Source organism: Podarcis muralis, chromosome 3, assembly GCF_964188315.1.
Source record: "Podarcis muralis chromosome 3, rPodMur119.hap1.1, whole genome shotgun sequence".
Lineage (NCBI taxonomy): Eukaryota > Metazoa > Chordata > Lepidosauria > Squamata > Lacertidae > Podarcis > Podarcis muralis.
In genome coordinates this window covers 38806904-38878992 of record NC_135657.1, presented here as the reverse complement: position 1 = coordinate 38878992, position 72089 = coordinate 38806904, and positions in this window count along the sequence as shown.

Here is a 72089-nt window from a genome sequence, read left to right as displayed (position 1 = left end):
TCTTAGCATGACACCAACTGACAGATCTATAAGAGGAACTGGGCATGGAGGAAGGTGAGTCTGTCTGTGAGCTGGAGTGTGTGTTACGTTTTTGATTTCTGGAGCAATAGCAATACTTTCCACTTGTATATATCTGTATCTGCAAAGCCTGCAAACTGTATGTATATATCAACATCCGGAACAGCATTACTAGAGCCTGATCTTCTACAGCAGTGAACTATTTTGGATCTTAAGTTGCCTCTGTGTGGTGACTGAGAGCTGGGGACAACTTCAGCTACGTGGGTATTTCACCTCAGATTCCCAACAAGATTCTCAATAATTATTCACCAAAGTTACTAGCTACTGCTATATAAGGCTCCTAGTTATAAAACGAGGAGCTGTTTCCATTATGGCTGTAGTTCCTATTTCAGAAAGTCAGATGAAAACATTTGGAAACATTGTCTGCCAGGTATAGTTCTTAAGCACCCCTCTCCTTAAGACAGGCACTGCTTGACCTTATTTGAGCCTGTCACAAAGAAAATATAGTTATAGTAGTTTCTCAAAATAAATACAACACTGGGTATTATTATTTTTACTTGTTTGTTATATTTGCTGCAGACTTGTGCACCTAAGAAACTGCTTCCCAGTCCAGTCCTAAATTGCTGAATCGGATTTCTATTTTAATCCATGGGTTGTTGCCATGTTGAGCCAAGTGAATGAGAGACTAGCTTATGTTCATAAAATATGCTAACTGCCTTCTCTAGAACACAGTCAGTATGAGCAGGGTGAGACTAGGACATAACTTTTAAAAAAATATATTTTTTTGAACTTTAGCAATAAAGTTTTAATGGTCCTGCTATCTCTGACTTATCTCTTCCCTCTCCATGTCTCTCAGTGAGATTTGATGGCTGTTCCAGGCTTCACAACTATCCTTGGGCTGTCACTGGCACCCTCTGTCCATTGGTTCTTTGCCTGCCTATTTGACCTTGGCTCTTCCTTTGCTCTCTGATATTCCTGGGCAGCAAAGGCAAGCATGCCAAGGTCTGTCAAATATTGTCTGCTACCTGGAAGATATTAGCAAATGTTGATGGTTGCCGCATGCCAGCAAGCAGATACTGTCAAATGTTGACAGCTGCATATCAGATACTGCACAGACATTGGTTGCTGCTGCAAAACTATTATATGCTGATGTCAAATATTAGCCTTCTCAACCCAGTGCTGTCAGAAAGGGTAACTCAGATAACAACAGTGGTCTGCTTAGTCCAGTATCCTGTTCTCACAGTGGCCAAGCTGGCTAGCAGAATCTGAGTGCAACAGCACTCTTGCCTCCTGTAGTTTCCAACAGCTGGTTTTCAGAAGCATACTTCTTCCAGCTGTGGAGGTAGAACATATCTATAATGGTTAGTAGCCTTATTCTCCATAAATCTTCCTTTTGAAACCATCACCAGGGCAGGCTTATCTAGGATGTGACCAAATCTGATAGGTTCATAGAAACCTTTGTAAGCAAAAGGAACTGCCAACCCCAAGTTCCCAGGGTCTCAAGAAAAATTGGGGGGATAATTTGTTAAAATAATATATGGGGTGTTCCTGCAGCATACTAAGGGTTAAGGCTTTGCGCAGCATGTAATGGCATTCCAATGTCTACTAATGAGTGGGAAGACCGTTGTATTGTTCTGAGTTTGTTGTTATTAACGGTGAGTTTATTTAGTTTAAATAAATACGACATTTGCAAAAAAACTTTCTTACATCTAGAGAATGACTGCTATCAAAATGCACTTAGGAAAAATGAAAGGTGGATTAATTTCAGCTCTAAATAAATACAGCATTTATTTTGACGGCTTGTGAATCTGCTGCTTGATATACGAGTACTATGATTTTTGGAGTAAATGGCGACAATGCACTAGACTTGGACCATAAGCAGCAATCATTCTCAGATGGCCAAATAATTTCTGTGTTTATTGTAGGTAGTATTTGAACGTGCATTGCTCATATGATTAGCAATCTCACTGATCTTCGCTTACATAGTCTATGGTGGATGCACAGAGGGAGAAAACGGAAGGTGAACTTGTTTTTAGTGGCTCCATTTGGGGTCCAGACCTGTTAGGAACATAGGAGCATAGGAATCTGCCTTATACTGTTGGGCCATTGGTTCATCTAGCTTAGTACATGGAGATGCCAGGGGTTGAATTTGGGACCTTCTGCATGCAAAGCAGATGCTCTACCATTGAGCTATATCCTCATCCTATAGCTGTTATCACATCAGTTTACTATTAGATGGAGTCACATCCCCTATTTCTCTTCAAATGTATCCTGAAAGGGGCTCTGTGAATCTGATTCTGTGCTTCAAACTTCAGCTGCCAGTGGATGAAGCCAGTTCCTTTGAGTAACCATTTAGTCAAGCCCAGCCTTTAAAGAAAACTTCTGCTTGCAAATGCAATCAGATGCAGAGACAGAATCCTTCCTTTTAATCACACTATTGCTTTCCTCGGTCTAAGGTTACCTGTTCTTCACAATCTTCTCCTTTGATGATCTAAATGACATAAAGTGATTGTTTCTTGATAATTAATGGGGACTTTTCGATCAGAAGATTTTAAGCCTCTGTTGTCAAGGGTTGGTTAAGAACCAGGATGCACCCGGGCAAATGGAATGCACCCAGGGAGGGAGGTGAAATCCAAAACCAGAGGTTTAGGACACCATCCTAGTCTGAGACATATGCACACAGTGACCCTTAATAGACCCAGCTCCCAGCTGTTGATAAATGGTGGATTTCTGTTTATTTATTTTTCCTGCCTGTTGCAATACTGGCCAGGGAAACCTGTCCCACCAGTGCTGTGATTCCAGTTTCTCATTTATCCTTGGTTTCCAGCCTCTCGAGAAAGTCAACAGTAGTCAATGGAACAATAATGGGAGAGGAGGACCAGGATTAGTGGCAGGGCTTGTCTCTCACCAGAAGACATGTGACCCGGGGGCTGAGTGCTAGCTGCTAATTATTATTAACAAAAGCAACTTGGAGGGTGGAAGGAAATCTGATCTTCCTGTACTGTGGTTTCCAAGTGCTATTCTTGAGTACACGTACAGGAAATGTAACCCTTTAAGGGGTGAAGAAGAAAGGAAGGCTCCATTTTCATGCCCATTTCATTTTAGCCATTGTACCAGCAAGCTACAGAAAAGCTTTCCATTTTTGTCTATTTGCTTGCACCAAGTTTAGGTTACTTGGGCACACAGTGTAAACAGCTTCAGAATATAGGTAAGAGAAGCAATGCCCAGAAAACAAGGCTGGGATATAGACTAAGAGCTGGTTACACTGTGTAGGCGCTTAAATACTGTTGATTATATTCAACAAACTTTTACTCAGAGCAGACCCATCGAAATGAATGGAGCTAAGTTAATTGTGGCCATTCATTTAACTGGGTTTACTCTGAGCAAAAGTTGGTTGAATACGACCCTTTTTCTGTAGGTGTGTTGTTTTATTGTTTATTTTACTTATGAGCGTCTATATTTTAATGTACATGCAGCTGGCTTTTGTATTTTGCAAGCTGTTTCAAAGCCTATTTTGATATTGAGAGATATATAAATTAAAAACAAAAGACGCTTGGCAGGTAAATGTTGCCAGTCATTGCTCTCTAATGAGTACATCTGTATCACAGGGGTGGGGAACATTTGACCATCCAGCTGTTGTTGAGCTGCATTTCCCACCATCCCAGATGGGCCAGGCTGGCTGGGTTTATTGAGAACTGGAGGCTAATTCAAGAGACCTACACTGGATCAGAAATTTTATCCCTTTTATTCTCATTTTATTCTTATAGGACTGAAACCTCAAAGCAGCCTTTTCCAGTTTGGTGTCCTTCCAGATTTTCTGGGCTACACCTCCCAGCAGTGCCAGTTCACACAATTGTCCCGATTCTGGGACTGATAGGAGCTGTGGTCCAGAACATCTGGAAGTTACCAGATTGGCAAAGGCTGCGTTAGAAACAGTGAGTAAGCCCAAGGCCCAAATGAATCCATTGTTGAATAGGGGTATTTATTTAAGCATTTCTGTCCCCTCCATCTAAGGCAAATGCATCACTCAGGGCGGTTTGCAACAAGTTTAAAACAACAATTTCACAAAATAGCAATATAGCTCCTGCTTTTCCAAGAACAAATCCAGCACACTTGCCAAGGTTCCCATTTTGTGCTGGTTTCAAATGTTATCAACACCTTTGGTTCCAAAGAAGCTAATAATCCAAAAGAATTTGGAAGAAAGTTCAGCAGGATTGAGTGAAAGAGTGTTGTGTACACAGTGCCTGGCCATAATATACTTTATCTGTTCTCAGAGTTTAAAAAAAACAAAACAGCTTTGAAAGTATACCAGCTGAAATGTCAACTGTCTTCCTCAAATGAGCTGTGATCATTCCTATCAACCAAGGATTTGTCTAGAAGTTCAATGACCTCGTGGAGGACCATACGCCAGACACAAGGAAGTCATAATAAGACCTTTATCCCCTAAGGCTGGGCTGGGCAACCTGTGGCCCTCCAGAGGTTTCTAGAGTCCAACTCTCATCAGCCCCAGCTTGCAAGGTCAGGATTGTGGAAGTTGTAGTGCAGCAACAGAAAAGCAATGACAAACCTAGACAGCATCTTAAAAAGCAGAGACATCACCTTGCCAACAAAGGTCCATATAGTTAAAGCTATGGTTTTCCCAGTAGTGATGTATGGAAGTGAGAGCTGATAAAGAAGGCTGATCGTCGAATAATTGATGCTTTTGAATTATGGTGTTGGAGGAGACTCTTGAGAGTCCCATGGACTGTAAGAAGATCAAACCACTCCATTCTTAAGGAAATCAGCCCTGAGTGCTCACTATTTATTAAATTGCTATCCATTGTATTTTGATTCTACCCTTCCTCTCAATTTGAAGCCCACAAGCAACTGGGGTGCTTGGGAGAGCTAAGGACAGAGGAGAAAATAATTTATTCACATTTTAATATGAATTTACCTAGTTCTTACTTTCTGAACCAAAAAAAGTGCATCTGCTCTTCAAAATTCACACTTCTTCAAATATTTTGAAGTCATTTTCCAGATAGAAAATGCATTTTAAAAGCGTATATTAGGTGGACAAAAAAATATTAGTAGAAAATTAGGCACACCATTGGCCAACATTGCATACAAAAAAGAGCGTATCAGGATAATTGTGCACCAGTGAAAATGAACACAAACTTCCTTAAAAAAAAAAAAGCAAGTTGATGCAGAACTGAACTTGAGACTCTAAAAATGAAGAACTTAGAAACAGCTAAACTGACAGATGTGTGCATCCCTAGGAGAACTGGATATAAATCAGACACTGAAAAAAAAGATAAACTCAGGCGAAGGCTGCATTTCAGTGCATACTTACTTGGGCATAGGCCCCATTGAGCATAGTGGGATTTACTTTGGAGTTGAAAAGTTTCTCTTACCTATTTACCTGTTTATCTCTCTATTTATTTATTACAGTAGACAAATGAAGGAGTGGGACTGAGGTTGTTAAGGGAACTATAGTACAGACGACAGTACAAAGGAGGAGACAAAGGAAAAGGTGGGAGAGGGGATGGAACAAAGTTGGAAATGCAAAAGCACAAAAAGAAAAAAGGCAGGCTACCCACCCCACCCCCACCTCCCATGCTCAGTATTTATCATCCTGCACTCGTACAATATAAGGGAAGAAAAAAATGCATTGGTGTGTGTGTGTGTGTGTGTGTAAACATACACACACACACCATTTTTGTCCACTATTTTTATCTGCTGTTTAAAATGGAACATGGCAAAAATAAAATGAAAATCACAATATTCGTTTGCCAAGATCAATACAATTAGAGATTGGCTGAACTATTTTTAAAACAATAAATAAATAGTCCTCTTTGCTGGAGTCTTCCCTGCACTTCATTCCAGGGCCTTTTGTCCTTTCTGGTCTGAGTTTTTGATCCAAAAATACGCAAGGATCTGCCAAACCACTAAATGCAACCAACATAAAGTAGAATGGCAACTGAGCTGAGCGAGCTTGTATATGAGGGTGGTTTGACTTTATGTTTGTTTAAATCACATTTCAATTTCTTGAGTATGGCTTGACAATATTTTAAGTTGAAATGCTGTTTTCCTAGTCTGACCGCACAGGTCACAAATGGGACTGTTTGTTTTACAGAGATAAGAAACAATGACATTAATTTATGTGTCAGGATGGCACAGACTGATTCACACCATTTTATTTTAACAACCCTGTAAAGTTGTGACATGTCCCTGTCCACACAGCGAGCCCCATAGCTGAGTACAGATTTGAAACCAGGTCTACATTATCACAGTGGTTCTCCAGTGCTACATGGTGAACAACACATCTCCCCCTCCCAGAAGTGTCCCTCTTCTCACTCTTATCCCACCACCAATCAATCAGCTAGAAGAAGAAGCCCTTTATATTCCTTCCTCTCAAAAAAGTCCCAATGGATAGCTTGGTTGAGAGGATTCTGTCCAGCTCTGGAAAGTTCTTTACTGAGAAGGAGGAAGTTTTGTGTGTCACCGCATTCGGCGCCACTCACAAATCCACAGCACCTATTTATTAATGCAGGCATTTGTCCAGTCCCAAGAACAGGCTTTCAGTCAAGTTTATCCCCCAAAAAACCATCACCATGGGCCAAATGTATGACTAGAGATGAGAAGTGGAAATAATATAACACTGTTTTTCAGGGACCATTGTAGATTAGAAAATGTCCCATCCAGTTTGAACACAATTGTTCCATAAAACCTTCTTTAACTAAAGCTGTAGGCAAACACGAAACACATTTAAATCTTGAGACGTGTACATTGCCCCTCAATATACTGTTTCTGTACCATCAGGACAATGGCATCTAAACCATAAGGGAAGTAAGAGATTTAAAGAAAACCAAATGTTCTGGCAAAGATCGGCTCCCTGCATTCATAGGCTTATGGGACACTGAACGAAAACACGTGCCCCCTGTTGGAATGGATGGAGCCCATGTCTGGATTCACTGCTAATTTTAATCCAGCAACAATCCCACTGAATTCCATTCAAGAAGAACATCTTGACCAAAAATGCTGTTGAGCAATTGCAATAGTTGAAAGCAATTACTGGGCCCAACATAACAAAACGACCCTCTGGATGTGTATGGCCTTTATAACAAGGACCCTTTTCCTGGAGCTAGCCAGCACTCTGTTATGATGCGGGATTTTGCAAAAATAACTACCGTATTTTTCGCTCTATAACACGCACCTGACCATAACACGCACGTAATTTTTAGAGGAGGAAAGCAAGAAAAAATATTCTAAACAAAACAGTGGATGTATGATTTTTGTGGTTCATGCTGTGGCCACAAACATGATCTGACGGTGAGTTTGGGGTAGCCCAATGCAAAAATCCTGAGGATCCATGTGGATCCATGCTTTGTAACCACGTTTTTGCGCCATTGCAGCCCCATGAAACAGTGGGTGCGTGATTTTTTTGGTGCAGGCTGTAGCCATGGACATTTTATGTGATCTGATGGTGAACCTGGGGTGACCCAGTGCAAAAATCCTGAGGGTCCATGTGGATCCGTGCTTTGTAACCACGTTTTAAGTAGGGAGGGAAGGAAAAGCATTCAAGGGACAAGGAGCATGCGTGGGGTGTGTAGAGAAGGATGTGGCTAATGATGCAGGCAAGCGGTTAAAGGGGAGAAGGAACACGCGTGGGGTGTGTAGAGAAGGATGTGGCTAATGATGCAGGAGAGGGATTTAAGGGGAGAAGGAACACGCATGGGGTGTGTAGAGAAGGATGTGGCTAATGATGCAGGCAAGCGGTTAAAGGGGAGAAGGAACACGCATGGGGTGTTAGAGAAGGATGTGGCTAATGATGCAGGAGAGGGATTTAAGGGGAGAAGGAACACGCATGGGGTGTGTAGAGAAGGATGTGGCTAATGATGCAGGAGAGGGATTTAAGGGGCGAAGGAACACGCGTGGGGTGTGTGGAAAAGGATGTGGCTAATGATGCAGGAGAGGGATTTAAGGGGAGAAGGAGCTTGAGTGGGGTGTGTGGAAAAGGATGTGGCTAATGATGCAGGAGAGGGATTTAAGGGGAGAAGGAACACGCGTGGGGTGTGTGGAAAAGGAGCTTTTCGGTGAGCTGAGAGGGGAGGGGGGAGGGAAAGAGCACTGTTGCTTTAAAGGAGCCAACCAGACAGCAGCCACTTACAGCAGTGTAAGCAGCTCCTTTCCTCTCCCACTTTGCTCCTTCTCTCCCTCTTTGCTGCTTTACACAGCTAATGGCGAATCCCCTGCAACCCAAGTCCTGCTCAGCGGATCAGCTGAGACGCTGGGAGAATCGTAATTTCCCTCTCTCCCTCATCCCGTGCCCTCCTGTCCCCAGCAGCCTTTTTAAAAACTTTTTTACTGGTTTTCACTGCGCTCGTGGCTCAGAGCCCTCCTGTGCCCTGCCGTCCCTCTGCAGCCTCATTGCTCCGTTTAGAGAGCGTTGCTAGCTGAGGCTGCAGCAGCTGTTGCTGGCTACGCGGCGCTTTTCCGGCTCCCTATGGCTCCCGTCTGTCCCTCCTCGCGTGTAAGCGGCTGCTGCCCGCTTTGCTGCCATGGCTCTCCTTCCCTCCCTCCCTCCTCGGCTCCTCCCCCTCCTCCTGGCTGTAAAGCAAGCAAAGCTAGAGCAGTGCAAAGCCCTGCAAGCGGCTCCTGCTTTGCTTGACTGACGGCAGCCATGGATCCAGTCGAGTGCATTCGCTCCTTAACACGCACAGGCATTTTCCCTTACTTTCTAGGAGCAAAAAAGTGCGTGTTTTGGAGCGAAAATTACGGTAATAAAAATGTCCATCTTTTGCCTAATATATTTCATTTCAGGCAAATGGATGCCCATGTCATAACTTGCAGTGAGTAATTTCAAATTTTACCACCCAAATGTATCATATAAATAGACACATATTATTTATGCTACATAATTTGCTTGACTTGCCATGGGACCTGGGATTACAAAACAAACAAGAATTGAGTTACCATTGGTTGTGGTGCAGAAAACAGGGCTGCTGAAATTACTAGAAGCTACAAGTGAGAAAGACCTAGAGCACATCCCCAGTGCTTGGTATCTTGTAGATTATATGCTCCATTGTTAGGAATCATTGGGTGGAAATCATTGTCGAGCTACGATGAATGTCCTGTCTGCAGAAGCATTTCAGCTTGCCAGACAGAATGATCCCTCAACCCATACCACCACACACTGTTGTGGGGTTCTCCCAACTTCTCCAGAGCCAATCTTTTGATAGGGGCGGGGGAAGAAAGGGGAAAGCCCTGTTGTGCAAGCAGAAGTCCTTGCACTGGGCTTCCACTGATGGGCCTTGTTAGGTGAATCCCACCCATCAAATTTTGCTATAATTTGCAAAGTCCCAGAAAGAGGACAGACAGCAAAGACCACTCCAGTGGATCAACTGCCATTTTGGCTCCTCTTCTTCTAGAACTATATAATCAGTGGCCATTCCAAATATAAGATTATGTACATTGATAAGAATTTGCTTTCTTTCTCTCCCCCCCCCCTTGCTTCTTTTTTTCTTTTCTGAAGCCAGGTAGCATCTTTTTTAAAACTCTGTACAATGCTTAGAAAACAATAGGTGCATTGTTTATTATTACTATTTCTTCAGGGCAAGCTGTATCAAGCACACAGCCTTCACAAACCTGATGTCCTGCATATATTTTGTGCCACAGCCTCCATTATTCATAACCATTGGCCATGCTGGCTGTCACCATTGTTGGTGTGACTCTCCTACCTGGAAAGGTGTCCATGTCTATGGTCTTATGGTGGGATCTTATGAGCCAGCTCCTCATGTGAACTAAAATTGTGCTTGCCCCAGAAATATCATAGAGATTCTGTGACACAATGTCAAATCACATGGAGACACCTCAATTTTACCCCTGTTCAACTAAGTATTACAAAAACTTAAACTAATGTCAGTTCTCCTGGCTTTGGATTATTATTATTACCACAGTTTAGTAAAGCAAATGGTTGCCTCCCTCCATTTCATGACATCATGCATCAGAATATGTAGCTTATCCATTAATCTTAGGACCTTCTGAATGAGAGTTAAATATTCTGCAATGATGTTAGTCCACTTTTCACTAATGCATGCACTTGCTTTGATTCAGCACTAAAATGATCCATTAGTTAGTGTGCTGCTTTAAAGAAAATAAAAATTCAGACCTTGCCCTGAGGGTTCATGTGCCTCAGATTAATTCATAGCGAAGGGTGTGGCATGAATCACTTAAAAATATTCAGATATTACATTAAACTTCTGGGCTTCTGCAATTCTCAATGATTCATACTTCAAACACACCTTTTGCTAGCTATGGAGCTAACTATTCCTTCATTTCTTCTAGTGGATGCCGGGGACAGAATGTTAGGTACTGTACTTAAGAAAAGCCTTGCTGGATTTGAGCAAAGGCCTATCTTTATCTTGTTCAGCTTTCTGTTCTCATGGTGGCCAACCACTGACCTTTGCCCATTCTTTGATAGAAGCATGAGCAGCAGGTGGTACGAAATGCTCAACTGTGTTTTCCTTGTTTCTAATTCATTACCTCAGAGGTTGCTTTTCCCTACCTGAGGAAGCTAAATCTAGCACAAGGGCCTATGCTCCCGTTAAGGGAACCCAGAGGGGAAGGATTAGAAACACAAAAAGGTTGGTTGTCAAAGATAGCCATGCATCATAGATTCTGGATGTGCCTCCTCCCCATCTGTCGTCATAGGATTTAATGTTCATTGCAATCGCCTCCATTTGTGCATACACTGTTAGAAGAGCTCTGCTCTCCCAACCTGCCCTTGACTTTCTATAGCTGTCGTGAGGTCTTCTTGAATTTTCTTAGGAGCAGGAAAGGCATCCAGGTACTTTTCTACCTTGGGGCCTACATGAAATTGTTTTCAGGGGCAGCCCATAACATCTGAGTGCACAGCCAGCTGCTTCTTGATATTTAGAAGTATGTGCGCACACATGCACCAGACTGCAACCTCCTTCTGGCAAATGGATCATATGAGGGCACCACAAGAGACTTGGGTCATGCTTAGACAGTTCACCGCATAATAGGTTGAGTTCCAGGAGACTTTGAAGGGGGGGGGGAGAACTTTGTTAAGATCTAGAACAGGGGTCAGCAAACTTTTTCAGCAGGGAGCCGGTCCACTGTCCCTCAGACCTTATGGGAAGCCAGACTATATTTTGAAGGGGGGAAAATTGAACGAATTCCTATGCCCCACAAATAACCCAGAGATGCATTTTAAATAAAAGGATGCCTTCCATAGTTCCAGTTACAGATAGGTAGCCGTGTTGGTCTGCCATAGTCAAAAAAATAAATAAAAAAAAAAAATCTAACTTAGTTGGTCTTTAAGGTGCTACTGGAAGGAAGTTTTTTTGTTTTGACTATGGCAGACCAACACGGCTACCTATCTGTAACTGGAACTATGGAAGGCACCACATTGAGCCGCATGAAATGGAAGTGTATCTGAAGAAGTGTGCATGCACACGAAAGCTCATACCAAGAACTAACTTAGTTGGTCTTTAAGGTGCTACTGGAAGGAATTTTTTTTTTGTTTTAAATAAAAGGACACATTCTACTCATGTTAAAACATGCTGATACCCAGACTGTCCGTGGGCCGGATTTAGAAGGCGATTGGGCCGGATCCAGCCCCCGGGCATTAGTTTGCCTACTCATGATCTAGAAACTGTTTGTCACAAGGAAACAAAATTTGGTTTCTGCATATCTCATTGAGCATCTCTCCCTGTGCAAGCGTGCTCACTTAATACTGATCTTCTGGAAACTCTGCTTTGTCTAAATGCTTTCCACCCTCAGAAGAGGAGATATGACCTATCCTATGTATGGTCCTGGGATAGCATCCTTATATTTGTTAGCTGCTTTGTAGGGCTTTTCAAAAAATGCAGATAAGTGGGAGAACATTTTTTTTTTTTTAAAGCTAAAAGAATGGAATGAAGAAGAAATAAGGGGGGGGGGGAGAGAATCCCATAGTTTCTACTTGTGCTATTTCTTTCGATGAAAAGGTTAGCTTCCAGTCAGCCGGTCTGGTGCTGCTGTGTTGGTTGAAAGGTGCCAGAAGACCTAGATATGTTTTTAAAGGGAATGGGGTGTGTGAGTGTGGAGAGGAGAGAGAGTGCGAGAGAGTCATGCGCTTTGCTAAAGCAAACAAAGAGAATTGGTTGGTTTACCAAGAATATTCTAAGAGTAGGATAGCTCTACCAAAAAAGAAAAGAAGAAAAGAAAAGCCATCTGACTCAACCTTCAATTTCCCTTGTCTTGAGGGCACTGGAATGTGTTAAGAGGCATTCAGTGCCCACAAAGCCTGATGCTCACAGCCAGAGCATTCTGTGTGGCGCCAGCAGTTGCTCTGAGCTGGTCCTTTTCCGGCTCCTGGGAGGTACCGCCCTTTGGAGCTCCCAACTGCTGCTGTTCCTGCAGCTGCCAGGGATGCTGCTTTGTCTCGTCTGTCACCACCACGCCGGTCCCATTTCTTCGGCTGCAATTACACACCTTGCAAATATTGGTTTGGTGAAAGATTAGGCAGTGAGCTGTGAGTGGCTTGCCAATTGGCCAGGATTTATGGCTAGGGGTTAAATAATAGAATAATTGCACAATGCATTATGCTGCATGTAAGGGTTGGGCGAAGAGGTGGAGAGATTTTTTTTTTTTTTGGAAAGCATGCAAAAGGTATGCACAAAGAAGGTTTATAACAGGAAACCTCAAGGATCATTTAGGGAGTGCAGAGTTGGCAGACCTCATCCCTCTCCTGTCTCAGACCACACATTACTCAGGAGCACCTCAATCCTGGGTCAGCTCTCCAGCTTTGTGCATTGAATAAACATGATAATAAACATTGCGATGTGCCTGGGCATCAGGGATGCATGCTAAAGGCACACATTCTTATGCTTTTAAAAGAAAGGTCACTGTCTGGCCTGTGATGACACGGAAAGGCATAGATATTATAAGATATAAAGAAGTAACCACAACAGATGCTATTAATATATACTGGGTTTGATTGGTTTTTTTGCAATTTAATCCTGGATATAATCTAAGAGTGGTCTGTAAACCTTGTTGATAATCTAACACCTTTCAGAAATCCGCACACACACTCAGGAATCCATAATAATGTTCCACATAGAGATTTTATTGTATAGTCACTGATCTGATAAAAGCAAAATAAAATACCAAAATCATTCAATTTCTAACATGAGCCAGGTTACAATCTTATAAAACTAAGGAAGGGAACAAACAAGATATGATTAAATCCACAAAATCTATTTACTGGTCTTTGCAGCAGAAACCAAGCAACTGTTTTTGTTTTTTTGTCTATGTCAGCTGATAAGTAAGTCAAACATCACCCAAAAGTCCTTTTAGTATTTTAGTAGGATGGAGGTAGATTATCTATTTTCCTCATTGCTATAAAAGTTACATACATTCCCTCCCATGTGTTAATGTTTCAGTTGCTCCACCCCCATAGAGGGCAGACCTATATGTTTATTGTGTACCCCCAAAATGACCATTGAACAGAAAAGAAAAACACATCTAGCCCTAGAAAAGATTAGCTGATTTTTGGGGAGAGTCAGGCCAGCCAATTAATTGGTATGACCCTTAGAAAAGTCAGAAGACAAACAAAGATAAATTGGAAAGCAGATTTTAGGAGCAGCTGACATGGAACACTTTGCATCCATATTCTTAATCAGAAGGCTAAGAATCATTTTTTTCCTGGGAATGGCTTTGAGTCTGAAGGAAATTTACAGAAAGGCCCAATAAATGTAGTTTATTATTAAAAGCTTTGAACCATGAGCTAACACAAATATCCTTCTGTAGAAGGTACAGATGTCCTGAGAATGTGTTTGCATAAACCATCTTTAGCCAAAATCGTAAGGCTTGAGACTTGCTTTCAAAGGAAGAACGAGTGCTCCTAGATAAAGCACTTACAGACATACAATAGCCTCACCCTCCTGTTTCACGAAGCTGATTTCAGAATGCAGTGGACAGTCTTGATGGTCATTACAAAAGAGAGGGTTGAACTGGCCCATCACTCATGCTGAATAAATACCACTTATAACAGTTCAAAGAAACTTAGTTGTGGGGATTAAATGAGGAGGGGGAGAACCATGTCCACCACTTTGAGCTCTTTGGAGAAAAAGGTGGAATAAAACTGCAGCAGCAGCAGCAACCACAACAGTTAGTCTTCTTGTGGTTAAGAACAATGCTGTTAACGGGACCAGGGGAGATCTGTGTACAGTTTTACCCCACCATTGATTTGATTTTGTCTTTGCAAAAAAATAAAATGGGTACAACCCAATTTAGCAAGATCCAGTTTTGTGAAGCTTTCACACACACCACATGCCAAGTTAAGCCTGTCCTGAAGCACGTGACTCATTCTGATTACTATTGCTGCAGTCCAGCTGTAGTCAGAAGCAACTGGTGTTCTGGATGTGCATGCCCATTTATATCACAAAGCAGTGAGTCATTGTGCTGTAGTGGGCTTTATATGGAACAACATGGAGCCCAGAGCTTGTTTGCTCCAGTAACTGCACACAGGCCACTAAAGATGATTCTGCATAAAGCAGAATACAATTGTGCCCTGGTGAAGAGGACAGTAGGTCAAGGCTGGGTTGCTTATTTTATTTCCCCTGCATTACATCACTGTTCCTTTTCTAACACTCATCCGCTCTGATCTGCCCCCCTCAAGAATAGGACGGCTTACCTAATTTTAGATGCCTAGAGCTATATGTAGGCACATGGGTTGCCTACATGAGGCTAACGCCTGTAAATGTTAGTCTTGCCTAAAAATGGTACAGAGGAGTGGTGAGCGCTTGTACTTTGCTCCATAAAGGCGATGGCTTTGTGGTTCTGAATATGACGTTGAATTCAGAGGTGTCCAAGTACAAATTGAAGAAGGGAGCACTGCCCTCCCAAACACCCATTCTGGCCTGTAACTTTCCTTCAAGCTATTGCAGCACCATTGTCTCTGCCTTTTGGGGCCTACTCAAAAACACAGACCCTGTAGTAGTAGGTAAAAAGGTAAAGGTAAAGGACCCCTGGACAGTTAAAGTCCAGTCAAAGGCGACTATGAGATGCGGCATTCATCTCCGCATTCAAGCTGAGGGAGTTGGTGTTTGTCCTCAAACAGCTTTCTGGGTCATGTGGCCAGCCTGACTAAACTGCTTCTGGTGCAACGGAACATCGTTACAAGTGCCAGAATGCACGGGAATGCTGTATACCTTCCCGCTCCAATGGTACCTATTTATCTACGTGCGCTGGTGTGCTTTCAGGGACAGAGCAATGGGAGCTCACCCTGTTGCGGGGATTCGAACTGCCGATCTTCCAATCTGCAAGCCCAAGAGGCTCAGTGGTTTGGACCCATTCCTTTTCTTCTATAGTAGTAGTAAAATTATTTGACTTATATGCTGCCCTTCCTCCTGAATTCAAACTGCCGATCTTCCGATCAGCAAGTCCAAGAGGCTCAGTGGTTTGGACCACAGCACCACCCATTCCCTTTCCCCTGTAGCAGTAGTAAAATTATTCAACTTATATCCTGCCCTTCCTACTGAAGGCAACAAATACATCAATACTGTACCAGAAAAGCATTTACAAAGCATTCTAAAAACAGTTAAAAACAGTCTCACAATCAAGGTTTTTAGGTACCTCCTGAAGGTCAGCAAAGGGGAGATTTTATCAGGGAGAGCATTCCACAAATGGGGATCCACCACTCAAAAGGCCCTGTGGCAGGTCAATAGCAACTGAAAAACTCCCAGCTGCAGCACCAACAAGACCCTACTTCAAAATTGCCCTAGTGAAGTAATTGACTATCTTTCCTCTGAGTAACTTGCTTCAAAATAAGGGCAGAAATCTGGAAGGGGGAAAACAATAAAAGAAAAAGAGGAATGGTAATTTCCTCAGGGAGAAATACCCAAAGGTTCAGGGAAATGGATTTGGAGACATTTGTTTGAACAACCAAGCAGGCAAGTAGTGTTGTTTGTTACAGGACAGTATCATCTCTAGAAAGGATAATTCTTCCTTTGAAAGCCACCACCCATCAAGTTCCCACGTGCAGAAAGTGGAACATGTCAGAGGCAGAGTTCTATCCCAACTTTCTTTCTGATGTGCTGGCTTTGCATATAAAACAGGGGTGGGAAACATTTTTTCAGCCTGGGGGCCACATTCCCTTCTGGGCAATCTTCTGAGGGCCATGTGCCAGTGGTGGGTGGAGGCAGAGGCAAAGCGGGCAGAGCAATGGATGTAAACTTTGTAGAGTAGGTTAGTTTCTACATACATTTACAAACTCTTTTCTATCCTTCATCTGAACCAGAGCCACCCGCACAATTTTTGTTTTTAACCCAAAATCCAGGACATTGGCTTTAAAATGTAGGATTCCCCCTGGATGGCCATGTAGGACCACCAAAAGAGGACATGTCCAGGAATTCCCAGACTTATGGCAACCCTATCTTTCACTGACACTCAACTTAACATGGCTTTATTTTTACAGCTCCATTTGATTCGGCTTTAGATTTCTGTATTGCCACCATTTCAAGATTGCCACTAAAAGTGGAACAACCATTTCCACGAACTAAACCCCTTGTAATAAAAGCAACTTCCTTTAAGATGATTTTGGAATTTACAAATATAAACCTATATTTTTAGACTGTAAGAAAAGGGACTGCTCACAGTTCAAAAAACAGTCTCTTCCCTGTTTTACCCCCATGGGAAAATGGAGACAGTTTTCTTATTATAATTTTTTTAAGGAATGTTTTTGGTTATTTTTGTATTATACACTTAGAAATAAACTCAGATTGATGTTTCAGATCTATTTTGGTTGTCATTTCTTCTTGGTGTGTTTTAAGCATGTGCTGTATATGAATTAATTTTATAGAGGTTTAGAAGAAGTTGCTGGGATGAGTTGGCTGTTTTCTAGGAGTCTAGAAAGACAAATATGGAGTTCCTTGGATTTATGGCTCGTTCACCTGTTAGCAGAGGGCAAGATGAGGTAAAGTCACTTGGAAGTGTGTTCTTAATGGCAGCATTTTCTGGATGAGGGCCCAGTGTAGGCAAGACAGGTTGTCTGGTCTATCAACAGAACAGACACCCATAGGTGACCTTCATGGATTGCAACGAACAATTCTCAAGTAGTTGGAAATGGCACAGATCATTCTGGTGGAACTGAAACATGTGAACCAATTAAAAGAGGTGCCTGTGGTGTGAAGAAGGGTATGAGTAGAGAGGGATAAAATCAGAAGACGGCCTGGCTTACAAAGGGCAAATGCTGCATAACATAATTGGGCTATGTTTTAAACCTAAAGTCATATTACTTGCCCCAAAGAAGATTCGTCTATCATCACTGAGTGGGCAAAGCAAGTATTTTTTTGCAGGGTTCGCTGTTTCTTTTGTTCTTCGTGCTGTTTGGATTCCTCCAAAGAGATAGGCTGTAGCTCAGGGGGATAGAACCCACTTGTTGTCATACAAAGGGCACAGGGTATTCCCTAGCATCTCCAGGAGGGCTGGGAAATATTTCCATTGGAAACCCTGGAGAGGAACTGCCAATCAGTACACACAATTCTGAGCAAGATGGACCAATGATCAGGCTTGGTACAAGGCAAATTCCTATGTCCCCCTTTCCAACTATAGTGGTACCTCAGGTTACAGACACTTCAGGTTACAGATGCTTCAGGTTACAGACTCCGCTAACCCAGAAATAGTACCTCGGGTTAAGAACTTTGCTTCAGAGTGAGAACAGAAATCACATGGCAGAGGTGCAGCGGCGGGAGGCCCCATTAGCTAAAGTGGTACCTCAGGTTAAGAACAGTTTCAGGTTAAGAACAGACCTCCAGAACAAATTAAGTTCTTAACCTGAGGTACCACTGTAATGCTAATCCAGAAAAAGATGGGGTGCTTTTAGTAGTTTATTTTTAGATTATGAATGTCTTGATCTGATATCAATGGATAGAGTTCCGATGAAAATATAGGATAGGGGTGTTCAGTTCTCCAGACTCAACATGCCTTTGGGCTGATCAATGTGGCAGGGGAGAGGAGACACATTGAAAAATGTTGGTTAATTTGGCAGAATTGTCTCCTGTAACTTTCTCAGAAGAAACCTGCTGGCTCACTGGAGGAAAGCAGCAATGACAGGGTTAGCGTGGGGAATCCTGCACAGAGAGAGGGAACTCAGATGAAGAACACATGTACATATCAATCTGTAGATATCCATCAACAAAATATCTATGCCCAAGTCCACCTGCTTTGCAGCACACATTTAAAGCAATGCTACACCCCCTTAGGAATACAGTCCTAAGAGTAAGGATGGGGAGAAATTCAATTTTAATGTGAGCATGCCTAATCTGCACTTCCTGAAACAATGCATGAAACAAAATGCAGATATCCTTTGAATATTTCAGTTGTATGAATTTTGCAATGCAGGCTTCCAAGCCAGAAATGTGAATCACAAGTGTTAATGTTAAGGGGAAGTGTGCATTAAAATACATATAGTAGAGAAAATACATTATATTAGGCAAAACTGGATACAAAATGTGCATATTGGGAGCAACATTCACTAAATTGCTGGTGGATTTTAGGAGTACTGTTTTTTAAAAAGGAAATAATAATGCAGAAATGTGGCAAAATGAACTTAACATTGGAGAGATGAGAAACTGAGAGAAACCAAAATTGGCCCATTTGTCAGATGGAAGATTCAGGACAGACTAAAGGAAATATTTCTTCACACAGCATATAATTAAACTATGATATTTGTTACAGCATTGGGACGCGGGTGGTGCATTGGGACGCGGGTGGCGCTATGGGTAAAACCTCAGTGCCTAGGACTTGCCGATCGCATGGTGGGTGGTTCGAATCCCCGCGGCGGGGTGCGCTCCCGTCGTTCGGTCCCAGCGCCTGCCAACCTAGCAGTTCGAAAGCACCCCCGGGTGCAAGTAGATAAATAGGGACCGCTTACCAGCGGGAAGGTAAATGGCATTCCGTGTGCTGCACTGGCTCGCCAGATGCAGCTTCGTCACGCTGGCCACGTGACCCGGAAGTGTCTGCGGACAGCGCTGGCTCCCGGCCTCTAGAGTGAGATGAGCGCACAACCCTAGAGTCTGTCAAGACTGGCCCGTACAGGCAGGGGTACCTTTACCTTTACTATTTGTTACAGCAAAATGTAGTAATGGCCACTAACTTGGATGGCTTCAAAAAGGAGTTTAGACTAATTCCTGGAGAATGAGGCTATCAATGGCTACTACAGGGCTACTAACATGGATTTGGCTTTTCCCAAACTGCATATGGGGTTGACATTTTCATTGAGAGATTCAGGTAGGTGCCAGGTAGGTATCTAAGATCTGGTGTCAATTCAAGATCAACGATCAGAATCCTGTGTTGTTGTTATTCCCCAGGCTTAATATTGTGCCAGTCCTGGGAGGCAGGCAAGCAAATGAATCTGTATGTGCAAAATAGGGTTTGTTTGTTCAGTTTGTATCCTGACTTTCAACCTAATGGTGCTCAAGGTGACTAATAGCAATAAATTATAAACACATTAAGTTGATTAAATATAGTAAAGCAGCAATAAAATGCAAAATTGCAAATACACAAACCAGATAAAACACGTCAATAAAACTGACAAAAATGAGTTGAAACAAGTGCACTAACACAGAATGTGCATAACAAGTCAAAAAAATCTATCTGAATAAAATGTCTTTGTCTGCAGTCAGATGACAATTAGAGATGTGATAAGATGCCTTAGACAGAAGCCGCAGAGCCTATGAGCAGCCACCAAGACAGCCCTCTTTTGCATTCTTGCCAACTCTGTTCAGATGTCAGTGGGATAGAAAGAAGGACCTTAAACAATATTTTCATCATATAATTTGCTTAGATAAAAAAAAGGCGGGGGTGAGTTTTACTCCCAGGGAGTTCCACGTGTTTACTGGGGACATCCTTTGGGTTCACTGTGCTTGGCACTTCCTCATTCAAGAAGTATGCAAAAGAGTAAACAGGTGTTCCATATCCCCATTTTCTACACTTTTTGCTGTTTTTAATCTATTTCAGTCATGCCCTTTCTCAGACGGGACTTTTCTAGACTCAAGAGATCTAATCTGAAGAAATTACAAAAGGGGTTTTAACCTCAAGATGAACTTTCCAACATATACACGTCATTGGAAACTGTCGCATTAAGCTCCCTCATTACCTCCTCGAAGCTGAGGCCCACAGCTTGGATGCCATTACAGACCTGATTGTCTTTCATTTTAGTTCTGCTTTGCATCCCCCACGTATCTGAGGAATTGTGAAAAGGCCTCTCTCACCTCCCAGAGTCATTAACCGCTCTGACTGATAGTCACGGTGTGAAGAGGAATCTTAATTTAACAAATGGCTTTGGCTGCAAAACAACTTCTTCCAAGTGCAAGAAAATGCCAGAGCACAACAAAAACAAAAAAACACCACAACACAGCACAGCACCTCCCCAATGCTTTCACAATCCTTGGACTGTGAAGCAGAAATCAAGAGGAGCCTGCCAAGAAGGGCAGAGTGGCTGCAGTTGTGTTGGCAGGGAAGAAATGATCCTCTGAATCCAGTCCTGATTTTGATCTTGTCCCAAACAGTAAAAGATACGCAATAAAGAAGAAGGCGTGAACAGGGAGGAGCATCACATTGGCTGGAACACCTTCCTAGATCAGCTATGTGGTGCCATCCCTCCATCTCGCTCCTTAGAATGGATCTCATTCATGGTTGAATTATCCCCTTTGCTCTTGGGCTCAGCTGAAGCAGAACCTAATTACTTGTAGCTGCCTGTAGCTTTTCCCTTATAACCTTTGCATCCGTCCCTGTGCCTTCCTCTGCCCCTGTCCCACTCCCATCTCCAGGGATAAAACCGTAAGACTCTCAGGTATTTGGTGCTTCTAACTCTCTGGTGGAAAGGTAAACGGCGTTTCCATGTGCTGCTCTGGTTCGGTCATGCTGGCCACATGACCTGGAAGCTGTACGCCGGCTCCCTCTGCCAATAAAGTGAGATGAGCGCTGCAACCCCAGAGTCGGTTATGACTGGACCTAATGGTCAGGGGTCCATTTACCTTTACCTAACTCTGTAAAACACCAAGTACAATGATGATGTTTAAGAAAACTTACAAACCGCATGCTCTAACAACAACAACCCCCTCAAAACCTCCAGTAATGATGTCCCCAAGAGGAAGGGACACAGGAGAGGCTGGGCAAAGAAGGGATTATTCACAATCAAGAAACTAGCAGACAAGCTCTGGGATAGCCAGTTGGTTCCCAAAATGTCCTGGTATAAAGTATCCAGGAGCCTGCTTAATCCTTTCAGAAGGCTGTAATTCCAATAAACAGGTTGCAGGTCTTACAAACCATTGGGAGGTTTTGTTAAAATCAAGCAGTATATAAATGTTGTTAAATAAAGAGAAATAAAAACGAAAAACTCCAGATCCCATAGCCCCCAGTGACTTTATTAAGTGTAAAAACCATGTCCAGTTTGTAGACCTTCCTAAATAGTGCACACAAGGGAATGGTGGAATGCGAATGATACTCCCTCCTTCTCAGTGTCTTCTGATCCAAGTTGTTTCTGTGTCCTTGTGTACACTGTCCTTCCTGTGGCTATTTTGTTTAGCTCTTTGAATTACCAAGGCTTCTTGGTACGTAAACTTCATTCAGTGCAGCGGTCTAATCTTTCTTCCACAATGGAGGTCTGGTCGTGTTGGTGGTCTGTAAACCCTGCTGCAATAAGAATGATTTATCCTCTTATCAGTCACGAATGGTGTTTCAGATTTGCTGTGCCTTGTAACTTGATTAATTTCCCCATGTTTATTCCTGGTCCAGAGATACATTTCCAGATGCTTCCTTGCATTCCTACCTGGCTTTGCTCCAGTGCACAGGAATTTGTCTAAGTGAACTGTATTTTGTTTGTGGCCATCCAGGTGGGATGCAGATACAAACACCAGACACCTTTGTACACATCTTTCTGCTCCACAGATGATTGATTCATCGCTTTCTCCCTTATCGGCCTTTGTTTCTCATCCCGGAGGGGTCGTCTCGCACGGACCAACACCTCTGGTGTCATTATTTCCTACACATCAACTTCATTGACTTCCTATTATCTCTACCTGATCTGAACCTTTGTTCGATTCAAGAGGTAATTAAACTCAAAGCCAAAACAAATGTCAGGGTGATAGTGAGAGAGATAAGCTGTCTAAAAAAAGAGTCAGAGACGGGGGAAACATCTTTACACACATGTGAAATCCTTACTGGCCAAGCGCCAGTGGAAAGTTACCTTCAGAGCTTGGATATAATCAAAGAACTGACCGTGTATCAATAGCACCATGTGCCTGCTGCCTATAAAGATCTCAGCTCACTGAGCACACATGCATAGGAGCGAGGCAACAGACGCACATGATTAACCATGTGCTTAAAATATGTGTTTAAAAGCTCTACTGGAAAAGACATAAATGAAACACCTGGTTTGATCATCTGTCACATCCACATTGGAAGCGCTTGCCTCCCCTCAAAGAATTATGGGAACTTACTGCCATGAAACAATGCACAGGACTGCAGTCACACTGATCTTCATAAGTTGGTTATTGTGCTATGCATAGCTACTCTTTGGGTGGGTGGAGCTGTTGTTTAATTCAGAGCTTCCTGAATTTTGGGCTGTCCTTGGAAGCATAGTTATGGAGACTGCCATGATCAACTCCTGCACTTCAAAATTTACCACTACATCACTAGCTTCCAGGAAGATCTACTGGTGTGATGCCATGCATAATAATCAGAGGTACAGATTGTGGAAACTTTCCATTGTGGGAGTGATTTGATCCCTTAACACTGTTCCATGCACCGCAGTATTAACAACTACTGTTCAAACCTACTCTAGTGATCTGCGCCCAACAAGAGTTCACACTACCAGTGGTAATGCCATCAGTTTTATTATGATTTCTCGAATTGTTATATGGGTGAAGCCTCAGGGTGAAAGCAGGATTCCTGACTGGTATTTACTCACTGCTAAATGTGCGGCCATTGACTTTCTGCACCCATTGACTTTCTTCTTTGCTTCTTTCTAAGGTGGAATTGCCCATGTATTTAAGTGGAATTGTACAGCAATTAGCACAAGGTGAATTAGTCCATTCCTACCTGGCTGGCACTGATGTGATTCACTCCCAGTGCAAGTTAGCACATGATGGGGAGGGAATTTAGGCATCTGCCAAGATGCCGACTGGGTGCAACCTTTACAGATGGAATGAATTTATGCTCTGAGGAGCATCACACCTCTTCTGTAATTACCACCAGGCAGGAGCAGGAGGAAGGGTTGGGGGGGCGGGAGAGGCAACAAATGTGGAAAGGACTGGCTCTGCAACAGAGGAATGGAATCAGAGGCCTGGGAAGCAGTACAGCCTGCAAGGGATGCACATGTCACTGGTGCTACACTCCACCCTGGTTAATGTTTTATTCATGCAAATGCATCGCCCCCCCCCCCCCCCGGTATTTTTATCCTGTATACTGTAGTTGGCAGTTTACTGTAAATATCCATTTCTCTCACATGCTTCTTTACTGGTTTGGGAAACCTGGCTCCTTTCATTGTTGCTATGATGCCTTAACCTAAAAATGAAAAAACAAATATGCAATTCATAATTAGTTTCGCCCTCTTTTAGACCACCACCATACCAAGGGCTTGAGGTAGGTACGGTAATTAGCACCAGTTCGAAAGCACGTCAAAGTGCAAGTAGATAAATAGGTACCACTCCAGCGGGAAGGTAAACGGCATTTCCGTGTGCTGCTCTGGTTCGCCAGAAGCGGCTTAGTCATGATGGCCACATGACCCGGCTCCCTCGGCCAATAAAGCGAGATGAGCACCACAACCCCAGAGTCGGCCACGACTGGACCTAATGGTCAGGGGTCCCTTTACCTTTATGTTTGTGCTCTGCTCCATGGGGTCACGAAGAGTCGGACACAACTAACTAACAACAACAACAACAATGTGCCAAAATGGAATAACCGTGTGCTATAATCTTTTGCTTCACCCTGTGTTACAGTAGGCAGGCAAAACAGAATTGATTGCAATCTTAACTGAAATATGTATCTACTTGTACTCCCTCCCTGCCTGGTGGCATGAAAAGAAAGCAGGATCTCCAAAGCTAAGGAGATCTGTAAATTTACAGGGGTGTTGATTGCATTTGGACACTTGGATCTAAAGATTTACTGGCCATCTCTGGTGCTGCTGATAACTGCATGTTGTAAATAATCTTCTTGCCTATCAGCTGCCTTTACCTAACAATAACATGTGTGCTACCTCCTCAAGTAGGCACATTCCACAGCACAAGGCCACCCTTGTGATTTACCGCCTGTTAAAGAACTCACACAGTGCTCAAGAAGATGCTGTGAAGCTTTCCAACCAGTTCCAGCATCTGTGTGCACATCTGCTTTTGTTTGTTTCTTTGTGCATCACATTTCAGAAATCTTCTGCCCTGGTTACAACATCTATTACAACAGGGGAGGTGAACCTGTGGCCTTAGAGATGTTGTTAGATTCGTATCAGCCCCAGCCAGCACGGCCAATAGTCAGGGAGGGAGGAAGATGCAATCCAGCAATATCTGGAGGGCTGCAGGTTCCCCACTCCTGTCTTGCAAGATGGTCCAGCCAAAAACAAATAATGGAGAGGACTAAATCCATGGGTTGCACTCAACTAAACCCTATTCAGAGCAGACCCATTAAAACCAATGAACATATGCATTCACTTCAATGGGTCTACTCTGTGTAGGACTAGTGTTGTATATGGTGTGATTTATGGCTGAATACGTTTTAATGACAAAGTCTATTATTTCGTCTAGGTCACAACCAAACCATTAATTTAAAGTACATGGCTTCCTCCAAAAAATCGTGTGAACAGTTCCCAAGATTCTTTGGGGGAAGGCATGTGCTTTAAATGTGTGATGAGGGTGTGATTATAACCCAAATGCTACCAGATTGCCAAAGGGGTGAAGTGTAGCTGTTTCAATTCGCATATTGATCCAGGAAGTTATGTATAATAATAGGTAGCTACAAACCTGAACAAATTTCTCCCTCATACCTACTTCAGATTCATCCAGGCCCTGCAAAAAATGAGTGCTTCTTCTCGGGATTCTAAAGTGATCTCTTGGTTAAATCATCATCTGCTCCTCAAAGCTAGCTCCTCTAAACTCCCTTCAAAACTTTGCCCAAGAAATAACCTGGAGCCTTCTCTCCCTCACTTAACATCTTTAAGAGAATTAGACGTGTATTATACTATCCTAACAGGCATAGCTGGGGGAAAGAGGTGGCAACCATGTTAGTGAGAAATGAAGCTGAGCTGACATTTTTCATAAAACAATTATCTGAGAAATTCACAGGAAATATTCTTATTTGGAAGGATGGGGCCTCCCAAAACTACTAGAGACTTTTCATTGAGAATACAGGGCTAAATGCCTTCCATTTCATCATGTGCAAATAGGGTGGAGAATTTGGGGAGGCCGTTTTCAGTCAGCCCTAAGAGAAATCTCTTATTCTGATGGCGGCCTCAGCACTGATGCAGGACAAATATATTAGAGAGGTTAGTTTCACATGGAAATATGTTAGCTAATGATTTGCCAACTGAGATGTCATGTGATGAAGAAAGGCAATCACCTCATTCCACATTTGAGTTGCAAGAGTCTGGCTGTACGGCTTGGTTGTATATCCCCTGGCTGCATGGTTGACCTGCAGCTATAATATTATGCCTAATCACGTCATCAGCTACTGGGATGTTCCTGGGTGTGTTTAAAAAGGTGGCCTCATTTTCCATGGGAGGAGCCTCCAAGTTTCGTGTCAGAGGCAAACTGCAAGGTCAGCGGAGGGACACCAAGTAGGTAAGGTCAATCATTTGTTTTATTGGCTTGCATTGTATTTATTCACCTTTCTCTTTCTCACATAGTGGTTAGTCATAGTAATAAAAATAGTCCCAAAACTGTTAGCATAATTCAGAGGCAGGTGCTGGTTGGTCCAGCAATAAAAGTTAACTGCTGACAATAAAGGCATACTTGCCATAAAGCTACGAAAGAATAATAATAATTTACAGTGGTATCTCGGTTTATGAACTTAATCCATTCCGCAAGACCATTCTTAAACTGAAACCATTCTTAAACCGAGGCACACTTTCCCTAATGAGGCCTCCCACTGCCACTGCCCTTCCACCATTCAGATTCTGTTCTTCGACCAAGGTAAAGTTGGCAAACCGGGACACTACTTCTGGTTTTGCAGAGTTCGTAAACCGAATAGTTCATAAACAGGACTGTTCTTCAACTGAGGTACCACTTTATTACAGTGGTACCTTGGGTTACAGATGCTTCAGGTTACAGACACTTCAGGTTACAGACTCCGCTAACCCAGAAATAGTACCTCGGGTTAAGAACTTTGCTTCAGGATGAGATCAGAAATTGTGCAGCGGCGGCACAGCGGCAGCGGAAGGCCCCATTAACTAAAGTGGTGCTTCAGGTTAAGAACAGTTTCAGGTTAAGAACGGACCTCCAGAATGAATTAAGTTCTTAATCCGAGGTACCACTGTACTTATTTTATCTTATTACTTAACCCATCTGACTGGGTTGCTCCCGCCACTCTGGACAGCTTCCAAAACACAGAAAAACATCAAACATTTAAACTTCCCAATACAGGGCTGCGTTCAGATGTCTTTGGAAGGTTGTGTAGTTGTATATCTGTTTGACATCTGGTAGAAGGGCGTTCCACAGGGTGGGCACCACTGCTGAGAAGGCTCTCTGCCTGGTTCCCTGTAACTTCATTTCTCATAGCGAGGGAACTGCCAGAAGGCCCTCAGAGCTGGACACAGAGTGTCCGGGCTGAACGATGGAGGTGGAGAGGTATGCTGGGCCGAGGCCATTTAGGTCTTTAAAGGTCAGCACCAACACGGTACTTGGAAACATACTGGGCAAGATGTTCTCAGTAGCTGCCCCAGCATGAGTGCACATAACTCCTTATCCTCGCCATCATTGTTGCTGTCTCTTTGCTTCTCATCTCCCCTGGGGCCAGTCTACACTACCTTCCAGAAAGAGAGGACAATCAGGCTGCTGATTTCTCCTTGCTCATTCACTCGGAGAGGACAACTGAATAGGCAACAATAGCAAGAACAGGAAGTTGCAGAGCTAGGAGGCTCTGGGAATTGGCAATGGGTCCCTGACTGGGTCAAGGGCCTTGGCAGGAGCTTGGCAATGCCATCTCCTGGTGCTGGAGTTCCCACAGGAACTCGTTTCCAGAGGAGGCAGTGATGACCACCAACCTAGAAGGCTTTAAAAGAAGATTAGACAAATCCATGGAAGAGAAGATGGCTACAAACCTTGATGGCTATGCTCTGCCTCCACTGCTGGAAGCAGCAATTCTTCTGAAGAAAAGTTGCTGGAAACTGGAGGGCAGAGTGCTCTTCTGCTCAAATCCTTATTGTGGGTTTCCCACGGACCACTGTGAGAACAGGATGCTGGACTAGGTGGGCCATTGGCCTGATCCAGCAGGCTATTCTTACATCCTTATGGCTCTGTGTTTGAGTTACTAATGGAAGCTCAAACAACAGTTTGAAAAGTTCGCAACCTTCTTAGTGCCTAAGGGACCGCAATTTGGGGAACTTTGTATAGTACATGTTGGGGGTCTATATCCATTGCCTTTTTCTGGGGGGAAGCAGGTGTACACATACCCCTAATTTTTTTGTGAATCTTTGTACTTTTTTCCATTTACTGTATTTATTTTTCCTGATTTGAACTATAAAATGGCATTTTCTTGAGTCAAAATGAGAGTACCCTGAAACATTTTTTTAAAGAAAAAAAGCACTGTGTATATCAGTTGATCTGTTAAATCACTTTCTTGTATCCTTCAGGAAGTGGAAATAAATAGAAATAAGTAAATACTTCTCAAATTATGAAGCAAACAGAGGTGAAATCAGGTGAGCTTTCCACATGCCACAGTCAGATTGCCCTGTTAACAAGGCTTCTTGAGTTGGATCAAGGATTGCCTTAATGTCCTATGTTGCTCTGTGGACTCACGTACCCCAAAAATGTTGCATATCCAAAAGCAACCACTATATATTTTAAAAAGCAAAATGAAGATGATTCGGGAAATGAGCTCAAGTGGGAAGGGAGTGAAGAGGTGAAAAGATCTTCCACTTTGATGGACAGGTGTAGCTTTTAATTGAAATGAATAGCTTCCCCAGAGCAATCCAATCACAAGGATTTGGGGAAGGGATGTTGAAGTAAGTATTTAAGTGTTCGTTTTTCATGTGGAGCTATGCTGCCTCCCCCATGAAACAGAAACACTTTTTAATATTTACTTCAGCGTCTCTTCCCCTCAATATTGTTCAACCACTACCACCACCTCCTCCTTTCACTATTCAAGTCAATGCAAAGATAGCTCTCTCTCTGAAGCTTATGGTAACAATATCCTTGTTCAGAATGACATGTACCCCATCCAAGTCTTTCCTGGGGATATGTTGACCAAACAATGCTTTCTTATTGCATCAATGAACACGTTAACCAATAGCACTTGGGTACAAGAGATAAGGTAAAACACAAATAGATTGATATGAAACGGAACAATATTTTAATGGTTTTGGAAAGATATAGTAAGACGCCTTTCTCCCCCTCCCTTTATATAAATATTGAATTCATGCTGCACTGATGTTTAGTTTTGGGGTTTGTTTTCTCAAAATTGGCTTTCCTGTTGCTGTCTGTCTTGCTGAATAGCAGTTATTGTGGAAATTTGAAAAAAAAGTGAAGGCTCTTGCAATCATTATCTTTGTTTTTGAAAGGCTTGAAAGGACACAAAACAAGTTTGCTTTAAAGGCAGAGGCCTGCATGTGCCATAGTAAGCAGTTTTTATCCAGAGTCTGTACAATAAGTATCCACTCCATGGTTTGTGCAGCTGCTTCAGATACACTCTCTTCCGCCATCAGACCACCATGTAACAGAGCACACATCACCGCTTGAAGTCAGGGATCTGCCAGAAAAATCAAGGTGCTGCATTATTTGCACACTTAGATTCACATGTTCATGTTAGGTATTCCCTCCTTGTGAATTCCAGTGCAAACCGACTCAATTTGCTAATGTACTCATGTGAACACAATGAGCCAGCCTTCAGCATCCTCAGCTCCAAAAATTATTCCAAAATATATTTTAAATGCATATTTTAGGATAAAATACATTAAATATATATATACTTTGAGATAAAATCATGTTATCAATTTTGTGCTGAGGGGCAGTCTCCCCATATTCCTAAATTTAGTAAAGAGTAGAATTTAGCTAACATTTGGAGTATGAAGGGGAGATGGCAGGTCAGTGAAAAATACAGGCTGAACCTGGTGCTGTGGTTTAAACCACTGAGCCTCTTGGGCTTGCTGATCAGAAGGTTGGCGGTTTAAATCCCTGCGATGGGGTGAGCTCCTGTTGTTCTGTGCCCGCTTCTGCCAACCTAGCAGTCGAAAGCACATCAGTGCAAGTAGATAAATAGGTACCACTGCGGCAGGAAGGCAAATAGCGTTTCTGTGCGCTCTGGTTTCTGTCATGCTGTTCCATTGCACCAGAAGTGGTTTAGTCCTGCTGGCCACATTACCCGGAAAGCTGTCTGTGGACAAATGCCAGCTCCCTCAGCCTGAAAGGGAGATGAGTGCCGCAACCCCATAGTCACCTTTGACTGGACTTAACCATCCAGAGATCCTTTACCTTTACCTTTTACCTTGCCGGCTGAACCAGTTCTCCTGTTCAGGAGATCGTTGACAGTGGCACCATTAAGAACACAAAGAAAGCCAAGTACTGGGCTATTAATAACATGCTGAAGCTCCCCTTGGCTGGAAAGTGGACAGAAATAACAGAAATGAGAGGGGCAGGTTGCCTGGGGAAACACCACAGGAAAAAAGGTGCCCTTTTAAAAGGGAGGTTTTGGAGCAGGGGCTTTTGGGAAGAAGGAGGAAGGAGGAAGGGGTCAGGACTCTATATGGCGCTGGCTGCACACAGAGACCAGGGAGCCCAGCTGGCTGCTGCTTTGCCCCCAAACTTGCTGAAGCTCTGAGACAAGCAACAAGAGGCACTCATGGGGTGTAACATTCTGCACGCCATCAAAACTCAGGTTGTAAATATGTAAGAAATAAACCATATTTCATAAAGACATGGCAGTCTCTGCTGTGCCTCATTCCCAAGGAATGCAAACTCAGCTTAAGTGCCAAGACCCCTGGAATCTGGCTACTGCTTGGCAGACATTCGGGTGGCCTGTAACAACTATGTTTAGAAAAAACAAAAAAATTCCTTCCAGTAGCACCTTAAAGACCAACTAAGTTAGTTCTTGGTATGAGCTTTCGTGTGCATGCACACTTCTTCAGATAGTGTGCATGCACACGAAAGCTCATACCAAGAACTAACTTAGTTGGTCTTTAAGGTGCTACTGGAAGGGATTTTTTTGTTTTGACTATGGCAGACCAACACGGCTACCTATCTGTAACTATGTTTAGAAAAAATACGTTATCAAGCAGTATATAAATGTTATGAAATTAATATATATTTTGTGAGAAAATACAGTCAAAGTGATTATCTATATCTATCTCTATCTATCTATCTATCTATCTATCTATCTATCTATCTATAGATCAACTGGCATCTAAATACAATTTTTATGCAGACTAAAAATTATGCAGACATGAATTAATGTGGAAATGGGACAGAATGGAGGTATGAAGAAAGGGATGTGGAACTGACACAAACCTAAGTCCACGTGTACAATTTCTCAAAAGGCTCACATAGATTCTGTACTTGTGATGCTGGACTTTGCACAGATGAGCATTGGGCTGTTGCACTCTATCTCCAATGGATGAATAACAAACTAATTTAATATTCTGATGGATTCAATGTCCTTTCTTCTCTTGGCAAATTGCTGGAATGTTATCATCATCATGAGATAACTGCACAATGCTATTGTTTTGCTGCCCTTTATTTGAGCTTTGGGAAGTTCTAGTCAGAAGGATCACCAAGAACAGACACAACAGTACTGAGGACACACATTGTAATTGTGGCCTTGGAGAGAGAGCATCTATGCACTTCTGACTACAATCACCAAGAGGCAATTGGGGAGAATGAGAAAGCTTGTTTCACAAAATGTTGGTTTTGAATTGCTGTGGAATCCTACAGTGGCCTATGCTGAGCAGAGATACCATCAATTTTTACATGCCAAAAACCACATCACAACCACACAAACCATGATTACCTGGTTCACTGCTTGGTTGTGGTGCCTGATAGTTTGGTGCCCATCCTTGCATGAGTTCATAGGTGTCAACTCCCTGGGTGCCCAAGAACCTACAAAATTCCCCATGAGGGGGCTAGGCACCCACAAATTTCTGTGCCAGGGCCATTCACACTGCATGGCACCCACAGCCCTGCGCACCCATGGTCGCGGGGCCAAGCCGGCACTCCTGCATGAGTTGCACCTGGCAAATATAGATTTAAACGTAAAACTGTTTATTTACAAGCCTACGGGTAGGTAGAATTTGGACTAACTTCAAGGCAGAATCACTGAACACTCCACTCCCCAGCAACCTCAGGGGCTTCCAGACTACTCTTGCAGCACTCAAGAATGCAAGCTGGTCCACAAATTTCTCAAAATCCATGCTTTCATCCTTGTAGTTGATTTCCAGGAACTCTTGTTCCTCCTATGTTAGTTGACCAAGCACACAGTTCTTGGAGAATTTCTCAGCTTGGTGCAATGGTTCTTTTGTTAAGTTGAATTTGCTGTTTTGTTCAGGGGCTGACTAGCTAAACCATGGCCCCATCTGCACGGTATATTTAAAGCAGAATTATACAACTTTAAATGGTCATAGCTTCCCATAAAGCATCATTGGAATAGTAGTCTATCAAGGGTTTTAAGAATTGCTAGGAGATCACTATTCCCCTCAAAGAGCTACAATTTCCAGAGTGGTTAAACAATCAATCCCTTTTTCCAGGGAACTCTGGGAACTTAGTGAAGCCTTAGTTAGTGGCTGATGGTTTGATCTGGGGAGAATATATGAGTCCCTCTAATAGTGAACTCAGAAGGTGAGTGATGACAGAAATGGAGCCAAAACAGGTCAACTGTGAAACAAGAGGAAAGTGTCAGCATGTTCAGGGAAACCAGGGGTTTGTTCAAAAAACTTGTTTACAAATCTAAGGAAGTACCCCCTCCCCCCAAAAAACCAGCCCTATGAGGACTCCATATAGTTTTACTATCCTGGAAGAAGATATGGCTGCCTAATACCATGAATAGGAGCAGTAGTCAAGCTTTAATAGACTAGCAGGCACATCTGAAATTTTGAGAAAGTACTATGAGCATCAGTCACAAAATGGCAGCTGTGGTGTAACACAAAATGGTGGCTGTGGGGGAATGGCATAACACAAAATGACTGTTGCATCTAAAAGAACAGAAAAAGAGATAAGGGCACAAAAATGTACAGACATGTCCCACCTAAGTCCCAGCCATCAATGGGGAAAAGACCATCTACAACATCTAATACCACATTCTCTCACAGAGTTTTCCTCACTTCAGAATGGAAGGGAGGATAAATTTTTCAGTCCTGGCACCCCATGGAAAGCATGCGTGTTTAAAAGGGCACATCAGTGTAGGAGATGACAAGCCAATGAAAATAAGAACTGAGCAGGAAAAACAAACAATACACAGTGGATTTTTGGGAGATATTTATGTTTGTGGGCACCATAAGATGTATTGGTCAACATACCAGAACCTGTGGGCACTGGGTTGGAGGCTCTGGTCTTGGGTGGGTGGGGGGCATAGTGTGCAACATTTTGTTGCTGCGGATCACACTTTGTCTAGTAGAATTATAGGGTAGAAAGGCATCTAGCTATGGTGCCACACTAATATGATATTAATTAATGTTGGAAATCAATAGAATGCTTACATTATTATTTCCTGCAGTGGAAAATTAGGTTTTCTGGTCAAGGCAAAGTTCCTTAAAAGAAACACCCCTTTCCATATTGCAACAAAAACTTTGGGCAAACTTCATTTTTTCCACTATTTGCTTTCAAACTACCACAAAAATGACCAACCTAACACCTGCCCACAATTGCCAGTATAATTAGCCTACAACCCTATGCATGTTTACTTGGGCATTAGTCCCAATGACTTTGATGTAATATGCATAGGGCCAGGCTGCATATCATTGGTCAGAAGCAGGAGTGTGTGCTGTGGACAAGAACAGGAGAAAAAACAACAGCACCCCCTTCCAGTTCCCTACCAGGTTACCTGGAGGCCATCTGCACTTACTACAGGTGGACAGGTACATGATGTAAAAACAGATCTGGTTTCATGCTAAAGAACTGTGCTGAAAGCATATAAAACTGCTGTGTAGATCTGCCTCCTGAAGGTTATTCAGAGAAAATGATGTGCCTTTCACCTTTTATTTGAGTTCCTGGTACATTCCAGTTCAGACATCTCTGCAGACCACATTTTTTAAAGCAGAGTTTTACTGCTTGGCTTATGCAACATCTATTTTTAGTTTTTCACACCCCAGCTTTCCTTGTACAGAAGCCTCCTTTATTTGTTTTCTACCAGACAAGTTTTACAATGAACATTTTAAAACATCCGGCTGTGTAAATTAGCCACCGTGTTGTTTTTTCCATGATAAACTCAGTCGAATGCAACGTGGTACAAGGTGTGAGGAGCACCATTTCCCTGTTTGTCTGGGGTTTGTGCCATCATGTCTCATATTCTTCTATTCTGGGGCAATGTATTGCCGTGCAAGAATTATCATCAGCTGAACTTTCTGATCTTGCCTACACTGCAGACAGCTCTGTCCGATTGCATTCTAACTGGCCTGTTAAGTCATTTGAAATTAATCTGCCTACCCTTGTAAGGACCAAGTATGGCCAGGAGCCAAAGAGTGGGAACTGGTGCCTTGTTACATTAAGACTGCAGTCTTTCCTAGAAAATGTGCATGCTTACCTAGAAGTAAGCCCACCAAACACTGTGGGACTCTCTTCTGAGTGAACATGAGTAAGGCCATGATGTACATGTAATGGGGACTCTTGGAAATGACCAAAATTCTATTATTTCTGGATTTCTGCCACACTTTTCTAGACTGGCATTAGAGCAGCAGTTAAAACAACAATTGTGCACACTTTACCAGTAGTGGGTGGTATGATAGGCAGTGGTGGTCATGTAACCTCCCAGCAGGAGAGTTGCTGCTGCTTACTGGAAGGGAGAATAAGGAGGGCAAGGTGGTGGGGAGGTTGGCCCTGGACAAAGGCACCAACACGAGTGCTATGTTGGTTTTACCAGCGAGTTTGCACAGCACTGAGCTCCCCAGTGTTTCCCCCATTCCCACTCTCCCTCCCAGTAAGTAATAGCAACTTCACTGCCAGGAGGTCAGGTAAGGGCAGCTGCCCCACCCCACTTCACCACTGAAACTGCACTTGACCCTAGTATAGTCATCTTGTACACATTACTTGGCATTGCAAAATTCAGGGGGGGGGGGTGTTTTTTATGTGTGTGTGTTTGCCTTCTGTTGGGCTGTACAGTGTAACTATAACAGGCACAATAAAAGGATATAATAAATATATTATACCAAGCAAAAACAAACACCGAAGAGAACAAAACTGATCAGAAAATGGTGGTACATTTCTCTAAAGAGTAAGTAAATGACAGTCAGAAGTAGAATTTATATAGCGAAAGTTACAGGTCAGTTCAGATGGTGCTCCTACTTCAGGACCTCAGAATCCAGTCTCTTCAGAAGCTAGCCAAAGAATCCAATGTGTAAGAAGTGTTGTTTCCTTGAGTGACAAACTTCATGAATGGCCACCACGCTGCTGCAAAATTACCCCTTTTCACAGCCCTTCTGCACAGTTTGTTTTGTTGTGTCAGCTTCTCAGAGGTGTGGGGAAGCACTCTGCAAGAGTGAGACTCTGAAACTGGGCTTGGAGCAGTCAGACTATTCAGAGCTGACCAGCTCAGAGGAAACTGACCTAGCATACAGAGGCCACAAGACCAGGAAGGGTGCAAAGAGTCCACTGAATTATATTTTATAAACCCGTGCAGAATCAGGAGCAATTAAGCTACATGGCCATTTTGCTCTGCAGTTGTGTTTTGGTTCACACATTGTTTCAAGAAGTATGAGTTAGGTAGGTTTGCCTTTAAATGTGATCTGAACCAAATTTCTCCCGCATCCCTTTTTGCCAGACCCTAGACCATGATCAAGTGGATTCTCAACTTTTCACCTTTCCATTTAAGCCAACCTGAAGCTGCAGGAGAAGAAGGCAGAGATTAAGGAAATGAAAACATGAACAGAAAGACATAACATTATCAACGCAGGAAACACCTAGGGAGGAATCAAAGTCAGACATCCCAGAAACGGAAGAGAAATGTTGGCTTGGCAAGGGAAATGGGAAAGTTACAGGATTAAGTATAACAATTCTGGTACTGGACTGTTCTCTGAGCTCCTTCTTTGAATGCCCTCTAGCTTTTAAATTCAGCACATGAGTCAGAGTACAAGCTAAGATTTAGAGAGAGAGAGAGAGAGAGAGAGAGAGGACTAAAGAAAGATGCCAAAAGGTCATTAAAATGTTAATTGATAACTTCCCCAGGGATTCTTTTAAATCCCAGTGAAAGTTTCTGCCTGTTTGAAAGCTTGTTCCATCCCGCTTGTGGTTGCATTGTTCCTTCTTGAAAGTTGACATGCCTGACAATTAACTGTTTGGGAGCCACTGACTGTCTCAGGTGAAGACCAGGTGCAGCACATCAGCTGTTCTGCTTAAAGGTGAACTCTGTGCATAATATTTCCACCTACATTTATCAGATGCTAACGGTATAATCATAGGAGCTGGCGTCAGCAGCAAAAGAGGTAATGCAAGATCAAACAGGTTTGTTGTTTAAAAGCCAGTTGCTTCAAGAGACGTAAGAACATAAGGAAAAGCTGTTGGATCAGGACAAAGACCCATTGCGTCCAAGACCCTGTTCTTACAGTGGCCATCCAGATGTTCATGGGAAGCCCACAAGCAGCACCTGAGCACATCAGCACTCTCTGCTCCTGGGATTCTTAGGAACGAGTATGCTGCATCCAACAGTAGAGGAAGAACATGAGATCTGATGAAAAAGCAGGAACGACTTCTGCGCAGGCCACAATTTAATGACCCCTGGAAGCAGGCCAAGTGTCCCCATTGGCCGGTTGGGCCTGCTGCCAGGGGAACACCCGAAATAGGACTGCCAGCATTGGCCAATAGCTGGCAGCTGGGCGATCCAGCTTGCCACTGGTCTGATCACTTGCATGGCCGCAACACCGCCCACCCAGAAAGGTGAATGGACTTTTGGCTAGACATCCAGTGTTAATTTTAATTGGCTTTCTGTGTTGGTCTGTCCTGCTAACTACTAGGTGACCTAAGACTTGCATCAGAAGTAGGGCACAATAACACTTCCAGAAAAATGATGGCAGGCAACCATTTTCTTAAGAATAAAAAATTGATTAGGTAATGTCAGCCCAGACTTTCCCATTTGCTTTTTTTCTATTTTTCAACAAAAACAAACAAGATAACCCTAGTTAGAAACATATCTCTGGTGTTCCTTCCAAGCCTCTTGTGTGAATCATAGCTTAAATCCATTTTCCTGACTAATGTTGCCCACAGTGGAAAATGCTTGGAAGCTCATCTTTAAATGTTGGTAGTAATTTTTTTTATATAGCGCGACTTGATAGGAATAAAATATCTTAAGAAAACCAAGCTGGTAAAAGATACAAGTTTGGTAACTACAGAAAGTGGGACAGCTGAAGGGAGTCTTCTTTAAAACCATTTTTGATAATTGATGGCATATTTTTTAGAGAGGAAACAAATACATTGAATTCTGTGTTCATATTAATGGTCATCCTTCTCAGTGACAAGTGTACAAAATACAGCCAGCATCAGTGTTTTTGCTGGCTTGCCTTTTTCAAATCTGTTTATTTCCTCTGTCCTGATGATCACTCAATTTCAAATGTATTTTAAACTAACTAACTAACAACTAACAACTAACCAACAAACAAATTACCTCACTAGAAAGCTTTGGACACATGCAAGCACACACACAAGTTCTGAACAAATGAGAGTGAACACACTCTATTCAGATGTGGGTTTTTAACATTTTAATTATCTTTAAAATTTAATTATCTTTAAATGCTTTTAATTGTTTTCATCTGTTTTTAGTTTAAATTTTAATATTTCTTGTAAACTGCTAAAAGGTTTTACTATAATCAGGTGGTATAAACATTTTGTTAAATTAAATAAATAAAAGTCTAATTAACAAATGGACTTTGCTGCTTCAGGCTGTGGTGATGGATACTGACTTAGATGGCCAAGGGCAGCCCAGGCCTGAAGACACATGATATGGCAACCTGTCTAAAGTTAAGCAGGTCTGAGTCTAGTCAGTGTCTGGATGGAGGACTACCTTGGGAACTCCATGTCTGTCTGTCTGTCTGTCTGTCTGTCTGTCTGTCTGTCTGTTGTCAGAGCTCTGTTGAAGAAAGTGGAGGGGGATACAAGAATAGCTGTCAACTTTTCCCTTTTCTTGCAAGGAATCCTATTCGGAATAAGGGAATTTTCCTTTAAAAAAGGGAAACGTTGACAGCTATGGATACAAGTGAAATAAATGCAGGGGTTGTAGAGATGAGACGCTAGATTTTTCAACAGCTATTAGCTATTGTAGCTAAATGAAAGTTGCATCTTCAGAGACAGTACAGTAAAGATGGGACACATTCATGATGACCTGTCAGACAAAAGGACCTTCTATGTCTTTTCCAACTCTGTAATTTTATTAGTCTCATGTAAAAAAACAGTTAGCAACTGAAGCTTACTTCAATGCCGGTGTCAAGATAGCATCCTTCACCATACCTGAGAGCAGCAGGCTGGCTTAGGGGATGCAGGGAAGGCCATGTGACATGCAGAACAGTTGTCCTCCAACAACTCAGTGCTGTTCCAGCATCCTCCATCTCACAGGTGTCTGTAGAAATAATTCGGGGGCAGGGGGCAAGGTCTGTGAATTGTAACTGCAGGCTGTTGGCTTATGACTGATCCTCACATACCATAACAGAAGCACCGAGAAACAATAGGGATTTGTGGATTATAAGGGATTGTGCATTTCAGAATGAACAGTTCATAAGCTTCCTTATTTGTCCATTTAACAGTAACAGAGTAAGGCATTTGAAAGTTGTACAGCTTCAATCTGTCTATTGAACAACAATACTGTAGGGCTATGAACCAAATTAAAAACCCATAAGACTGAATTTCATACCTTTTACACAGAATCTGCCTTGGCTGTAGTGAATGTCAAGCATAAGGTCTGAAACCAGTCAGAGTTTCTTGCTGATGCTAGTCCGTCCATAACATAAAGGAAAAGAGCGGTTCACTCTTTCTACTGAAAGTGGAGTCCTTGAGGATCTTGGTCATAAAGATCAATAACATAAATTTCTCCTTGGACCAGATCTTCAACTTTTCTCTATGGACATTCATCAAAACACAGCCTTCACTCATTGTCAAATGTAGCCATGCCTACAGGCTGCACAAAGTGATAAAGGATTGCTCAACTATACATGTTGTAACTGGAAGGGAAAGTGGTGTAAGGATGGCCGTCTTAATAGCATGCAACTGTTGGGTGTGGTCCCATAGTTCAGTCAGGCTTATGCTGCATATGCAACACAATGATGGGTGGTGCATTTCTTTGGTACATCTTTTTTTGTCCACCATTCATACAAATTCATCACCCAACTTTTCAATGTGTAAACTTCCTGAATGGAATCAATACAGATTTGAAAGTCTTCTTCTCCAGTATGGTACGTCTGAGGTGGATGTAGTTTCAGTAAGCTGTAGGCAGGTTTGTTTTCATCACACTGAAATGAAACCTCAGGGAGGTACAAAGTAAATCCAGGTAGGGAATGGATTGCTGGTAGAAATCTTCTGTGGATTGCCTGGGCCAGCTGGCATGGTTTCCTTGTTGTATGGTTGATCCAAGTTCATTAAGCTCTGCATCTACTTCATCTGCCCATTCCTTGCACTTCTCTATTATTGCATTAAAGGTCTCCTTAACTAGCTCCCCTGTATTGTTCCATCCCTCCCAGCAACTCTTGTCTATGTGCTTACATTTCCATTACAGCACTTCTGGTTTTTATTCTTGGCCCCCGTCCTCACCTGCCCCTCAAAAAGCAGGGCCGAGCAGCAGCCACTCTCAACAGGAGTGGTCTTAGAGATCATTCTAGACCTTGTTGACTAGCCCCCATCGTTCATCCCAGACACTGAGGTCCAGCTCTAAGAGCCTTCTGGCAGTTCCTTCACTGCGAGAAGTGAGGTTACAGGGAACCAGGCAGACGGCCTTCTCGGTAGTGGTGCCCGCCATCAGATGTCAAGGAAATAGACAGCTATCTGACTTTCAGAAGACATCTTAAGGCAGCTTTGTTTAGGGAAGTTTTTAATGTTTGACATTTTATCGTATTTTTAATACTCTGTTGGGAGCTGCCCAGAGTGGCTGTGGGAAACCCATCCAGATGGGCAGGGTATTAACAACAACAACAACAACAACAACAACAACAACAACAACAACAACAATATAGCTAGCTCTTTGTGTCTTTGTACATTAAAATGAACAAAAACATTTAGGATTTGGGAAGGAAGGAGTACCCCTTACCACCCCTGTGGACAACATGCTCCACCTCCAGCATCTGCTGCCTGAGGCCACTCTAATGGTAGGGCCAGCCCTTTCCCAGGATCATCTGACTGGTCAATATTGGAAACAAAAATGCTGGACTAGTCGAGGCTTTAGTCTGATCCAGCGAGTCTTTCTCTTTTACTATGGACATTGGCTGAACTTTTCCTTAAAGAAACCCAATAAGCATTTGCAGTTGTTTTTTAATCTATATATAGGGGGCCAGTCTTTCTCACTAATCATCACTGCAATTGTCAACATGGTACCATATCTCAAAGCCGTGCCAGCGAACATTAACAGGGGACTGAAGTGACAGCCTTGAGTTTCCTGACATGCTTTTTCATCATATTCACATGCAATCTAAGGTTTCTCCCTGTTGTCTTTCCCCTTCAAATGTATGTACAGGGAAAAGAAAGTGATGAAAAGGCTAGGAGAGCCAGGCCGAGGAGGAGTAATACAGAGAATAATTGAGAATGAAAGCACAGGAAGGGAAGTGAAAAATGAAGCAGCCAGACAAAGAGAAACGGGTCTAAAATGATTGGGCTCCCTCAGCTTGAATGTTGCATTCAGCACCACAATCACCAGCTTCCTAGAACTGCAATTGGGAATTTAATTCCTGACTATGGCTATCTAACCTGATTAAGGTCTATAGTGTCAGCCTGATAATGTTAAGAACTCTGAAACGCTACTAGGAGTTGCTTCTCGGGTTCCTCTGCGAAGACATGGATGCAGCCCCGTTTTTGCATGATCCGAATTGTAATTTGGACATGGGAGGGTCGGCAAGGGCACTGAGTCTCATAACTGGGGTGGTGGGGAGAGTTTCGCTTGCCCAAGCTTTAGCCCAAACTCCCCACAAAGTTTAGACCTTGTGGTGTTAGCTGTATAAGTGCAAGGTGGCATTGTGCAAGGAGGTTAGAAGTTGCAAGTAGGAAATATTTGTTATGGTTTTCCCCCCATTCCAGACATGGTGTCCTGGCTCTCAATCCCTCCTGCACAGTGTCAGCAGTGGGATTTGAGCCCTTGAGGACTCATAATGAACAATACTCTCAGTGCCACATAAACATAATGTTGCAGTTGGGAAAGAGGGGGGTGCCACTGGGAATGGCACTGTTGTGCCATCACCGCAACAGAGCTCAATGCCAAGGCATCAATTCCACGGAAACTTAGGGAACAGATGCTTTTGATTTCTCCTGGCTCAACGGGACAGCATTCCCTAACCTGGGGCCCTCCACTGCAGAGAGCCCAGCCATTATCCAGGAGGAAGACCCACTGAACGCCTTCTGGACAAGCATAGGATTGCATGGCAGAGTGCTTTGAAGCTGAGATACCAATCAAAGAATTCACATTCCAGGTCAGTGTTAAACACTCACCATAAAAATGCTGCAGATTATTAGGTTAAGACTCTTTGTTTACCCTCAGAGGTTCCTGAGGATGGAATCTTGGCCTTCCTGACGTCAGTAGCAGGATTTCCATTAACTTTGCAGGAGCCAGGATTTTCTAGAGACATAGCGAAGGCAATCCCCTTAAAGGAAAACCATAAGCCCAGGAATCTAAAAGTTCTTATGATAAGAGGAGGAGAGTTGCTTTTGTTCAGAGTTCTGAACCATGATTAATCTAGGGAAAGAAGTGAGTTCACAGGGGTGGCAGACAGAAAGAATGTACCCCAAGAAACTTACAGCTAGAGGTTTGACCTTATACCTGGTCAAACTATTTGCCTCTCTAGCTCAGCAGCTCTCTAGGACCTCAGGAACTCATATTTTGCATTAGCTGCTACTGGGTCCATTTTTCATATGCATTAGCTGCTATGGGTCCTGATTCATAGAGGACTGTCCTCTATTTCAGGAGTGGCAACCTCCAGCCCATGGACCAAGCTTGGCCCACCAGGCCATTCTTCAGACCCCATGCCCACCTGTCCCATACCTCGTGCCATATGTGATTTCAGATGTGGGGCAAGTAGAGACGTGGAAGCAGATGGCAGGATTTAACTCCCTCCACATCAGCTGTTGCAGGGGGAGTTCAGTCCTGTGCAATTCAGGTGCACCAATCAATTCCTACTGGGAATGACGCTTGCAAGCTATGCACAAAGCAGGATTGAACCCCCCACTGTGAATCGCCCCCCCCCCACATCCACCCTGGCATGCCAACTTTGACCACTCACCTGTCAATCACCTGATGCCAATATTATACAGGTGATTGAGAAGTATTATGCCAGATGATTGGCACATGCAAATTCAGTGCAAGTCAGTGTCCCATTTAACCTCTTTTGGGGGGAGCGTGTAAGTGGCCAACTTATCCCAAGGACGAGGAGCTGGCAATTGAACCTGGGACCTTCTGCATGCAAAGCATCCGATCCCATCTATAGTCCCACCATGAAACTTTCTTGCAATACGCCCATTTTTTAGTTTTGCTTAGACTATCCTCAATAAAGAGAAAGGTAAAAAAAAAAAAATTCTAAACAAATCGATATGTGCTAACACATGACAGCTGGTGCAGGGCAGTGGCTAAGCCTCAGAGGCTCTCTTTTCAAATCTCATCTTGGCTATAAAGAAACTGGGTGGCCTAAGGCAGAGAACTATCAGCCTCAGTTGAGTTAATCCCCAGTCTTAAAATGCAGCTCATAGGACCAGCTACCTTACAGTAATGTAAGGATTAACAAGATAACTTGGACTTCATCAGATCTTTTGTCTCTTGTGATCTCTGGGTGAGAATAGTGCTTTGAGAGCATCACATTCCCCAAACTCCCTTAATTACACCTAGAGCTTTTCCCCTAGAAAATAGGTGCCGGTACTGCCCCCTCATCACCCCCTCTCCCCCTGTGCCTCCAGATACTAGAGGAATAAACAAGCTTAAATCTATCTTGATTTCAGATTAAGCCTCCAAATCACCAAAGCAAATTATAGCTATTTTATCTAACTCATTTTTCTAACCTGATTTTTTTTGCAGCCAGTGCATAGAGGGCCACTCAACTGATAGTAAGGAATACAGCTTCCTGCTTTTCAGAGATTAGAAGGGTAGTTTGCATTGTCCATTAAGTTGTTAGAAAATGATGGATTCTTGCTTTGGTATATGGTTATTTAATGGAAAAAAAAAAGGTTCATCTGGAAACCCCACACTTCCTTTGTGACTAGAGTAAGGGTGAAGCAACATCCCATAATGAGGTCGGGACCTCCCTTATAAATAGTTGGGCCTTTCCCCTCTGTGCATGTGTAAATGTCAAACAAAGTGTATTACTAAGTATTTTATCAAACAAAATATTTAATCAAAATGACGGGAGAGATACATGTATGCCCCTGGAATGAAAGAAAGGCAGCCAGAATGAGAATTAAATGCTAAAGAAAGCAAACTGTGTCAAGCCAAGGTTTTAAGCAAGCAGATGCTCATTTATCATCCATTTTCCCTCTGTGTGCAGGCTTGGGATCCTGCCTTGAGCAGGTCTTTTGCAACGACAAAAGAAACAACAATGAACATATGGCTAATAACTTGGAAATGAGTTCAATATGGACTGAAAACCTGTTGTTGGCCAAACCTGCATCCTCCTAAAAGCCATTTACAGAAATAAACAATGGCAAAAGAAGGACTATTAGTAAGAATATGATTCATTGATAACAGCATCCAGACAATGGTTTACATTATACATACTGAGCGCTCCTTCCTGTGACAGTACATTTACATCATCCTTCCATGTCTGGGTCTTATATAGCCTCGTGACTTTGTGTACCCGGAGTTTTAAAGGTGTTTTCATATAGCCATGATTGGCTGTGGCAAGGGTCAATGCTTTGATCTATCCAGGTCAGTTCTATACTTTATATGTTCATAAATCAGATGGCAAATAGTTGTGAAGAGGTTGAGAGAGCAGGACGTAGATACTGCAATCTTTTAGAGTTTTGCAGTGAGACCACCAACTGTCCTCCACCATCCAGCCTGTATCTTAACACATGTTTGGCATATGGTTAGCAAAATATACACAGCATGAAGTCAGCCCAGAGCAGATGTAGGCTGAATTACTCTCAGGTCAACTTGGGCTATGTCACCTTACCCTTAAGATCTTGCTTCTTTTAGGCCTTGGGAGTTACTCATATAGTTTTCATTCTATTTCAGGCTATTACTCAAAACCTCTTTGTAATGCAAACATATCATTTAATTTGGCCAGAAGCGCTGTTTAAACAGCAAATGCCACCAGATTCCTTTGTGGACTCCTCTGTGGAATTTTCAGTGACTAGACACCATCCCTGTGACAGGATTTACTTTTAAGGTGCATTTTTACTTACACAGCAAAACACTTTGAAGTGAAGAATCTTGTTGTGGTAGACCTCATAGGTGACCTTTGGCCAGTCACCATCTGACCCTAACCTTAAAAAGGTAAAGGTAAAGGACTCCTGAAAGTTAAGTCCAGTCACAGACGACTCTGGGGTTGCCGTGCTCATCTTGCTTTAGAGGCCAAGGGAGCCGGTGTTTGTCCGCAGACAGTTTTTCCGGGTCATGTGGCCAGCATGACTAAGCTGCTTCTGGCGCAATGAACAGTGGCGTAGCGTGGGTTGTCAGCACCCGGGGCAAGGCAAGTAATTTGCGCCCCCTAACCCGTGGATTTGCGCCCCCTAACCTGTGGATTTGCCCTAACCCCAGATGTTGCGCCTGGTGCGGCCGGCCCCCCCACGCTACGCCACTGGCAATGAAACACCAAAACCAGAGCAGCGCACGGAAACACTGTTTACCTTCCCGCCGGAGTGGTACCTATTTATCTACTTGCACTTTTTGGCGTGCTTTCGAACTGCTAGGTTGGCAGGAGCAGGGACTGAGCAACGGGAGCTCACCCAGTCGTGGGGATTCGAACCACCAACCTTCTGATCGGCCTGTTAGTTCACAATGGATGTGCACCAACTGCAAGAATAGGTTTGGACCCCAGTTTGGCACTTTAGAAACTGCCTGACTGAGCCCAAACACTTCATAGGTTTCCAGATTCAGCTTTGGGTCTGTCCACATCTGCTCTTCCCACACCCCCTTCACTGTTGGGAAATCAGAAAATGACTATAACTCCCCTCCCCCATCCTGACATTAGTGAATGAAATTTGCAAGCATACTAGCCTCAGACATCTTTTCCTCATCAGCCAAATTATAGGCAAATAGGTCAAAGTCTTTAAAGTTTCATTTTTCTAACAAGGAAATATCTATTTCATTTTAAGGCAGAAGTGGTTGAAATTTGCAGGCAAGTATGCTCCTTATTAGAGCACAAATCTATCCCAATTTTAGAAAGATCACTACAGTGTTTTCCTCCCAGTGGCAACCATTGCAGTTTAGGGATTCACTCAAGTCAATTCATTCAGTATTGGAACATCACAAATGGCTATTTTTTTTTGGAGTGGGGGCAGGTGTGGATGTTCAGTGAACAGGTCTTCTGGAAATGATAATGGTGTACAATGAAGTGTCAGAAAATCTCTTTTCCCCCTACTACTAAGCCAAATCCAGAAGTGACTTGTTGGTTGAGCCCCTCATCACTCCAACTTCTAATACACTCAAAATCAGGTAAGGCAGCTGTGACATCCACAGTGATTCCTGTCCTAAGTGTAACCCTATCCAGTGTATTCTATACATTTAAAAAGTGCAGCTTGCTATTTCTCAGACTTGCTGAGTCTGTTATGAAGATTTTGGGTTAAGTCTTCCAGTTTTACAGAATGATGGTGGGTGTTTTTAAGGCAAGTTTTAAAATTTGATTACTGCTGTAACTTTGTAACATAATTCGTTTAGGTACTGCAGCATGTCACGTCTTGTGAAATATCATTTGAACTACTACTATGCCCTTTAAACATGCCTGTACTTTGTTGAATTATTCCCAAATCATTTCCAGATGCTTGCTGCTCTTTTATTTCTGGTAATTTCATATTGGTATCAGTGTTTGAAAAGGTTAGATCACAAGCCGGAATGGAAAGTGAAGCGCTTAGTTAAAACCACAAGTGGCATTTAATGCCGACAGCTAGAGTGAAAAGTTTCCTAATGACTTCAGTCTTGTCTGGAGAGTCCCGTCCCCCCACAAAGCTAGCCCTTGATCCATTAGCTCACTCTGCTTTCCCCTCAGAAACTCTTACATTACCCTGAGTGTCAAAATCACTCACAAGCTCATAGCGAGGCAGGAAATATATTACAGAGACAGAACTGCAATTCTACAAATATCTTTAACCCAGCAGATCTTGAGATGGGTGTGGGAAGTCTTGGCCATCCACGTCCATCAGAAATACTAGAGTCTAATTCGTTTGAGTTACTTAGCCAGATTGATTTTCTTTCATGAAAGGAAGCATGCTAATTATAGGATGAATTTACTAAATTATTTGCACTGTTTAGCACCAGTCATGGATTCACATTCCCACCCAGCTTTTACTGATTTGCTTCATATTTTCCAGTGTGAACTCCTGATATTTCCTCTGGATACACTATTGTGGCAAGCTCTAGGCCAGCCTTCCCCAACCTAGTGCCCTCCAGATGGACATCAGCTTCCATCAGCCCCTGCCAGCATCACCAGTGGTCAGGGATGCTGGGAGTTGAAGTTCAGCAATATTTGTAAAGACACCAGGTTGGAAGAGGCTGCTCTAGGCTTCACAGGACTTAGACCATACCCTCATGACTTTACTTCTAGAGGAGAAAGACTGGCCCACTATCATATAAAATAGACCACATTGGTACGTAGAGCTGGGACCAAATCTGCACTGCCTCTTCCCTTCCATTTCCCCTTTCACACCACTACTCTGTCCCAGTCTGCAGTCCTGTCAGCACCTGGCAACACCCATAATACCTCACCTGTCCTGCACATTTCCTCCTTTGGCACTTTCAGCAAGAATGCATGTTGCAACTCCCTTCCTGCAAACACCATCAACCCAGTTGACCATTCTGCCTTGTCCTACCAAAAAAAAAAAAAATGGTAGCCACCTCAGGATTGCTAAGCAATAACAGCATTATTTAATTTATTTGGATGTGGTAATTGAGATTCCTGCATTGCAGAGGGTTGGACTAGAAGACCATTGGGATGCCTTCCAATGCTACAACTCTATGATTCTATGGCTTACTAAATTAATTTTTAACTCATCTGTCCAGGCCCAGTACCCTCAATAACTCACCAGCTACTTCTGATTGGATCCACAGTACCTGAAAACCTCATGTCATGAAGAGTCAAATCCCAGTTCAGATATATAAGCAAATCGATAAAAGGCTCAGCCCTGCTCTCTATGTATGTATTTCATGATCAACCAAACTCTTCAAACATATCCATGAAGAATATACATGCAAATTAGAGATGTGTGATCTTTTCACATTCTACTATGAACTGATCTCCCGGATCAGAACTTAGTTATCCATCAGCTTTTACACTTGCTAAATATTTGAATGTAGTTCTCATCCAAATTTCCCCCCAAAATGCATTTAAATAATGCTTATTTTGAGAGACAGAATGTTCAAAAAGTCATATTTACATACGTATGTTTTAAATTAAAAGGCATACAAACTAATTCAGAAACTGGATTGGAAGGACTTACATGATACTGTGAAATGGACTGCAAATATTTATATTTTTTCTTTGCTTTCTTTGTAATATTTCTTAATGATGTTGTGGTACGGTCCAAGTCTGGAGCCTAAGTCGGTGTTGCTGTTCTGATGGCACCGTTAGGCATAGGGGACCTTCTAGCTTCCAGGTGCCAGCTTACAAAAGCAGAGCCTTTTCCTGCCATAAGACAATGGAAGGCTTCCAAGAGATTTGATCCACTTCCACCCAATCTCCCTCTCCCTCTCTCATCATTTTGTTGGTTTTTACACTCCACTCAATTATTTTCAACATGGGTGCGCCTTGTTACTTGTGGCTATTCCAACAAAGCCCTTCTCTGTTAAGATGACCACAAATTGGAACAATGTGTTTCAGTGACAGCAAACGCTCCCGCTGCTCTCTTCTCCGGTTTCAACAGCCTTTGCCATGGACTCCAGGTTTCCACGCTGATTGTCCGGAGTCACATCCTGGCCAGCCAGTTGGGCATATCAGGTGGCAGAAGCTGTCATGTGTGCAGACTCCTGGCATCTCATGGCTACCATGTCAGTGCCAAAAGGGAAGTAAAAAAACCCTTCTACTTATTATGCTAACTGGGAAACACAAAGCTGGGATGAGTGGGGGGGGGGGGGAGAGAGACTTTAAAAAACTGTTTGTACTCCTCCATTCCCACCTGACTCCTGTCTGCTTCTTAACACCATCTCTTGAACCATGTATCCAATGCACCATGGCTTTTTAATGACTCAAATAGCAGGAGCCTCGAGTCTTCAATGCTGTACAGTGCTTTATTTCTCCGGAATTGTACGCAGCGGATGTTTCGGAGTAAAGTGTTTAACGCTACGAAATGTTTGTTCTTTGAAAACATCAGCAGAGATGGTGAGGAGGGATGGGGAAGTGGAAATAATGCATGTGGCACATTTAGAATCTGGTTGTGGTTTCCGGTAAAACCTCAATAATTCTGCTTAGCTGGGAGACAGATGATGAGCACTGTGTTAACAAAGGCCATCTGCCATCTATAGCTCAGGAAGAAGGCATTTCAGCTATCCACTCACTGTTCTCAGGCTCTTGTCAGCACAAAGTAGAGCTGAGGGCAAATGTCCCCTCACAGTTCTCCACCCTATATGTGGGCAGAGACATTGGGTGGATCACATCACCAAATTTCTCTCAGGGAGGGGAAAAATCATCAGTTTCTCAGGGCAGTGGCAGTAATGTTTTTTCTTTCTTTCTTTTTCATACTTTTCTATCTGCAAGCAGCAATAGCAGTGACTGTATTGATAGACTGGCTGCCATCTTTCTGGGCAGGTGAGTGAGAGGAAATGGTGGCTGTCGCCAAGCAATGGTGGAGAATATTCAGGGATTATTCTTCAAAATGGCCTCTTTTCCCCTAGGAGAGTGAGAAAATCAAAGAAATCTCCTCAGAAAAAGATGTTGTCAGCTCTAGGGAATGGTATTAGCATACAAAACTTGGCTTGGCTCACAAGTACCTTAAAAAGTGGCTGTCAGCCATCTTGGGCTTTACAATCAGCAGAGAGGCCTTGATGGTTGTGGCATTGCTGGGTGCTGCCTGGCTCATGTTTACCCATGACAGAGTCTTCTCAGTTGTGGCTCACTGTTTGTGGAAGACCCTCCCTGGGTCATGTAGTCCAAACCCCTGCAAAGCAGGAATCTCAACTAGATCATATATGACAGGTGGGCATTCAACCTCTGCTTAAAAACCTCCAAAGAAGGAGAGTCCACCACCTCTCGTGGGACTCTGTTCCCCTGTCGAACAGCTTTGACTGCTTAGGCTACCAAGAAATTCCATCCTCTCTCTGATGAAAACTCTGGGGCAGCCAGTTCCACTGCCTGACATGAAACTGGAAGGTTTCCCTGGCCCCTACCAAAGCTTACTAGAGTCGCACAGCTGCAGCTTCCAAATTCTGGTGAGAGCTTACAAGAGATCTGTGGGATCTCACCAGAACCCAGAAGCCTCAGTCGCTTCTCCTTGCTTCTCTGGTTGGCTTCAATTGCTATTTATTTTTATAGCTATTTCTGCCTTATTTCCTTCACATATATTACTTGCCATTTTGCTTTTATAGCCTTGCTAATATAGAATATGTTGTAGGAGATTTAATATTGCCTTCTCAGTGCTGCGGTTGCTATACTCTTAAGCTGGTATGCTTTGATGTTTGTTCAGTTTACATTTACGTTTATGTTCCTGTATTATTGAAACGCAATAAAAAAATAAAATAAGAGAAAATGTCAACCGCTGCGTGTGCTTTTGAAGGGTTGTGCTCTGGACTCTTCCTTGCAACATTCTTAGGTGCACTGTGCAGATCCAGAATGTGATAAGTGATCTGGTCTTCCTGCCATCTCTGCCCATTGATTGATACGTTTCATACATGGTTAATATGGGGTCGTGATTGGGTGACATGTGCTCTGATGGAATTACTAGGCACCCTGTGGGAGCATTTGTTGCTGCTATGATGCCTCCTCTTCTTTCCCCCCGCAGCTAGCATTGTGTTTCAACATTGGAAAGCAGAAGGTCCCAACATATGCATTAAATAAATTCCAGCCTTTTCTCTGCCGTCTCCACTTCGTGCTGCTTTCACCAGCTGAGCTGGTCTTCTCGCCCCACCCCCCGCTCATGTCTTGGAATAAATCACTAGAGCAGTATGGCTGCCCTGCTGCATTAACACGCATGAGGCACTGAAAACATGAACCGTGGTTTTTAAGGGATTCCTGAAGAAGAACAAAGAGGTCAGATATGTTTGGCTCCTTTTTAGTATTGTGTCATTAGGCTGCTTTTTAATCTATTAGTCTCTATGCATGCAAAGCAATCAGTGTTCCAGTTGTCAAAGCGAAGGATGTGCAACGAATTAGAAGGGTTTGCAACCCATACTGGATTTGCCTAATCTGCATCTCCCAGACCAATGCAGCAGATCAGACTGTGACTCACTAATGGACTCCAGGCCTTAATAAATTCCTCCACAAGATGGTCCCAGGGCTTTTAGACCCACACTTATAGTCCATGGAGCAGCAGAGCCATTTCCTAGCTACTCCAGGTACTAGCTCTTCCATATAGCAGGGTGACGCAACCAGCTTCAGGAGGACCAAATATCTGGCCAGAACTGTTGTCTGAATGGTGAAGCAAGATTTGTTGGACTGTTGGCTCTAACAGGGTTAAGAGGGCTCTGCTTCAGGCATCAGAATGTTTTGAGCTGGCATTGGTTCAAAGCATTTAGAAAAGCTTCATCTCCTCCACTATTTCCCAGGCTCTTTCACTACATGGGATCAGAAGTACGTTGCACTGGTTTAAGTGAAGCAGAGTCCTGCCTTAATATTCATGTGTCCTATAGAGCCAAGATTAGGGATGCCAGAGAATTCCGATGGAAATGGAAGCAGAAACAGCAGGTGTTCACTTCTTCATCCCATGTCCAGAATGTAAACCAATCAAGCAGATATTATTGGTATTCATCGTTGTTGTTGTTGCTTTCAGTCTGCATATAAATAAATAGGGTGGAATAATATGATTTATGAAATTAATTGTGTAGGTCATATAGTTATTGTAAGTTATGTAATCTCATCACAGCCAACAGGGAGACAAATAACATCAATTTTGGTTGAAGATTAACTGCAGCAGAATGGAAACAGTAGTGCAAGTGACTAATACAGTGTGGAGTGGAAAACAATGCCTTCTGATTTCCCCTTTCAAGATACAACCAGTCTACCTGCACAAGCTTAAACTCTAGAATGATGGATGAAGGCGTGACATCCTGAAGAATCTCAGCTCTAGTGCACTTTTCACAGAAACATAGAATCGTAGAATCATGGTGCTGGAAGGGACCAGGAGAGTCATGTAGTCCAACCCCCTGCAACTCAGGAATCATTTTCCCCCAAAGAAGGGATTCCTAAAAATTCCTGAAAAGAATGAAAGCAATTTTCCTTACTAAAGCATCAAGATGCCCGGCATCTAAAAACAACAGAATATGAGTTTTATCACCAGGAGGAATTAAAACAGAAACAGCTGGCATGAAAGCAATTTCCTGTCTCATCTATGTTCTTTTGATGTCAAAAGCAGCCAGTTTGGGTGTTGGACTTTTGGCTCAATCTCTCCCCCTTGTTGTCAAATTTGGCATGTTTTAACCCAGGGCAGCCAAATGGTTATATGGCTCGACAGATTCCGTGACTGTGCATTTCACAGCAAAGGAGGGGCACATGCTTTTAAAGCTGTTGGCACGCAAACTTGCACTTGATGAAGAGCATTTGCTTTCTAGCTAGACATCTCCTGGAGTTGGCTTTGCTAATCAAGACTGCAAAAAGTTGCTTATCACTGCAACACTAAATAGGCTACTACTCCACGGACTATATAGTGCCTTTCCCATTGCTTTGGATACAGCCTCAGCCATTCTTGCAGTCACCCTATGTCATGTGCTCTCCTCTGTTCTTTCATTCCTCAACCTGTTTCTGCATTTTATGAAATGCTCTGGGAGAAGGAAGAATGGTGCACGCACAAGGAACAGAGCTACTAAATAAGAAAACCCTGCGTACTAGAAGTAAAAATATATTTCAAGAATCCCCACCAAAAAACACTAACCGCCTAGTGAAGACTCAGCATGGATTGACTGTTGGAAAAGAAAATTGGAAAGCTGAGGAGGAACGGAAGGAGGATGGAAAGGCTGTTTGAGCACCTTCCCTGCTGTTTCCTGGTGGAGAGCATGGCCTGCTAGAACTCTGAACAGGAATACTCCTGTTGGGGTAAGAACCTTGTGCTCCTCCAGATGTTTTGGACTACAATGTTCATTGTCTCTGATCACTGAGTATGTTGCTTGAGGCTGATGCGATTGGAGTCCAGCAGCATCTGGAGGACCACAAGTTCCCCATCCATGAGTTAGGGGGTGATGCTACATGGCAATATTTTATTGTAAGTCCTACCTATCGCTTAGCTCCCTTCACTATGAAGCATTTTAATTCACTGCTTCTGCTTTCTGTTTTGTGAAGTTCAGACATTGAATAACTGGCTCCACCGTTAGTTTTGTCTGCTAATCTGAGTTCTCTAGCACCCCTTGTTTTATCTCTATGAAGATACCAATAATGTAATCAAATTGTCCCAACATTCTCTTCAAAATATTAACTTTAGTTTGGCTCATATAATTTTATTCTGAGGTTCTAAAGACCCTCATATGTTAGAGGCATTTTTCAGGCCTGTGATTATTTATGTCTAACTGTGGAGGTGGACTGAGGAGACAAGAAAGAGGAAATCCAAAAACAACAAAGGCCATGTGGAAGGCTTCAGGTGGTCTTAGTTACTTTCTGATTAATTATTTTGTTAATAGAGCAGTTTCTACATGGTTGCACTTCTGTTATGTTTTAATGATAAGACCAAAAATCTGCATGGTATTTTATGCCTAAAAAAAGAGAGAGAAAGAATCATACAAGTGGGATTGCTTCAAAGCATACCGATGTCAGTAACAAAGTTGTTGTTCCAATTGCTGAAATTTCACAACCCACAACTTCTTTGCAAGGGTGCCAACTTGAATAAAATATTGGAGGGGCCCAGGTAATCCCCGCCCCACATAATCAATCACAAGATGTGGTGCACACACGCCATTTAAATGGTAATGCACATCAACTTTGGGGTTGCCTGGCCCATTCATATATTTTATAGGAGTTGACTCCTATAACTCCTTGAATGAAATGGAATAGTGTCTACGAGCCCAGTATACTCCAATGGGCTTAGAATCAAGAATATACATTGACATACAAACATATCACTGGGTAAATTGACAATTAGCTATGAAGACAAAAACTCAAAAGCAACCAAATCAGTATATAGCATTTCTGTAGCCAGGATTACATTGTAGACCAAACAACATGTGCAGCAAAATGCCCAGTTTTCTGCCTGATAATCCAGTCTCTCCCTTCCACCCCACACACACCATCACACAGAGAACACACAAAGAGTCCTCCTGGACCAGACCAGTTCTGCATCCTGTCCCACAGGGGCCAGTCAGATGCACATAAGCAGTCAAGACAGAAAGGCAATAGCGTGGTATTCTTCCAGGTTCAGGTTGCCTTTGTATTCAGGGGGTTCTTGGCTTTTGACGCTTTTCAAAGCTCGCTCCATTATGATGATGATGATTTTTCACAGTGTGCAGGATTTGTCTTCCCCATCAAAATGTCAATGAACTGTAACATGCTACCAGCCCAGCCATGGGAGAAATGAGGATCACATGATGGAAAGTTCACTGGGGCTTATTATTATTGGAACACACCATGTAAGAACAAGGACGGCAGCCAGTAATAGAAAGCATCTCTAATGGCACGTGGATATATGTTGCTATCCATAAGTTCCTTAGCCACTCCTTACAGAAAGGTCAATGACAGAGAGGCGAGACGGTGGAGCTGATTTATGTCCCAACTACTGTGATAACGGAGTCTTTCATCTAGGTTTGGCTATAGCTGTAAACAGCTTCAGTTATTCCAGCCCGATGGTGTTAAGGTCATAAAGTGTCTCAAAATTCATGCAGACTCCATGCCAACTTGGCCCCAGGCCAGCTGAATCTGTTTCAAGAATCTCCTGGAAACAGTAGGGCAAACCGATGGCAGCAGGTGGCCCGCGGGGTTGCAAATGGACAAGACGTTGTATGCAATGCATCAGATGCCATTTCAACACCTCCTCATTTGGTCCCATTCTCCTGAGCCAAAACAGATTGAAATGGAACAAAGCACTTCAACTGCGCTGAGGATCACCTTGCTGCTAAGGAGAAGGCACCCAGTGAATTGCCAATTCCTCTTTAATGACGTCTGCCGCCCACCCATCATGCAGGCCCAGGAGGTAAAGGGCTGAGCATTCCTCTTTGGGTCAAGCTTTAGGGAGAGTTGACTGTGCAATCTTATTTCAAAAGCAAGCTCCTTTGAGCAGAGGCTTCGATGCATTCAGACGGCGTGGAAGGCCACTCTCTTTTTCTGCAGAAGCTCATAAATGGTGACTGGCTCTCAGCCTGGCTTTAATTGGTTGTAAGCCTTAAATAAACACTTCCTAGTCAGATCACCCTTCGTTCTTGACCTTTCGCTGGCAACTTTGCCCTGACGCAGAACAGAAGGGACTCCTGGGAAATCAGTCTCTCTTTTCACTCGCCTGGCCTGGGATGCTCGCCTCTGTCCAGTACACAGCTGGTACAGTCTTCTTCACTGCTTCAAAATAGTGGCCAGCATCTGAAATAGCCCTTGCTGGATTGCCGTCAATCAATTGCTCAAAGCAACCATGGAGCTACATTTCTTCAGCACCCCATTAATGGTTTGCTAAGATCACAGCTCATCATTTTTGCATCATCGGCACAGTCATATGCTGACAATTATTTTGCAAAGGGTTTACATGTGGATCTGCAAGTGACTGTTGCTTCCCATTGGGGATATAGGCAGGAAAATATGAGATTGCATAGGCACAGCCTCCCCACCCCATTCCTAGCTGGTGCTGCATTAGCTTTGCTGAGCTAACAACTGACACCAGGGCCCTTTCCCTATCTGGGGTTCTTTCATCATACTGTGGTATTAAAGGAGAACAATCACTGGCTGTGACATGAAGGGAAAAGCAGCATACATACCCCAATTTCACATACAGAAACCAGCACAAATGACATTTCAATCTTATATCAATACAGCTGATGGGAAGGTTTCCTCTACCATAGCTGATGGCATGCAGGTTGCTCAGGGGACACAGACTGAATGGCAGGCAGCTCTGCCCTCCAACATTTCACTGCCACTGCTTGCTACCCAGCACCTGCCAATTGCCTAATGGTCAGGCTAATGCAGCCCTGCAGTGCCCAGCCCTATATCAAAGGCAAAAGTGGGTGGCTCACTGCATCCTCTGTAACAAACCCAATTTAAACAACTTCAACCATTTCCTCAACTTTTTATTTTATTTACAGTGGTACCTCAGGTTAAGTACTTAATTCGTTCCGGAAGTCTGTTCTTAACCTGAAACTGTTCTGAACCTGAAGCACCACTTTAGCTAATGGGGCCTCCTGCTGCCGCTGCACCGCCAGAGCACGATTTCTGTTCTCACCCTGAAACAAAGTTCTTAACCTGAAGCACTATTTCTGGGTTAGTGGAGCATGTAACCTGAAGCGTATGTAACCCGAGGTACCACTGTATATTAGTTCACTTATGCTTCTGCATCATACAGGCAAAAGTAAATTATAGAAATATGGCAAGAGCCTTCTTTTGATAAGTAGTGGGGAAGGCACAGCTCCAAGCTGTTAATTCAGGTTAAACTCCATTAATCAAAGGCCAAAGTAGATGTAACCTCCATTGTGTGAATGTGTGTGTCATTGTTTTTTTGGTCATGTAAACTAACAGCTCTGGGAAACCTTAGGCAGCCCTAGGACAATTGGGAGTAGGACAGTGATCGTTTCACATTTTGTCCTGACAAAAATCACCATAAGAAAGCTGCTATTTGCATTTGGTGATAATCAGAACTTCTCTTGAAATGCAAACAGAACTTGGGAGAGGTTATTGCTATTATTTGTTGATACGACGAGCTCCCCCTGCCACAAACCCCAGAATAAAAACCACAATAAGGCTCCATGTATATGATTTACATCCGTGTAATTAATGTCACGTCTCTCTTGGTTCCTCAGTTATTTGGCAGGGAAGAGAAAGGTAAGCAGAATTCTCCCTCTGAATTGTTGATCTGCACAATTTTAACCATTTAAAAAAGGGCCCCATGTCTTCAGGTCATTTAATTGCAGCAACGCAGCCAGGGAAAACAGCAGGGCAAGCAATGGAGAAATATGGGACTTCACCAACTGTGTTGCATGTCTGAAAAATGGTTCTGAGTGGGTAACAGAGGATACACACAAATGCACCAGTTGTGAGTGGCATTATCTGGATTCTCCAGAAAACCTGTGTAAATGAATGATGTAAATTCCAGAGAAATTGTGTATGATATTTTCCAGAGGCAGGGCTGGTGGCATGCATCTTGGGTAACTGAATGACTCCTCTGGAGGCAAATACTTTCCAAAGTGACTGTGAACATTAATTCCTATTTATACCCAAATTTGGGCTTCACAGAAGGTCAGTCGTGTTAGCTCCTTTATGCTTTCTGGCTATGATGAGTCTCTTGCCGTTAGTTGCACTGTTGTGCTGCTGCCAAACCTCCTGAAGTCAGAACAAATCATAACCTTCAGTTTTCAGTAGAAGAGAAGAGAATTGGTTACGTTTTCCAGGATCTTATACATTGGCTGAAAGTTAAAGGAATGACAATTAGCCAAGAGGTATTATTTTAATTGATGATTGTGGTCATTATCTTTGCCTTTTCCTCCAGCTTTGGGCTAAAATAATGTTGGCTTTGTTTCAGCTGCTGATTGCTAGCAATGAAGAACAGCCCCCAACCCAAATATGAATGGGCTAATGCCCAATTCATACCCTGCTCTTGCCAGTTCCACATAGTTTAGACAGGTGCTCCTTGTAACACTTGAGAAATGCAATCTGACTTTTTTAAAAAGTCAAGTTGTCCTGTTTGGAGCTCCCTTTTGCAAATACTCTCAGTGGCTATGAATCTGAACTATGTACAGTCCCAGCACTAAGATTCAGGAAACAATCATTGGATCCCTTTAAAATGGCTTTTTCTTCAAAAGCTACTCTATTCCATATGGTTTAATATTGCCTGAATTAGCAGCAGATAGCTAGCTGATACAATGAATTTGCATCTCAGAAATGTGCTTTCATTTGTGGTCTGGATTAGTGCAAAATGGTCCTGGAGCTAGAAAGCTTAGTAATTCAGTATTGAATGAGCATTTGGTTGTAAGTGAGGTCCACAAATAAGCAAAGAACATTAATATTGGGCAGGGCTACCTCAAGACGTTTTGCTGCCTTGTAAGATGAGACCTGCAGGTATAGGGTGGTATACAGATTGATTGATTAATTAATAGTAACCAGTGCTATCTTTCTAGAAAAAGAGGAGCAGGAACTCACCATGAACGCTTCCCTTGTTCTGTTATAATGGCAATGGTGTCCACCTGAGAGTTGCTGGAACAAGTATTGATAGTAGCCATATCTGCTCAACCCTTGTCCTTCTTGACTAATAACAGCTAGCCAGAGGGGATTGACTGAGTGGTTCCAATGAGTAATGGAGGCCTCATTGTGGCAAGGAGAGGTGCCAGTGGCCTTAAAGGAGGTGGTGGTACACCCTACCCTTAAGTGATCCTCTGTCAATCTGGAAGTGTTAGATAGCTGCTGTCCTTCTTGAGCAGGATTTTTGAGAAGAGAGTGGCAAAGCAACTTCAGGTCTGCTTTGAAGAGACAAATTATTTGGTCCCATTTTAATCAGACTTGGTCTGTTTGAACTGTTTTAGTTGCTTGGTTTGATGGCTTTTGTCAAGAAAGAATCAGAGGGAGTGCAGCCCAGTTGATTCTCCTTGACCTCTCAGTGGTGTTTGATACCATTTGACTATGGTAGTAGCCCAAGGAAGCCTCCAGGGATTGGGTGTTGAGAGCCCTGCTTTGCAGGGGTCCCATTCCTATTGCCAAGGGCAGTTTCTGAGAGTAGCAATGTGAGAATTGGCCAGCAGACTCTTGCAGGGTCCAATCTTGTCTCCTGTGTTAATTAACATCTATGTTGAGCCATTGGGAGCAGCCATCAGGGGATCTGAAGTGAGGTGTTGCAATGTGAACCTAGTAATTCACACTCTCTGAAAAATTCATGAACCAAAATGTTTGGTTCCTTCTTTGAATGCTCTTCAGAATTCACACATCTTTGAATTTGCAATGGAGTTCTTCACATAAACACACACAGAAAGTATGTTCAGGATAATGTATATTAATAGACAGTGTGCACATCAATGCATATATTAGCTAAAATAACACACAAAATATTCAGTTCAGTTCATTATATTCAAAAGTATGTCTATTAGGCAAAATTGCATTCAGAAATGTATGTGTTGTGAGGAATCTACAGTGAAAAGTGATGATGGGTTTTTGTAAGGACTTTAAATATAAATAATAATGATCACCAACCAGTATAGAAATGTGGAAAACTGAAGCGTGGAAAAAACAAGAAACTGAGAGAAATCAAAATTGACTGATTTGTCTATCCCTAGTTGCAATTGGAGATCCTCCTGCTCATTCTGCTGAGTGAGGCCTTGGACTTCTGGCCCAGGTCTTGCTCTGATGGCAGCTGCATCTTCTCCTTGCTCTCTGTCATTAGCCAGATCCCATCCGGTGCTGTGCACCACACCTATCATCCCTGATGCAGCTGGTAGGCCTTGTCTTCCTCTCCTCTCTTTACTACCTACTGCCATGCTGAACTGATGCCGCTTTAATATTATTCAAGCTAAATTATTTAAGCTTAAATAATTAACTGACAGAGGGAAACCTACACACAAGTACCTGCTATACTGTTAGCAAGTACTGTTAGGTGCCCCTCCCTAAGTTATACAGTCGTACCTTGGTTTTCGAACAGCTTAGTTCTCAAATGTTTTGGCTCCTGAACGCCGCAAACCCAGAAGTAACTGTTCCGTTTTGCAAACTATTTTTGGAAGCTGAACATCCGACGGGGCTTCCACAACTTCCGATTGGCTGCAGGAGCTTCCTGCAGCCAATCAGAAGCCGTGCTTTGGTTTCTGAACATTTTGGAAGTCAAACAGACTTCCGGAATGGATTCCGTTCAACTTCCAAGGTACGACTGTAATTGTATGGGATTCTTGAACAATTGTACATAGAATCAAACTGAAGGAAGGCTATAACTCTTACATCCCCAACAACAAGTAATATGGAGCTGGCAGAACACCTCATGAATAAAAATAGACACCATGTATTAAAGAGCCGGGACACGGGTGGCGCTGTGGGTAAAAGCCTCAGTGCCTAGGGCTTGCCGATCGAAAGGTCGGCGGTTCGAATCCCCGCAGCAGGGTGCGCTCCCGCTGCTCGGTCCCAGCGCCTGCCAACCTAGCAGTTCGAAAGCACCTCCGGGTGCAAGTAGATAAATAGGGACCGCTTATTGGCGGGAAGGTAAACGGCGTTTCCGTGTGCTGCGCTGGCTCACCAGATGCGGCTTTGTCACGCTGGCCACATGACCCGGAAGTGTCTCCGGACAGCGCTGGCCCCCGGCCTCTTAAGTGAGATGGGTGCACAACCCTAGAGTCTGTCAAGACTGGCCCGTACGGGCAGGGGTACCTTTACCTTTACCTATTAAAGAGCCAGATACTACTGAAAGCTTTGCTCCAGCCTACTCCAGAACTCTTTGTTCATGAGGGCGCCAAGCCAATCATTACTTGGCATCAAGACCTTTACACACACACACACACACACACACACACACACACACACACACATATATATATATATATATATATATATATATATATATATATATATTTGCTTTCGTAGATTTTCACGGGTATAGGAATGCAGGTTTTGGTGTCCTCGGGTGTCTTCCCGTGTAAAAGTTGGGGTGTCTGGGCGACGTTTCGAAACGTCGCCCAGACACCCCAACTTTTACACGGGAAGACACCCGAGGACACCAAAACCTGCATATATATATATATATATATATACCTGTGAGATGGTGGTACGTTTACCAAGCATGGCTTCTTGTCACATCACTCCACTACGACCTCCTGTTTGTCTGCGAACTCTGATACTGTAAGTTATGCAGGCAGATGCTGTCTCTAATTGCAAGTTTGCACAGTGCCAGCATGACTGCACATAGTGCATTACAGATCAAAGGAAGTGGCTTCATATCTTAGAAGCGTGAGCTTTTATAGCTGGACATGTAAAGCTGAGATGCTGCAGCTGAGCTGTCCCATCAAGAAATCTTGGTATGTGCAACAGACATAAAACAGGGTCAGGAATCTCCCCTCTCTCCTCCCCAGTTTTCTTTGTAACAAAGAAAGCAATATAGAATTTACAGAAATGATAAATCAGATTATCTTATCAACTTGCTGGCCAATTTTTTTCATTGTAAATTTTATTTAATGTTAACCCTAATGTTATTTGGGAAGTATTAATTTATTCCCTTCATCTGTAAAGAATCCTATCTGTGGGACATAGTTATTATTGATATTATTGGTGTTGTTTATTATGTTGCCTTCCATATATATCTCAGGGTGATTCACATCATATAATAAAAACAGCATTGAAAATAACAGCAAATGAACTGAAAGAGCATAGAAGGAGGTGCCCATGGCAGAGACCTCTTCATCAACCTGGGAAAGCTGGTCCAAGTCAGTGCATTTATAATTGGGCTGCATTCCTGCAATCCTAAACCTTCATACGCAGAAGGGAGTCTGGCTGAAATTAATCTTTTTGAAAAGGTAAAACATCTGAGAAGCATTCAGGGTGCAAATAAGACAGCTTTGACCAGGTGCCTGAAAATCAGTAGGGGTAGTGCCTGTCTAACTTCTTGTGGGAGAGAGTTGGGCCCACAACACTGTTGGCAAAACCCCTCAATGGCATGAGCTGTGCTTCTGGCCCAGAGGACACTCCTAATAGCACTTCTCTACAATCTCAGTGATCAAGTTGGTGATGATGTGTGTGGCATGTCCACACTGATGGGACAGATACTCTCCCTCCCACAGCAATTGGGAGCAGCAGGAGGTATTCACTTATTATACCGCCCTTCATCCAAGGATCGTGAGACAGTTTACAATATAAAAACACAAACATAGTAATAAACAAAAACTATACCTGTCCATTACAGTTCTAAAAGCCATAGATTGTTGTTGTTGTTATATTTTTATTGATTTTTAGATATCATTCCCAAAAATCATATAACATATTTTCTTATCTTATACAATGTTTTGGACTTCCATCAACCACATCTGAAGATTTTTCAATCTTTATCACTTAGTCTACATCTCATTAATTTCCTTATTACTTTTAATAGTCCTTAACTAATAATTCTCTTCATAATCTTCTCTGCAATATTTTGCATAGTCCTCCTTACAAAACTTCTTGCAGTCCTACTAACGTAATCTGTTTATGGACCAGAGCACGCCAGGCACTCCTGTCTTCCACTGCCCCCCGCAGTTTGGTCAAACTCATGCTGGTAGCTTTGAGAACACTGTCCAACCATCTCGTCCTCTGTCGTCCCCTTCTCCTTGTGCCCTCCATCTTTCCCAACATCAGGGTCTTTCCCAGGGAATCTGTTTATTACAATTGCTAAAAGCCATAGATTGTTTAAGTAGCCAAAGGCCTGGGAGAGGAGGGATGCATTTGCCTGGCTCCTAAAGGTATGCAATGAAGGTGCCAGGCAAGCCTCCCTGGGGGAGCATTCCACATAGAGGGAGCCACTGCAGAAAAGGCCTGTTCTCGTGTTGCCATCCTCCGGGCCTCTTGTGGAGGGGGCACACAAAGAAGTGGCAGAAGCTTCTGGAACTGGAGCAGAGCCCTCTATCCTGCTCACAAGCATCCTAACAGAGTATTGTTGTATTGTAGTTATAAGAGAAAGAACATTAGAAGGATTAGAAGGATTCTAAGGGATAGGAGTGATTCAAAAGAGAGCATTTGCAAACACCCAGTCCACAGCAGGCAAATGTATTTGCACATGTGGCAGTTAGGGCAATGTTTCCTAGTAGCTGATACAGCATACTCTTATTAGATGATGGTAACTAAATAAGATGGTAAGAGGTAGATGGTAAACTGTTGAAGCTGTTATCAGCTTGGTATAAACAATTATTGTTGGGCATGCCCCCAGAGAATAAGGAAAACAAAATGCATCAAGACGATGTCTCTTTTCCTGAGCCACGGTTTGCTCGTCTGAAAGTTTGCATGTTCTTGCATAAAACAGGAGCTGGCTCAATAAAAAATATCCCCTTACCTATTTTGTAGCAATTATTGGGATAGCCTCTAGCAAGAGACAGAGGCTCCTTTCTATAAGGTACATGTTCAAGTGAATAATTAAGACCAGATGCTCATCTGGCATCAATCAGCAGAGCTCCCTAATAAGGATAACTATGCCCACTGACACCGCTTGAGCATCTGGATGAAAAATTCAGACAGGGTCCAATGTGCGCACATGTTCAACACAGGGGATTGTTCAAATTAAGATCAGCTGTACAAATCATCACCTCGGACTTTGGAAAATACAGACAGCAGAGAAAACAGGTTGGCCTTGGAGAGTTTCTTTTCCAAATGGCAGTCCTTTCCTATAGTGGGTACCGTGGCTTTCTCTTAGTGGTTTTCTAGGCCTAGACTTGCGTGGCAATATCCTCTTCAACATATAACTGAGGGAAGGGGATGGAGACAGCTTTGCAGTCAACGAGAAGCCTTTCCTAGTGGGATGGGTGCCTCTCAGCTCTGACGAAGGATGAACACTTGGACTCCAAGAAAATAAATGAGAAATTAAAATTGGCTTGTGCCATGTTTTGCAGTGGTGTCACAGGCCCCCACATGTAACTGTAGCAGAAATGTTGGCCTCGTAGCAAAGCACCTGTGAACAATGGTGGTTGGTGCCCATTGGGACTGATGGTGTAAAAGGCAGTGAGAACAACTGTAGGCGAGGCCAGAGCCAAAGACAGGATCACCTTATTCTAGGTTTGTCCCAGTCCTCCACCCTGGTGAGTTCTACAGGGGCAAACCCAAGGCTAAGGAGGAGTGGGAGACAACCAGTGCCACCACCACCCCACCCCAGACTGGATACAAGAAGACAGGCAGGAGGCTGGAGTTGGCTGAGGGCAGACAAAGGTTGATGGGACAGTGCCTCATTTCCCCTCTTGGATTGGTCTCTACTGCCTCTGATAGTTGTGCTACTTGAGGCAAGAACCAGACGTTACTAGCCTCTTCAGTTAATATGCTCTCTGTGGCAGGTTGTCCACAAGGTGCTTGCTAGGGCCATGCCATCTGAGTAGTTCACAGATTGCTTTACAGTATGTCTCCACCACAAACTATCACTCCAGGAAATGTCTCAAGTTATCACAAAGGAGGCAGTACTCCTTCAATATATTCTTAGGGAGCAAGGCTGGGATGGTGTCTGCAGGCTTAAAGAGAGATTGAGGTTAGAAGCATGCACACTGTCTGCTCTGGTGTGTGGCAGGCACCAGTGTTGTTTTTCCAGATATGGAAGTCAGCTGCCATGTGTCTGCTAATATCTATGTGATATTATGGGTATGTTTACCATACCCATTGAGTCAATCACCCATCTCCTACTACCCTTCTACCCCCCCCCCCCCACTATATATAAGGGTCTGGTGACTTCTGTTTCAGAAGTGTATCTGAAGAAGTGTGCATGCACATGAAAGTTTATACCCAGAACAAACTTAATTGGTCGCTAAGGTGCTGCTGGGATATGGGTGGTGCTGTGGTCTAAACCACTGAGCCTATGGCTTGCTCATCAGAAGGTTGGCAGTTCGAATCCCTGCTACGGGGTGAGCTCCTGTTTCTCAGTCCCAGCTCCTGCCAACCTAGCAGTTCGAAAGCACGTCAAAGTGCAAGTAGATAAATAGGTACCGCTCCAGCGGGAAGGTAAACGGTGTTTCCGTGCGCTTCTCTGGTTCACCAGAAGTGGCTTAGTCATACTGGCCACATGACCCGGAAGCTGTACGCTGGCTCCCTTGGCCAGTAAAGCGAGATGATCACCTCAACCCCAGAGTCATCTGCGACTGAACCTAACGGTCAGGGGTCCCTTTATCCTTACCTTTTAAGGTGCTGCTGGACAATTCTTTAATTTTTTAATTTATTTCGACTTTGTAGATAAGAAGCCACACATGATGTTTCCTTAAATCAATGCAGGAGCAGGACAGATGTGGTGCAGGAAGGTCATATGCTAGAGTGTGGTTCTGATCAAAGTGTTCATCAGGACAATAAAGGTGAGGCAAGAACATAAAGTCGGAGTCTCGAAAGCAAGGTCAGCCCTTAAATGTAATAGGCAGAAAGCGGGATGGCCTTTCTTCACTTATTATAGAAACGACCAGTCAGTGGCAAGGCAGGGTCCTGTTTGCTCATCTGAGTGTGTTTCCTTCTCACTGCCAAATAATTTGGAGACACATCAGCTAGATTGAGTAACTGAAGTCTCTAATCCACACCTCCCTCCACTACTACCCACATCAAGTAATCCGTCTCTACTGAGCCAAGAGTGAAACGAGTCTCTGCTAGTCTCAACACGGCAAAGCCCAACATTAAATAAAGAGGAAAGAGCTAACGGCACACTGCCATGCATATATTAGAGCTGTATAAAATGTGGAGCTCATGCCAGCCAGGATGTAAACACAGCAGGGAAGTGTGGTGTGTGTGTGTGTGTGTGTGTGTGTGTGTGTGTGTGTGTGTGTGTGTGTTGAGACATGGCACTGGACCCATTTTCTAAGCTCCAGAATTCTGTTTATACCTCATCTTCTTATGTAATTCTGGCCACACTTATAATTAGATGACATTGCACAACTGGCATTTGTCTGGGAGCATTCTGTCCTCCCCTACCCCCCAATAGTTTTTGGCAAGGCAAAATGCAAGGGAAGAGGAAGGAGAGCCCTATCAAAAAATGTGGATAAGCTCAAGACATGGCTTGATTGGTATGTTGATCCCCCCCAGTCCGAGCAAATGGCCCCTGCTACAGCATGAGGTTAAAAGGTGAGAGTTGCCCATGCAGAGAGAGACAGCACAAGGTCAAGGCATTCTACCATTTGTGTTGGAAGGACGTGGCTTGATGTGATGTGCATTTTTAAGGACAACTTGCTTTTTCCATTTATTATTTATTATTTTATTCATGGCCCTCACCCTCCTGGTCTCACCTCTTCGTTTCTCTGTGATTGTTTTTATTTTAACATATCTGTACTCTGCCTCTCCTTCATCCAAAGCCACTTACAGCAAGAAGGAAAATGCCACCAAACAGCTCAAATCAATTGTCACTGAGTCAATAATCAAAATAGCAATTAAAAACCTACCACTTAGCTATAAATAAAGAAATAAAATGCACTGATCCAAAACGACAGCAGACTCAAACTGCACTCCATCTAACGAAAAAAGGGCTGAACAAGTAGAAGGGCATTTTCTGCTAGGCCACAAGCAGCATCAGTGACAAAAGTATTCTGGGTTGCTGCTTGTTTGAAAGCCTTGCACCACCACAAGGAAGATCCTGCTTCCTGCAGTGGTTCTGCTTTGTGGAAGCAAAAGTCCCTTACTGATAATTTTAATAGGAAAGGGGTTCATAAATGGAAAATTCCTTTCTGACAGAATCACAATTAAGCTTTCAGATTCATATAGCTGAAAAACGTACCAGAAACATAGCAAACTCCAGTGCACACCTGCTCGACTACTTATTATTATTATTATTATTAGTAGTAGTAGTAGTAGTAGTAGTAGTAGTAGTAGTGTTTGTTGTTGCTTGGCGCTCAGGTGGCTCCATTGCTCATAAAAGAGTTTTGAACTGTTTTAAGTTGTTGTTGTTTATTAAATTTCTATACCGTCCTTCATCTGAAGAGTACAGGGTGGTTTACAGTATAAAAACACAAAAATACATACCATAATAACAAACAAACAAAATATTCCTCCCGCCACATTTAAAAGGCCATCCATTGTTTAATTAGCCATAGGCTTCGGGGAAGAGGAATGTTTTTGCCTGGCACCAAAATATATGCAATGAAGGTACCAGGCGAGCCTCCCTGGGAAGAGCATTCCGCAAGTGGGGAGCCACCACAGAAAAGTCCTGTTCTCATGCTGCCACCCTCCGGACCTCTCATGGAGAAGGGCCTCAGATGATGGTTGCAGGGTCCTAGAAATAACATCGAAATACCTTCATCCTTATTAATACTAAAGTTGTTGGTTTAAGCTTGATCTGATGCCTTGATTTTTCATCCCAAGCCCAATTGTCTTAGCATCCTAACCTAGTGCACTCATGTGACCAGGGTACAAAAATACAGAGGATGAAGGGCTGTTTTGGTGAAGATAGCCAGGTAAGCTAAAAAGCATTCAACTGATGGCAAGCATGAGAACCCAAGAAGGGCTGAACTGGTTTGCTCACCCTTCTCTCTCACTGTACAGGTTGCAGCCAGTACAAGCCAGCACCATCACAATGCACCATTCAATGCCACTTGCTGTGCAGTAACAATAGCAGAGGACTATGGCCATTCTGCCCTGCTTGTGGGCTTTCCAGGGGCTTCTGGTTGGCCAGCATTAGAAACAGGATGCTGGGCCTAATGAATGTTTGATCTGATCCTGCCTGGCTCTTATTCTTTCCTTTTCTATTGCCTTTCAAAAACAATGAGTACAGCCAGAAATCTCAGAGTGGGCCCTCCATGGAGTCATTGTGATTGTGTGGTGGAATGGCAAGTGTGTAGGCCACTGTGCCTTTCTCACTGTTGCCTTTGCCCCATCCAAAGGCTGAAAGATGGCCATTATTGTTGCCGGGGGTCAAGCTGCCTCCCTGGCTCTCTGCCTCCCCTCTAGTTTACTGATGTACGTGAGACTTGTGCCTCAGCTGTCACCTGACCCTCTCAGCTGCTGGTAGGCAAGACTTGTTTGCTCCAGGAGGCAAGTGTGGAGAATGTGGGAAAGGATGTGGGAAGTGCAGAGTAGGAGAAACTGTAGTAGTAGCAGCAGCAGCATCTTCCTTCATGGTTATAGAGGGAGACATGATTTCCACGTTCTCGCTTGGCAGCACCATGGACTTCAGCAAGCCCCTCTCACACTTGGTTTGCAGAAAAGGCAACACTACTTTGCCGTTGTTGTTCTTTTCTTTAACCATGCATTCCTTCATCTTGAGTATGTGCAACCATGCCAGCTCTGTGGAGTGGGAATGCACAGCCGACCTTTTAAGAAACAAGACGTATTAATCAAAATTATTTCCATTGTTACAGGACCACATTTCTAACTCAATTGTTTATACATCCTGAGTGTGTCGAGGCAGGGCATAACTGCTTTGTTTGCACATCACAGTTCCACAGGCAAGTTGTATTCTTTTGCCCTATTCAGTTTTACCCTTTTGTTTTTTCAAATAATGAGAGCACTCATGGTTCATTAAAACTTGGAGATTTTTTTAAACGACATTTTTAAAAGAAGAGATAGGAAATAATGCCCTTGGGCAGCATTTACACACTGGAAGACCATATGTTGGCTAGCAGTATTAAATCTCTGCATGTGCAGGAAGGCTGGAAAAGAGCATTGCTGGGCATGCAATTCTTCAGTCCAATGGCCACAAACGATGGTGCAGCCTGAGCTTCTCCCGCTTTTGTCTTCCTTCATCTTTCAACCCACCCTCTGTTCCAGCTTGCGAGATTCATTGAGTCTCTCTGGCCACAAGTATCTACTTCCAACCACATCTGAGGAGGGCCAGGAGGTAGAGCACATGGCCAGGGTTCAATTCTGACCATCTCAGGTTAGGAAGTGCCAGGTGACTGGGAAAGGCCTCGGTCTGAGACTCAAGAGAGCTACTGCCAGCCTAAGTAAACAATACTAGACCAGATGATCTGACTGATCTGACTCGGAATGACAATACAGTGGTACCCCGCAAGACGAATGCCTCGCAAGACGGAAAACCCGCAAGACGAAAGGGTTTTCTGTTTCGGAGGCGCTTCGCAAGACGAATTTCCCTATGGGCTTGCTTCGCAAGACGAAAGCCCATAGGGAAATCTCCGGGGACCTGTTTTAAATTGCTGGCGGTCGGGAGCAAAGACTTTCGCCCACAGCCGGCCTTCAGAAGAGGTCCTGGACCTCTTCTGAAGGCCGGCGGGGGGCAAAAGTCTTTGCTCCCCCCCGCCTGCCTTCCCGGGACAGCGGAGACTTCTCCGCTGCCCCGGGCGATCTTAAAATGCTGGCGGGCGGGAGCGAAGTGTTCGCTGCCGACCCCCAGCATTTTAAAATCTCCCCGGGACAGCAGAGAAGTCCCGCCCCGCTCGGGATGGCGGCGCAGAGCTGTCTGCCGTGCCGGGATCCGGGCAGCTCTGCACGGCCATCGGGAGCCGGGGGCGAAGCCCGCCCCGCTACAGATGGCCGCGCAAAGCTGCCTGCAGTCCCGGGACTGCAGGCAGATCTGCGCCACCATCCCGAGCGGGGCGCTAAGTCCCGCCCCGCTCTGGATGCCAGCGCAGAGCTGTCTGCCGTCCCGGGACTGCAGGCAGATCTGCGCCACCATCCCGAGCGGGGCGCTAAGTCCCGCCCCGCTCGGGATGGCGGCGCAGAGCTGTCTGCTGTCCCGGGATCAGCGCAGCTCTGCGCGGCCATCGGGAGCCGGGGCGAAGCCCGCCCCGCTCCAGATGGCCGCGCAAAGCTGCCTGCAGTCCCGGGACTGCAGGCAGATCTGCGCCACCATCCCGAGTGGGGCGCTAAGTCCCACCCCGCTCGGGATGGCGGCGCAGAGCTGTCTGCCATCCCGGGATCAGCGCAGCTCTGCGCGGCCATCGGGAGCCGGGGGCGAAGCCCGCCCCGCTACAGATGGCCGCGCAAAGCTGCCTGCAGTCCCGGGACTGCAGGCAGATCTGTGCCGCCATCCCGAGCCGGGCGCTAAGTCCCGCCCCGCTCTGGATGCCGGCGCAGAGCTGTCTGCCATCCCGGGACTGCAGGCAGATGTGTGCCGCCATCCCGAGCGGGGCGCTAAGTCCCGCCCCGCTTTGGATGCCGGCGCAGAGCTGTCTGCCGTCCCGGGACTGCCATCCCGAGCGGGGCTAAGTCCCGCCCCGCTCTGGATGGCGGTGCAGATCTGCCTGCCGTCCCGGGATCAGCGAAGCGTTCGCTGCTGACCCCCAGCATTTTAAAATCTCCCCGTGTCCCAGTGAGATTTTAAAATGCTGGGGGTCGGCAGCGAAGCCCTTGTCCCCCCCCAGCCCCCCCAGCCTTCAGAAGCCCTTGTCCCCCCCCCCCAGCCTTCAGAAGAGGTCGGGGGACAGACTGTCCCCGGACCTGGTCTGAAGGCGGTTTCCCTAGGAACGCATTAATTGATTTTCAATGCATTCCTATGGGAAACCGTGCTTCGTAAGACAAAAAACTCGCAAGAAGAAAAAACTTGCGGAACGAATTAATTTCGTCTTGCGAGGCACCACTGTAAGGCTGTTCATATGTGTAAACGTCCAGGAACGCTGCTTGTATCTCTGCAGTTTCCCTTTCCATGCTGCATCTCCCCCTCCATAATGTAAGCACCAAGTACATCCATACTGGTTCCAGACTGCAAGCCATGTAGGGCTTTCCAGGTAAGCACGAGCACTTTGAATTGTGCTTGGAAATGGGGTCAGTGCAGCAATCTAAGCACTGGTGAGATGTGCCCCCAACACCCAGTCCCATCTAGTAAGCTACCAGCTGTACTCAGGACTAAATGCGGTTTGTAAGCCCTGTACAAAGGTTGCCCTGTGAACAGTACATTGCAGTAGCCTAGGCCCTCTATTCTTCCTTTAAGATCATATGCTGTGGTTCCTTTTTATACTTCAACATATTCACCAAGAGCACCCATTTCATTTGCTAATCGCACAAACTCTGGAACCCTTCAGGAGGGGAGAATGGAATGCTTTCTCTAAGCAGCGTCCTGGGGCACTGCCCTCGCCCTTGGATGAAATCCCAGTGCCTGATTGCATTTAGAAAAGCAAGAGGAATCTCATCCCACATGGAGTGTTTTCCATTTGTGGTGTGCATCTTCCCAAACATCAGGAGCTCCTGGAACTTCAACGGATAGTGTTGGGAACTGTTTGCAGCTACACCATGCGACCAGACACCAAACTGCAGGTTGGGGCAGCCAATATGGTGCAGTCCAGATGTTGGCACACTGCAATTCCCATCACGCCTGACCATTGGCTGTGCAGACTGGGACTGGTAGGAATTGTAATCCAGCAACACCTGGAGGATACCCCATTGGCTGCTCTGGGCTAGCAATGGGAGAATCTGTCAATGTTGGGTTCTCTCGGTTTCTCGTTTTTCCAGCCTTAAGTTGAGTTCTCCACATGTTCTCATTACAATTCATCAGCATTTTAGCACAAATTTATCTGAATGCGTTTTGTATGCAATTTTGCCAATATGCCAATTTTTGCGGACTAATGGCCCCCAATTTAATGCATTTTTCCACATTGTTTTCATGAATATATGCATGATTATGCACACTTTACCTCAGTATACGCACTTTTGTATACATTACTTGGCTGAGGAACTACATTGCAAAAATCAGTGAATTTTGAAGGGTGGATTTATTTCGGTTCATGTAGTTTTGGGAATAGTGAATTGGGTAGGTTCGCTATCAAAATGTGAACTGAATTGAATTTCTCCCCTGATCTCCACCCTAGGCAATGAAAAACAAAAGGCAGCCATGCTTATCCCTAAGAGAGAGAAAACGCCAAAGTCTGCAGTTGGACAATACTTTTATTAGGAACATCACAAAATTGTGAGAAGCTTTTAAGTTCTCCAGAACTCTTCAGCAGAAAACATATTACACAAAGCAGGGAGGAGAACAAGTAGAAAATTAGGCTGAATGTTGTATCCATGAGGTCAGCTTGTATACTCAATTAGTAGATGGAAATGAAGCAATAAAATACCCTTGGCTCTTGAACTGACTGCACCCATGAAGGCTGGCTGGTCAATCTTCCTGGAGAAGAAGTTGAGCCTCGCCTGAGCAACATGGTCTTCCTGAGCTTGGGAGCAATCCTGTATCCTTTGGTCGGGCTAGGAAAGACTCCATGTCTGAAACCCCAGAGGGCCACTGCCAGTCAATGTGGGCATTACTGAACTAGTTGGAGCAATGGTCTGACGCGGTATAAAGCAGTTTCCTACGTTCTTTGGTTCTGCCTCCTGGTTCGTCCTGTGATCCTGACTTGCTCTCTGGTCCTCACTTGCGGCTGTCCCTTGACTCTGATCACCTGGTACAACTCCTGGCTCCTTCTTCCCAGTTCGTCTCAGACTGGAGTCTATGGCTCAACACCAAAAAGCAAAAATTTGCTGAATCCAGCTCCTTCCTGGTAGGCATTATATAGAGCCCATAAAAAACGCTATTAGAGTTTTCTGGATGAAAGGTGCTTTATGAATAAAGAGGCATTAAGCCTTTTACAAAACCACGGCGTGAGTGTTTACTTTGGTTCCAAACATCCATTCCTAGTTACTGGAGCGAATAATCTCGCTGTGCCTGTTGCCACATGAATGGCAAGCCGAGTTGCAACTGCTACCCACACAGCCCTTTCAAGAGCCCACCACCATTTTATTTTACCCTGCTTGGACAATGAAGGAGCCCCTTCTCCTCTAACACGACCAAATTGCATTTGCATCCCGTTGAAGCCCCACCCTTCCTCCAGGGAGCTGCATGCAGCATTATATCAGAAAATCCCACTTTATCCTCACAGCCCTGTAAGGTAAGTTGGGCTCTAAAGTAATGGCTTGCCTCAGGCTACCCAGGGAACTTCATGGCTGAGTGGGGATTTGAACCTGGGTTTTTCAAGGCCAAGTCCGACACTTATCCATTATAGCATTAGAAGGCCCGGCCCTTTGAGAAGCTCTATTGAGTTCTGAGAGACAGATCCTGACAGGAATGGCGGGGCTGGAATAAGAAGACAAGAATGTGCAGTCCAGTCATGCTGAATGCCTCAGTGTTCCTTCGATGACTACTGCTGGCTTAAACAGGTTGGAACAACCTATAGTCTATTCCGAACCTCTGTTGGGAATGCTGAGTCTGCGGTAGGTTCCCTGTTCTGGTGACTGCTCCACACTTCAGATAGCTGCCCACTGAAGAGATGTTGCCAGCCTGGGGAGTGTTTCCCCTCCCTTTTCCTGAATGGGGACCTGTGCCTTTAACAGCGGGATGATAATCAGAAGTTCAGGTGATAGGTTTCCCTATTGAGAGATAGGGAAAGCTTCACCTGACGGACAGCCAGGGTGGTGTAGCAATTAGATTGTTAGACTAAGGCTTGGCAGAACAGGGTTCAAATCACTGGGCAGCCTCTCTGGACTGCCTCTCAACCTAACCTACCTCACAGGGTTGTTGTGGAGATTAACTGAGGAGGGGGAGAACTCTGCATGCCACATTGAGCTCTTTGGAGGAAAAAGAGGTGGGAAA